At 36.2% G+C, this 72,089-nt stretch overlaps 3 protein-coding genes and 1 long non-coding RNA gene across 4 annotated transcripts; 3 read left to right on the top strand and 1 right to left on the bottom strand.

The window, feature by feature from the left end:
- Positions 1-17,697: 17,697 nt before the first annotated feature.
- On the top strand, positions 17,698-18,195 carry LOC133793738 (uncharacterized). Its single transcript, XR_009874931.1, has 3 exons — positions 17,698-17,724; positions 17,933-18,004; positions 18,122-18,195. It is a non-coding gene; the product is annotated as an uncharacterized LOC133793738 (long non-coding RNA).
- Positions 18,196-21,584: 3,389 nt separating this feature from the next.
- LOC133793739 (protein EXPORTIN 1B-like) lies at positions 21,585-22,262 on the top strand. Its single transcript, XM_062231031.1, has 4 exons — positions 21,585-21,618; positions 21,737-21,805; positions 21,885-21,962; positions 22,104-22,262. Exons 2-4 carry the CDS (start codon positions 21,764-21,766, stop codon positions 22,227-22,229), a joined length of 246 nt encoding a protein of 81 aa, XP_062087015.1. The 5' UTR covers positions 21,585-21,618; positions 21,737-21,763; the 3' UTR covers positions 22,230-22,262.
- A 23,149-nt stretch (positions 22,263-45,411) lies between these two features.
- LOC133795322 (gibberellin 3-beta-dioxygenase 3-like) lies at positions 45,412-48,998 on the bottom strand. The gene is made up of 2 exons (XM_062232776.1): positions 48,493-48,998; positions 45,412-46,208 (listed from the first exon to the last, which is right to left on the bottom strand). The coding sequence occupies exons 1-2, from the start codon at positions 48,996-48,998 to the stop codon at positions 45,626-45,628; spliced, it is 1,089 nt and encodes a 362-aa protein (XP_062088760.1). The 3' UTR covers positions 45,412-45,625.
- An 11,292-nt stretch (positions 48,999-60,290) lies between these two features.
- Positions 60,291-62,631, top strand: LOC133793740 (uncharacterized). Its single transcript, XM_062231032.1, has 5 exons — positions 60,291-60,851; positions 60,946-61,164; positions 61,242-61,334; positions 61,414-61,515; positions 62,138-62,631. Exons 1-5 carry the CDS (start codon positions 60,582-60,584, stop codon positions 62,612-62,614), a joined length of 1,161 nt encoding a protein of 386 aa, XP_062087016.1. The 5' UTR covers positions 60,291-60,581; the 3' UTR covers positions 62,615-62,631.
- The last annotated feature ends 9,458 nt before the right edge of the window (positions 62,632-72,089 follow it).

Genomic DNA, 72,089 nt, shown 5'->3' on the forward strand with positions numbered 1-72,089 from the left:
CTATGAATCTTGTAAAATCTTGTGTAGACGACCTCTAATTAGGTTTTGCATTGTTTTACTATCATCTTAGGATTTGTATTCACCTAATAGTTTAAGATTCTATATAGAGTGATAAATTGCAACTAGGGTATTGTGACAGGTATTTTAATTGTGATGAAGAATATAACCTAGGTTACATGAATTGCATGCTTAATGAATTTGTTGCATATATTAACTTGTTTCCACTGAATGTAATGATTTTCCTAGGTTAAATAGATGGCATGCTTAATGAGTTTATTGCTTGAAGTGGACCTACCACGGTGAAGTTGATATGCCTCCAGTAGTGGATGACTGGGCTCCAGTGACTGATGAGATGAATGACATCATCAATGATGTTATTGGTGAACAAGACACTAACAAAGATGGCGGAAATGAAGGAATTTCAGGTGGTGGTGGCAATAGTGCAAATAATCAATTTGATGACCTGTTTCAAGAGGTCGAAGCTGAGTTATACCCTGGTTGTACTTGGTTGTCTTCCTTGAACTTCTTGGCGAAGATGATGCACATGAAGGTTATGAATAAATGGACAAATAGTTCCTTTGATGAACTTTTGAAGTTTATGAAATTTGCATTCTCGAAGGAGAATAAGATTCTGGCTTCATTCTACGAGTCTAAGAAAAAAAATGAGAAAGTTAGGGTTATGTTATCAATCAATTAATGCTTGCAAGTACGGCTGTTGTTTGTTCTGGAAGGAGAATTCCCAAAAACAGAGTTGTCCAGTATGTGGTGAGAGTCGATGGGTTGACTTGACAAAGACACAAAGGGAAAAAAAGTCACCCACAAAGTGTTGCGGTACTTCCCTTTGACTCCTAGGCTGAAGCGTCTTTTTGGAGCAAGGCATACAACAAATGATATGACATGGCATAGTATGGGACAGTCGAAAGAAGATGGTGTGATGAACCATCCTATTGATGGTTGTGCTTGGAAACAATTTGATTCTAGATATCCAGATTTTTCCAAAGAACCCAAAAATGTTCGATTAGGTTTGGCTGCTGATGATTTTAATCCATTTGGTAACATGATTCTTTCTTACAGCATGTAGCTGGTAATATTTTGTATGTACAATATGACTCCTTGGTTATTCATGAAAGAGTCATCATTCATGCTGGCCTTATTGATTCGCGGTCAGAAATCACCTGGGAAGGACATGGATGTCTTTTTGAGGCATGTGGTAGAAGAATTGAAGGAGTTGTGGGATTAAGGAGTTCAAGCCAGAGACGCTGCAACGAACAGTGTATTCAGAATGCGTGCAACACTATTATGGAGTATCAATAATTTTTCGGCCCGCAGTAGTTTGTCTAGTTGGAGTGGCCAAGGATATATGGCATGTCCTACATGCAACGAAGACACTCCTTCATGTCGAGTAATTTGAAAGACGGTTTATGTTGGTCATAGAAGATTCTTATCTTCTACGCATAATTGGAGGAAGAGTCGCTTGTTTGATGGTGTTGACGCGGTTCTTCGCCAACAGGTAATTAAGAGAAAGAGAGGAAGGGATTAGTGCCGAATGTAGAACCGTAATAGATATAAGATCTTAGTGAATGAAATAGGTGACTCAAGACACGTTTTTGAGTGGTTCAAAGGTTAAAATCCTTCTACTCCACTAGTCAATATTATTGATATATTCTGGGTATTTGGTTACAAAGTATATCTCTCTAGAGACTATTGTTATTCCCACCCTTATCAACTCCCAGGGTCTCCATATTTATAGGAGAAGGCACCTGGAAGTTGGTAAGGAGGTCATCCCATGACCTTCTTATTTGTCATATCAACTCTGTGACATTCATGATTAATTCCTAAACCTGACACATAAGTATGGTCAAATCGATAGGTAAGGAGATAATGGGCCGCACGGCCCAACCCAGTCGTGGGTGTCTGAACACGCACGTTCCTGCAGCGTGTCCGAGAAGTCAGGGAGATATCGGACACGTGATGTCAGATATATGCACGTTTATCTTGCGTGTGTTGAATTTACAAGGGGTCATAGCCTCCATATCTAGTTCGTACCACGAGCTGTGCATCTGACCCGACCTTCGGCCTTCCGATTCCTTGCTTCAGTCTTGGGAGTCTTGGCGAGTCCTTGAGGATTCCTCGAGCTACGGGGGGTACGACCTCAAGACAGGAGCTCTGACCTAGGGGATGCTTATGGACTAACCATGATTAGTCCGAAGCTCGACCTGCTAATCAGCTCGTGGGAAAATCAGGGCGTACAGATGGGAATTATGAAAAAGGACGTCCTCCAAGAAAATTCAGTAGTCAAGACATACTCGAACAATTAGCACATGTTCCAGATCGTTTGTTGGGTAAACATGTCTGTTTCAGGGGTGTGAAAAGAAAGCGAGATCTATAAGAGCCTAATTGGAGTAAAAATAGTATTTTCTTTGAACTTGATTACTGGTCCGAACTTGAACTGAAGCACAATTTAGATGTGACGCATGTAAAGAAAAATGTTTGCAACAATTTACTCGGTACTTTTCTTATGAATGAGAAATCTAAAGACACCACCAACGCACGAGTAGACTTGAAGAATTGGGGTATCCGAGAAGAGTTGCACCTCAAGGAAGATGACACGAAGTTGATCAAACCACATCCTATGGATTATTTCACACCTTACATCTGTAGATGGAACCCCTCCTATTGATCCGATACCTTATCGTCGACTAGTAGGTCATCTTTTGTATCTTACCATCACACGATCAGATATTCAATATGTTGTCAATAACCTTAGTCAGTTTATGCAATCTCCTCTTTCTGCTCATCTTGATGCTGCCCATAGAGTTTTTCGTTACCTTAAAGGTACTGTTGGTAATGAATTACTTCTTTCTACATCTAGCTCACTTATTCTTGTTAGATACATCGATTCTAACTGGGCTAATTGTCCTACAACACGTCGCTTTACCACAAGTTATTTTACCATGATGGGTTCTAGTCCTATTTTTTTGGAAAACCAAGAAACAACCAACTATTTCTCATTCTTCCGCAGAAGCAGAATATTTCTTACCACACTTTCATGCAATGATTAAAATATCTTCTTTTAGATCTTGGCATCACACTACAAGAAAAAGACTCTACAGTGACGACATCTATTGCGACGACTCCAAAGTCGTAGTTGTATGTAGGCAAAACTAAGAAAAATTATTTTTTCTTAAATTATTAAAAAAATAAGCTATAGCGACGACATGTCGTCACTGTAGAGTCATCAATAACACACGAACAGACCCTCCAAATTTCTGATACCCCAAGCGACAATGTGTCGTCGCTGTAGGGTACCAGGGATTTGGAGGGAACATGAGGCAGGAAGTGACTCTACGACGACAACATGTAAAGTCATCGTGGAAAAAAAAAAGAGGGAAATATGTTATTCTAGAGCAATGACATGTCGTCGCAGTAGGATAGGGAGGGAACTTAACCGCTAAAGGTCAGTTGCCTATTTTTCACTCTCTATAGCGACGACATGTCGTCGCTATAGAGTCCAATTTAATCCACTGGTCAGCTGTTTTGTACTCTACAGCGACGACATTTCGTCGCAATAGGACCCAAAATAAAACGTGGGAACGTGAACCGCCAAAAAATTTAAGTCAAATTTTATTGCATATAGCGACGACATGTCGTCGCTGTAGAGTAGACGCGTAGCACATGAGGAGATTCGTGTACTATTCACTATCCTACAACGACGATATGTCGTCGCTGTAGGGTCTCATCATTCGAGTAAAACGGTGCGTTTAATATCAGCGATGACTTTCCATTACCTATAGCGACGACATGTCGTCGCTATAGGTCATTGCGATATAACCCCCAGGTAGAGGCTTTCTTCCTCATTTTGCTCTGTTTTCTTAAAAAAAAAATAGAGACTTCTCTGGTTTTCTCTGCCTCCCAGCGCCGCCCAATGCCACCCAACCTCATTTTGGGCAATTTCTCCCAAGTTTCGGTAGTCTAAACCCATTATCTTGCTATTATATCCTTTAATGTGTATTTTTTTTTCTTAATATATGTGTGTATATTATGTATTTGGTGGAAATGGATTTTGACATTTTTTTTTGTTTTCTTTTTCAGATTTGGGTGTTGGATCATCATCCCGAGCCTTTTCCTTTGGATAATCCCCTAGCCCGAGCCTTGGGTAATTTTTAAATTTTTTTTGTGATTGATTAATGGTTAAATTATATTTTTAATTATGCAATTGGTTATTTTAAATAGTGTTGAATTTTTTTTCATTTTAAGAATTTGTATTGTTAATTTAATTATATTTGTTATTTTTAATATTGTTTTATGTTAATTTAATTTAATTAAATATTTTGTAATAAAAACATGTATGATAGGTTAAATATATGTATAAGTATATGAATATGTTTTTAGGTTAAATTAATATGACTAGATGTTTATTATAATTTTTTTGTTTTTAATTATATATATGTTAGGTTAAATAAAATTTTTGTTTCGAATTATATATAAGTTAGGTTATATAAATAATATGTGAATATGTTTATAATATGTTTTTGTTGTTTGTTTGTGAATTTAAGTGATTGTATTAAATTTTATGTATGTTTTGAGACTGATTTATATGTTTTTATGCAGATTTTAAATTTTGGGATAAGCTAGATTACAGTCGTTATGCTGCTGAAATTTTTGTAGATTTAGAAAAACTAAGTATTACAAAGTAGTGTGATTAAAATTTTTAATTAATAAATTTTAAAGTAATTAATAAAAATTAATTAAAATTTTTAAAAAGTGTAAATTAAAATAATAATTTTACAAGTATAAAATTTTATCAATATTTTTTTTTATAAAATAACTAGAAATTAAAATAATAATCTTTAATGGTAAATTAATAATATGTAATTAAGTTAACTATACTCTTAAAATTAAGTTAAAATTATAATAATAAAACTTTATTATTATTTTTTTAAAAATAAAAAGTGAAAATTATATTAAGAATTTGATAATTATTAAATAACATAATAATAATTATAATTAAATATTTGATTATATAATGAAACTTTATCAGACATTCATAACTAACAATAATATATATTCATAAAATTTGATAATATATATTCATAAAATTTAATAATTTATTCATAAGATTTCATAAAATTATTAGCAAATAAATGTATTTTTTTTATGATTATCACATTGTGATAATTTATTTTCCACTTGAATCAGTTATGACGATTAACAAGAGTTTGATAACTAATAGACGACGTAACTCTGATGAGTTTTGGAATGGTCTTTTAAGCATTTACACAAATGGTCAAGAATCATGTGAATACTTCGAGAGAAGTCAGATGTCCATGCGTTTAGTGTGTCAATATGCTGAATCAGAAACTGGATGTGGTGGAGGCTCCCATACACAGATATGGGTTTCTGCAGCGATACGTAAAGTGGACCTCCCACAGTGAAGTTGATATGCCTCCAATAGTGGACGACTGGGCTCCCGTGACTGATGAAATGAATGACATCATCAATGATGTTATTGGTGAACAAGACACTAACGAAGAAGGTAGAAATGAAGGAATTTCAGATGGTGGTGGCAATAGTGCGGAGAATCTATTTGATGACCTATTTCAAGAGGTCTAAGCTGAGTTATACACTGGTTGTGCTTGGTTGTCTTCCTTGAACTTCTTGGCAAAGATGATGCACTTGAAGGTTATTGTAATGCCATACTTCCTTAAAGTTGTTACTAAGTGAGTTTAAAACATGCAATTAACTCGCTAATCGAGGTTTTAAGACAAAAGTATGGCTAAATCATAAACAAAGTCACATAATTTGAAAATATATCCATTCATTGAAAATTATAAAGCGTTAAACATTTGGGATCCGAAAATATTGTTTAGAAATATTTACAACTCAAAAATATAATTAAAGTTGACTAAACGACAAAATTTAGGTTTAAAACAAACATCTCCCAAAAATTCCCCTGGCCGTGGCAACCAGGCAGGCCAAACATGTACGCATCGCCTCACGCTCTCCGTACTCATGGTTGGTCGACTTTCCCTTTACCCTTACCTGCACCACCGAGCACCCGTGAGATGAAGCCCAACAAGAAAACTCACACAAGAAAATAACATATGCATATCAATCATTCAACATATAATCAAGCTACCAACAGGCTAAACACATACGACCATGACATCCCAGGAGCTTTATTAAGACCTGGGTTCGCGGTCTACACCGTGAGGATATCCCTTGTATCCTGTAGGGTCCCACCCTAGCAACTCGCACTCCACGTGCTTAACGCTGCTCCCGGCCCCTTACCGTACTCGGCCTTGCCGTTCTTAGCCTTCCCCGTTCCCGACCCTCGCCGTTCATTAACATATATGCACACATAGCATAATTAAACAAATACTTAAACATGTATAAGCGTATAGGGTCGTGCCCTGCAACACAAACTATAGGGCCTCGCCCTGCTCTACGGGTACAACAGTTTTCTTACCTGTGTCCCGAGCTTTCGAAGCACCGATGTCTCGAGCATAGTCCCCTAGTCCGAGCCTCACTGAAAACCTAGTCACAACGTATCAACAACATCCATCCATCAAGTTCTAATCTATTAAATAGCTTTGGGTCATAACTCTAGTCTCCGGGACCTTGAATTCAATCAATCCGGCTGATAAAATCCATCCTAAGCCTTAACTTTTGGATTCTCGAGCCTAAAACCTCCTTGAAGCCCAAAAACACACTAAGTGCCGCGGCCACATGAACCCATGTCGCGGCCCGCCTCAGCCATAAGCCCTATCCCCCAAAACAGGGCATGCACGCCACGACCCAAGCTAGGCTGTGCCGCGACCCGCCCTTCTTCCTGGCCTCCCAAGTGTTCTAGAGGGTCGCGGCTCAGCAAGAACAATGTCGCGGCCCGACCCTTCGAACCCAGAAAATCCTCCATTTTCTCCACCAAAACCAAGCCAATTTACCCCAAAATCAACCCAACAATTCAAGCTAATCATCACAGAAGTTCTACTACAGTCTTAGCAACAAAACCTAACAAGATTTAACCCCAAACCTCATCTAAAACTCAAGAATGATTCTTCCCCTAGCTCACATGCACAACCTTGAAATACCAGCGGGAAACTCATCATAACTCAGATAATTAAGTTCTAGAATCCTTACCTCAATCTGATAACTTGGCCCTGAGCTAATCCTTAATCACAACCAGCTTTAATTCCAAGCCAAAATCCTCCTATAGATCAAAGTCTCCAAGCTTCCATAGAGAAAGAACTCCAAGAGAGAGAGAGAGAGAGAGAGAGAGAGAGAAAAGGGTCGGTTCCTTCGTTTCTGAAGACTTCCTTAGTTTTGTTTCTTCTTAACCTAAGTCTCTAAGGTTACCTCAAAGGCTCGGGGTACCAAAAACGTCCCGGAGGGCAAAATGGTAAATTCCCCCATTATTCCCTCCTAAACATTCTAACTTCAAATATATCTCCAAATATTTATTTTCATAACCTGATAACCCCATAAAACGTCCAATGCCCGAAATACCCCTCGACTCACCTCAAGTCGGGTATTCGACCCCATTGTGACTTTCTGGTTAAACCGCTCACTAGGAATGTCTCGGATCGTGCAACACAGATATATCACAACATATATCACAATTATTACATTTATCACATTTATGCCCTCAGCGGGCTAAAATTACAAACATGCCCCTTGTTATCCCCAAAATTTGAAAACGATGACGTGGAAATAAAAGTGACAAGTGGCAAGAAATGACTGAGTCAAAGGTTTTAGATTAATCTGGTGATATTACTGACATGAAAATTGCTTATCTGGTTTGGAAGTGATTTGTCCGACCTGGTAGAATTTCTGTGCGACCGGTAAAGATTTTTTACTGACCAGTCATCTGTCTTGGCCGACCAGTTAGGTGTTTGGCCGACTAGTGAAGTATTTGGCCGATCGGTGGAGTGTTTTGGCCGACCAGTCTTTCTTCAAGGAGTGAAGTTGGCTAACTAGACAATCATCGTTATGCAAGCAAAATTCCAGTAACGACTTCGGCTAGAATTAGTCGTACCTACGCGAGAATCTCTCATATTATCCCAAAGAAGTCGCATATTGTTGTATTTTAAAAGTTATTATTAATTAAATATTATGAGAGTAACAGAAATATCCCGATTATGAGGGATTTCAGTTTGTACGATCCTGGGCCTATAAATACATAGCTCATGGCATCATTGAGGGATTCGAATTCTGATTTTCCTAAGAGTGTTTGTATTATGAGAGAAATATTGTATTCTTTTCATTTACACTGAAGAAACTCAGTTGACACAGGTTCATCTGATCTTGAGTGTAGATCCATAAATCATAACTCTAAGTGGATTAGGCTATTACCAACATATTGGGGCTGAACCACTATAAAAATCATCAGTGTCGTTTTTTCTCTTGAATGTTTATTGTAGTTTTGACGTCTGCTAGTCGTTGGCCAAAATCGTGGTCCACACCCCTAAAAGCCAAACGGGGCCCACATGCATATTTAATTCACCTAAACATGCACCTTTAATCACATACTCATCAAAATTCATATATAATAATAATAAATCACTTATTGCCCTCTAGGCATGCTAATAAAGGCCCTAAGCCTTATTAGCAAATTTGGGACGTTACAGTTATGAATAAATGGAGAAATAGTTCATTTGATGAACTTTTGAAGTTTATGAAATTTGCATTCCTGAAGGAGAATAAGATTTCGGCTTCATTCTATGAGTCTAAGAAAAAAAATGAGAAACTTAGGGTTAGGTTATCAATCAATTCATGCTTGCAAGTACGACTGTTGTTTGTTCTGGAAGGAGAATTCCCAAAAACAGAGTTGTCATGTATGTGGTGAGATTCGATGGGTTGACAAAGACACAAAAGGGAAAAAAGTCACCCAAAAAGTGTTGCGGTACTTCCCTTTGAATCCTAGGCTGAAGCATCTTTATGGTTCAAGGCATACAGGAAATGATATGACCTGGCATAGTATGGGACAATCGAAAGAAGATGGTGTGATGCACCATCCTGTTGATGACTGTGCTTGGAAACAATTTGATTCCAGATATCCTGATTTTTCCAAAGAACCCAGAAACGTTCGATTGGGTTTGGCTGCTGATGGTTTTAATCCATTTGGTAACATGATTCTTTCTTACAGCATGTGGCCGGTAATATTATGTATGTACAATATGCTTCCTTGGTTGTGCATGAAAGAGTCATCATTCATGTTGACCTTATTGATTCGCGATCTGAAATCACCTGGGAAGGACATGGATATCTTTTTTAGGCCTATGGTAGATGAATTGAAGGAGTTGTGGGATGAAGGATTTCAAACTAGAGACGCTGCAATGAAAAATGTATTCAGAATGTGTGCTGCACTATTATGGACTATCAATGATTTTTCGGAGTAGTTTGTCTGGTTGGAGTGGCCAAGGATATATGGCTGTCCTTCATGCAATGAAGACACTCCTTCATGTCGGGTAATTGGAAAGATGACTTATGTTGGTCATTGAAGATTCTTATCTTCTACGCATAAGTGGAGGAAGAGTCGCTTGTTTGATGGGAAATATGAAAAAGGACATCTTCCAAGAAAATTCAGTAGTCAAGACATTCTCGAACAATTAGCGCATGTTCCAGATTGTTTGCCAGGTAAACATGTCTGTTTCGGGGGTATGAAAAGAAAGCGAGATCCATTAGATCTTAATTGGAGTAAAAATAGTATTTTCTTTTAACTAAATTACTGGTTTGAACTTGAACTGTAGCACAATTTAGATGTGGTGCATGTAGAGAAAAATGTTTGCGACAGTTTACTTGATACTTTTCTTATGAATGAGAAATCTAAAGACACCACCAACGTATGAGTAGACTTGAAGAATTGGGGTATCCGATAAGAGTTTCACCTCAAGGAAGACGGTACGAAGTTGATAAAACCACATCCTATGCACTCTTTCACACCGGATGATAGACGGTTTTTTTGTCCGTTCGTAAAAGGAGTTAGACTTCCTGATGGCTTCGATTCAAATTTCTCTAAAATAGTAACTGACAATGATGGCAACATTGTTGGGTTGAAATCTCATGATTGTCACATTCTTATGCAACGTCTGTTGCCGGTAGGAGTTCGATGCTACTTGGATAAGTCTATTTCGAAGACAATCATTGGGCTTTTCAATTTCTTTAAGCAAATTTGTGCTCGTACATTGGTTGTTAAGGACATGGAGAATGCAAAAGATCAAGTGATACAAATTTTGTGCAAGTTGGAGTTAATTTTTCCTTCAGCCTTTTTTGACATAATGATTCATTTAATCTTCATTTACCGCAAGAGTCTATCCTCGGATGACCAGTTTACATGAGGTGGATGTATCTGTTTGAGCGATATATGAAGAAATTGAAAAATTATGTCAAGAATAAGGCGTGCCCTGAAGGTTCTATAGCAGAGGGTTATGTTGCTGATGAAGCTTTGACTTGTTGTTCATAATATTTTCAGGGCGTACAGACTAAATTTAATTGTCCGAAAATAAATGCGAATATTGTTATTCCTAAAAGACAGTTGTCAGTTTTTGAATCACAATGTCGTCCAAGTAGCAACAAGAAAACCATATCCCTTGACTATCTTCATCGAAAAGAAGTGAAGTGGTTTGTACTTAACAATTGCCCTGAAATCCAACCATATATGGAGTAAGTAGCTCAACACATATATGAATTCATTAAATTTAATTCATGGAAAACTGTTTTCTTACCTTAATCTTTGTGATATACAGTGAATGCCTTTGTGTAAATTCAAACGTAAATTTTAAAAAATATTTCCATATCTGGTTTAAATTGAAGGTAAATTATCGAAACTATAGAATTCTTACGAAACTTGTATCGATTAATACTCATCTCATTGTGTTTTCTTTTTTTGTGTCGTACTCTATAGATGGGTCGTTTGCGACAAGTACAGTCAACCGAGTGTACTGATGAATTATTTGCTGTAGCAAACGGGTCCAATCAGAATGCATACTTCTACACGGCTTGCATTGTTAACAGTGTGAATTTTTTGGTCCATAGTCGTGACGAAAGACGTACCACTCAAAATAGTGGAGTTCAGTGCTAGGAACTAATGGTTTCACCTTCTATGACCAACTTGAGGAGATTGTAGAGTTGTGCTATTCCCATGGTTACTTGGTAGTATTGTATCGATGCAAATGGTTCAACATCGATGCAAGCAAGGGTCAAAATGTAAGTGAGAATAACATAACTAGTATCATGATTAATTCAGAATGGTACAAGAATGATCAGCTTATTCTCGCCACTCAAGCAAAACAAGTTTTCTGCTTGGAAGATCCTTCGAGAAACAGAAATTGGAAGGTAGCAGAAGAAGTCAATCATCGAAAGATCTGGGATCATCCAAGTATTGATGATGATAACGAGGTTGATGTCGTGCATGATAGCACTTCATCAAATTTTGTACTCATTGTGGAATTATGAGAGTTAGAGATTATGCATTTGGATCGACCTGGTCACACCAGTATAATTGGGGAAACGTCTCGATCTGTTCCGAATGTGGATGATGATTTCATCAATGACGATGATGACGACGAAATTAATGAAGATGATTTAGAAAGTACAGATGGTGATGTAGGAATCGACATTGATGAGGAATAATATTTTCTTATGCATATTCATATTTGTATGTTTAATGTGTATGTTTTAATGTCAAACCTTTTCAATCAATGTATGAATTTTCTCAACAATGTTTGTTTTTTAAGTTATGTAATTAACCTCCAACTATAACTGAATTTAAGTTAATAATTATTTAAACTGCAAAGATATGTCTGCTACTGTTGCTCGTTTTCATGGTGGTGATTGTAACGCCCCAACTCCAGGGATCGTTACGGTGTGCCTTGTAAACAGTGCTAAACTCACTAATCGAGTCATTTGGCCAAAATCGTGTAACTAAGTATGATTAGTGGTTTAGGGATTAAAAATTTTGGTTAGGATATAACGTTTCATTAGAACGTTTATTATATACATTAGGATCCCAAAAATATAATTTTAGAGGTCTATTACAAGAAAATATTACAACCGGCCGATCTAAGCGGCAAAACAGGGTTAAACCCTAGTTCCCCTTCAAACCTCGACCGTGGTGGTCGAGCAGCTGCATATGTACACATCATCACCTAAGCTCTCCAACTCAAGGATGGTCCAGCTTTCTTTTGCCTTTACCTGCACCACATAGCACCCGTGAGCCGAAGCCCAGCAAGAAAACTTAATATGCTCATGAACAGTAATAACATGTCATCAAATCATAAGGCACACGCCTAGCAGATATAGCCCTATTCCTACAGGCACCATATTCACGTAATGTTGAGTATAACACATCAGCCAATGATCATAATAATCATCCAGGGCTTTTAGCCCAAGATAGAAACGTAATGTTGAGTATAACACATCAACTAATGATCATAATAATCATCCAGGAATTTCAGTCCAAACAAATAGGTGACAATCGCAAAAGTCACTAAGTTGGGTCTAGCTCCCTTAGCCTTGTGACGATAGGGTTACCGAGGCTTAATAGACAAGTGAACTTTTATTAGTTCGAACAGGGTAGGTGCATGGTGACTAGTCATCAACATAACCTTCCTCATGACCATAGACTCATAACCTTGGAACGTTGTTCCCTAGCCATGTGACAAACAGTCACCTGGGCCTTAGGCCCTGGCTCAAGTAACTAGTCTTAGACTAGGCAAGCGCTTATAAGTTCATCGACCTTAGGGTCGGTCCAACGTTAATGCCTTAGAGCCATTCAACACTGATGTCGATTAGATCTAATCTTCATTTGGCCCTGCGTTCATGACGCTATGCCATTTCTGACTCTTAGGTCAGTATCCCTGACTAGTCAATACATAAACAAGTAAGCAATGCCACCAAACATATATCATATGTCAAATATCCAAATAAAGGGCATTCAGCATGCTTACTCAATAATTACTAGCACAATTAGGATCATGCATAAACACAGAGGCTCAAGCTCTGAACAATATCATACTCAGTATACAAAGCATGTCCTAATCACATGTTTCTCATGCATCACATGCATCATATTTAACCACTTGACATGCCTCAACAATAATCATGCATGCCACATTTAATAATCCAACATGCATCAATAATAACCATGCATGTCACATAAACACAGGGTGCAGTTTTCTTACCTTTGGTCCAAACACAGGTTACCAATAAACGAGCCACAAGCACGACCATGATCCCAAACCCTTAGTGAAGACTTAGTCACAACCATGATATAAAACCTCATCAAAATGGGTAAATAAATACTTCTATACCCAACCCAAGCCTCCAGGACATCAAATCCCACTCAACCAGGTAGTAGGATCGATACCAGGCCCTTAGAGTTAAGGTCCCATTACAAAAACCCACATTTGGCATTTTTTTTCCCTTAAGGGCTGCGGCCCTACAAGGACCATGCCGCGGCCCGCCCTCGTGGCAGACCCTCCTCCACCTTCTTCAAGATAGGGCCGCGGCGCCCTAGATCAAGGGCGCAGCCCAACCTCGCACCAGCCACTTTTCCTCATTTTTCCACTTTTAAAACCTTCCAAAAACCTATCCAAACATCTCCAAATCCCAAAATCAAAGTTCCCAAACATCCCCATGATCCAAAACCCATAAAACCCAAGTCTCAAATCACCCAAAAACACTTCAAAACACAAAATCCAATTCAAGCTTAAAAACTTTTAAAAGCTTAGAACTTGAATTACCTCCAATTGAGTTGTTTCCAACTAAATCCTCCGGCTAATAAGCTTTTAATCTTTCCTAGGATCGCTATGCCTTGATCCTCGCTTGATTCCAAGTCCTAGAACTCAAGTTACCTTTGAAAATGTGATCGGGAGACGAAAAGGAAACTTAGAGGGAGAGAGAATGTACATAACGTTCTTTTTATTTCTTTTAAAAGGTTACTTCAAGCTTAAGTAGCCTCAACCATATCCTAACACTCGGGGTCCCAAAAACCCTCCCGGGGGAAAAATAGTCAAAACCTCCAGTATTTCCTCCTGATCTTACTAACTCCCAATTTATCACCAAATATTTATTCCCATTACCCAATAACCCGGTAATGCTCTAAATACCCCTTGGCTTACTCCAAGTCAAGAATATATCCCGTTGTGACTTTCCCACTAGCTTACCTCCTAGGATCGTCTTGTGCTGGGTAATCCTGGCATAACCAAATAATAATAAAGCACCACACACATATCACATATATGCCAAATATGCCTGAAATGGCCAAAAATATGAAAATCACCCAATTACTCATAAATGGGTTCACATGCATATTTAATACACCTAAACATGCATATTATCATTTAATAACATAATAAAGCAATTATGGCCCTCCCGGCCTCCTAATCAAGGTCGTAAACCTTATTAGGAAATTTGGGGTATTACAACTATCCCCTCCTTATAGAAATTTCATCCTTGAAATTTATCTAAACAACCTGGAATAAGAATTCCGCACAATTGATTCCAGTTTCCCAGGTCATTCCTTCGACCTCACTATTTCTGTAACATACCTTAACTCAAGGTGCACTTTGTTCCTCAGAACCTTATTCTTTCAGTCTCATATCTGAATTGGTTATTCCTTATAGGATAACTTAGCTTTAGTCCCCAGATTCTCATAACTCAACTCGTGAGTTATTTTAACCCATGTCCACTGCATGGAAGTACATAACACACTGTATACAACTGACAGTGCTAAAGAAAAGGCTGATCCAAAATCAACTTGACCAATCTTATGCAGAATTCAAATTGTCAAATAATCAGGATTCACACTGTTAAATTACTCTAGAGCTTAACTTGCTCTTAACTCCTTACCTCTTTCCATGATGATACTTGTAAGGAAGATACAATCTTCTAACTGGAACTCTATGTTCCTACTTTTCAATTCAACAAAACTTTTTCATTTATTCTGATAAGTGAGCATCAAAGCTTCAATCTCTGGTAATCTCAATAGTCCCCTGAACCATCTCAGGATCCAGATATATATATCAACTCATTCATCTTATAAGATGCTCCTCCAATAATAATTGGATAACCCTCTCTCTCTAATTTACCATCAGTCTGAGAGTAATAAACTGTACTGAATTCCATCTATATACTCATCGCCTTCTTAACCCTTCCAAAACCTGGAAGTCGCAATAGAGTCTTCACCTAATAAGATAGACCTTGAGTTTCATGAAGGCGCTCTCTCTCACAAAGAGATTTGAATACTGATCAGCTGTACTATTTACTTATCCTTACTGATAAAAATGAACTCACTTGGACTACTAGTCCACAATGATTCAATGCCAACTCACGTTGATCCACTAACCTGGAAACCCCATCGCGGAACCCATCGCGATGCCATCCTATTTCCATTATAAAATACTCAAAGGCTACCATGGCCCCACCGATTCTTGATACTTTGGTCTGACCTGCTATCAGGCTAAGAACTTTATCATACATCCATTACATCTCTCTCCGTCTCAGGCCACCACTATGAAACTTTCACATTTCCATGATTCTCGAATGAAAAGAATAGAAGAATAACACAAGATTCATCCAGAATCTCCCAATTAATCTCAATGTCCATCGGATTCCAAATCTGACCCTTATACCACAATAAATTCATATCTGACACTGCACAACTCTTAGCTAATCCAGCTAAAACTTTCCACTCAATCTTTCCTATCTGTGGTTCACTTAGTCATCTTTCCTTTTTATCCTTTCCAAAATAATAATCTCAAACATAACACTGGCCACCTGGCCCACCATAAACTCTACTCTTGTTCTGGTCAGATCCTTTAACCAACATATTGCTTAGGCAATTACTTTTCACTACAACAATTTTAAGTATAAATTATGTTAAAACATAGCACATATTCACAAGCGCTATTAATAGATAGTTAAAAAAAAACACTGGAGGGCGCCTAGTTATATTTCGTTTGGCGCCAAAAGAAAAAAGTCTGGGTCTATCATAAGAAGAAAAGAAAAAGGAAAACAATAAAGCACAAATTCTCTAATTTCTCTCAGCCTCCATTGAATCCCTAAACCTAAAATACCCAAACAAGTTTCCATTGCCGCCTCTCTTTCTTACGCCTAGTTGCAAAGCTTACTCTCCTCCACTCACTCTCTCTCAAGCACTTATCCTCTCGTCTCGTCTATCTCTGCCTCACGCGAGTCACTAGAGCACACGACGTCGGTGGAGCACTCTCTCTCTCATGACTCACGCGAGCTTCTGGAGCACATAATGGCGGTATCTCCCCTGTTTGAGTCGATGGAGCAAGCTGGTACATCACGCTGGTATCTCACTTTCCCTCACGTAAGTCACAACGGTTTTCCCCTGCTGGAAGCAAGAACATCTCTGTGAGGTGAATTTTTTTTTATATACAGATTACATATAATCAATATATAAATATATATTTATGTGTATATGTATTTATAAAGTATTTGATTGTTTTTTGTTGTCCCTCCCTGCATTTACTCTCTTCTACTCTCATTCACTCTTCGTTTTCTTTCTGTCTTTCTCATTCTGTCTTGCAAGTGATAGGCTTGGCGTCGACAGTAGTGTTCTGAGCTCAACAACGAATCTTTGCCTCATCAGAGTAAATCTTGCAATTATCTTGCATTGCTTCACATGGTAAGTTAAAAAATACACACTCACACTCACATTAGAGGGTTGTAAACTTTAGAATTGAACTTCTTGCAGTGGGATTGGAAGTTTAGTGCTATTTGATTTGAGTGCTTGTTGACATTGCCAGCATTGGAATCTAAAAGTATTTACTTTGAAATCCATATGTGTGTATATATATATATATGTGCTCCAATTCTGTCCAACAGCAGCAGAACTTTACACTCTAAAAGATGTGGTGCATTGCCAAGACTACACAAAACTTTTCATATGTATTGGATCAATAAAATGTTTCTTCTTCTCTTGTTTTTGACAAATATCAAAATGTTTCTTTTTGGTAGTTTATAGTTTGAGCAAAGTAGTTTTTGCATATATTTGCTTTGATTTTTTTTAATGTTATATGTACTTTCAAGTTATCATATAGTTAAATATAAGATTTGTAACTTTATGCTGTTTTTTTTCATTGAGGAAAAAGAATTCGAATTTGGGATTTTTTAAATTATTCTTTTGTGATCACTGGTCTTCTAATTAAGGAATTGGTGTGATCCTTAGCCACTTCTAAGTTATTAGTTTGAAAGAAAAACTCTTAGCATTGGTTTATGTTCTATTCACTTATCCCATACCTTAAGCTATAGTGTGTATAATACTGGTTATGGAGTTGGGGTTTTTTGTTTTTTCTTTCAAGTGAATCTATACTGATCATGAGAGTGACTAAATTCTTGGGGTAAGCACTGGTACAATATACAAATATATGATATTGTAAAAATATAATTTTTCTTACCTTTATTATACTACTTGAAGAACATGGAACAACTTAAATTCTACCTGTCACATTTGTTTAGGTGAGTATCAATGTGTTTCACATATTAAAAGTTAGAACATTATATACTCCTTACTTTTACTGGTTATAAATGCCAAACTTATCTAATGTATTGTTCGTGTTTCATCTTTTAACATTTTGTTTGATATATTGGACCAACAACTTCCTTCCACATTTTCAGGGATCTGGTATATTGTGGAACAAGTATGATTTTCCTGTATTCTTGCTCTCAGAGAGTAGTACGAAGACCATCCAAGAGGTAGTAAGTGTCATTTCATTTGGTTTTCATTTTGTACCGTCCACTGAAGAAGTGAAACCACTTTTAAAAGAAAAAGTCTAGTTATTTCAATTTTCATATTAATGGACTGTATTTAATTGTTGTTGATGTTTGCCCCCCCAACCACAAGACAATTTTTTGGCAGCTTTAGTTTATTGTTAATAAACTTTTTGATGTCACTCATATGCAGGTTTCTGAAGAAATTTTGAAGAGACAGAGATCTTATACCACTGTTGTGGCTGAGTTTGATCTTGTGATGCAGGTAGCTTGTTTGTTTTTAACTTTCTAGTGCATTTTATTGACTTTATCTCGCAGACATTTTTTGGTTGTTGGCTTAATGATGTTTTCAAGTAATCTGTGATACATTTGTTTTGATTAGACAGTGAAAGCTGGAACTCATGATTCAGAATCTTGTTTGAAAGAGGAGACCTGCCTTCCATTAGGGGGATACAGGTAACTCATTTTGCATTTTTTGGTATCCATAATGAAGTCTAACAGCTCTAAATGTGGTTCACGATTTGTATTTGTGTCTCATCTCTCTTTTGAGTTCGAAATCTGACTTGTATTTTAGAATGTAGTCCTTATTCTCATTGGCTTGGTTTTCATTTTCTTTCTTATTAGATTTTATATTATTATATGTAAATATATATGTGTGTTTGTGTGTGTATTTATTGTTTTGAGTGGGGAAGATTTCATGGGATTCTTTTTCTCAATTTTATTTGTACAGGGGAGGTCAAAAGAATATGTATGTTGGTCTATAGTTGAGCTTTGTAGGATTCAAATCTTTGATGCTGAAACTTACTTCCATCAACTTTCAGTGTTTGAAACACATATTTAGAATATCAACACATTTCTTCTTATCTTTATTCTTTTGACCTTCCTAAATTACTTTGAATTTAACTATTGCTCATAATTATGAAGGGCATTGTTTGGTCATCACTTCCTCCGCTTAATATCTCCTCCTCAGATCAGGGTAAGCCTATTATATTGACTGTGGCGTGAATGGATTCAGCTTCATTTTTCCGTGACAAAAGCCTTGGTGCAGACTCCCCAATATCAGTAAGTTTTAAGTCTTATCATGTTGCTTTCCATGTTGAAATGTGATATTACATCTCTGAAGTTTAGGAAACCCTTAATTAACATTTTTGTGGAATGATTTTAAGGCATGATTGCACTCTTGGCAGCGGTCGATGCACTATCATATTTGGAGGCTTTCCATGACCTTAATAAACAGGTGAGTGAGATGTATATAAGAGTTCCTTTTAAAAAAAGTGCTTATAAGAGTTCCTTGATATAGTGCCTTCTTAATGTTTTTTATTTCCATATATGGGAAGACATTGTTCTAGTGGCTTTGTCGTCTCTTAACTTGGCAAAAAAGTATTTTCTTTTTCAGTGATCACATTTTCATCAATCCAATTTATGAAGAATGTACTATAATAAAAGGCTAACATCCTCGCATCTATACTGCATGCTGAGGTTGTCTTTGATGTTATCTGCCCAATCCATTATTTAGTTATTCTTGTTGGTTTAAAGAGAGAAAACTGTTCACTTTATTAAAAAAAATGTACTAGAAAAAATATAAATAATAAGGCAACAAAGGATGTGCCTGCACTTCTGTTTTGTCATTTGTTTTATTAAAATGTAGGAATCTTCTTTTCAATCTCTGTTCTGCAATTTTTTTCCCTTGTATTGAAGCATTTATCTATCTCATTTCAACATTTCATATTTAAGGTGTAAAATTTGAGCCTCTCTCTGTCATTTTAGATTTTCTCTAGAAATCCAAGTCTCATCTTTTTTTTCTTCTGCAATTTTGGGTAAAATCTGAATCTGAATCTCATATTATAATTGTAGCTCTCTCTATAAAATTGTCTACTATATTCATATCTATGTTAATGAAGCAACTAGTAAATTGTTGAAACAATAAATTGCTGCTAGCGTAAATTGTTGAAACATTCTCTATGCCTCAATCTCTTTTTGCTATGTAATCTCCTTTGCTTATGAGTAATTTTATTGATTTGATTTATCAATTTTGAAAAACTAATTATTATAATAATATAACTTGTAGCTTTTCTGCTGTCATGATAAATTTGCCAAAGGATCATTAAGTGTTGACTGCTTAGGATACTTTTTGTACTCACCTTTGATGACACTTGATCATTATAATATTCCCTAGAAAGATTCAAAAGATCATTAAAATGTGGTACCTATTAGGCCAATTTTTACAGCTACTAACTGTTTTGGTTAGTTAGTTGTTCATTGTAACTAATTATTGTTATTTTGTAGATTAGTTACTTAATTAGTTTTGATCTTTTCTGTATATATACTCTTTTGTATCATTACTTCATTAATGAGAATTGATTCTATTCATTCAGTCACTAAGTTTCCTTACAGTACCTACCACCAATGAGGAAAAAAAACATTAAAAATTATGGGTTTCTGAGTCAAGCAAGAAAACTGTTTGATGAAAGTTCTAAGTTAGATGTTATATTTTAGAGTTCTATAATTATGGGTTTTCTAAACATGGAGAAGTTGATAAAGCTATTAGGTTGTTTGATTGGATGCCATCAAGAAATCCCATTTCTTAAATTACTTGATTGGTGGGTATTTTAGCTAGGATGCCATCAAGAAATCCACCACCTATTTGGTAAAGGATCTAAATTGTATTTTGGATTAGTTTTCTCTGTGATAATACAAACTTTTTAAATTTACTTGAAATTAGTAGTAGTAGTAGTAGTAGTAGTAGTAGTAGTAGTAGTAAACTACTATAATTTTTCTTGCTAGCTAGTTACATCATAGAAAAGCAAATCCCAAATCATGTAAATCATGTAAAACATATTAAAATTTGGGTCTAGTTTGATTTTCTGTTTCTTTATACATTTCAAGGCCACGAGATTATACATTTCTTTCTAGTTTTGTGTTCCCTTCCCCACCTGCAACTTTCTCATTTTGACAAATTGGTTTTTTCTACTTTGTTTGGTGAGTTGTATCTCTGTTTGAAGTTCTATAATCAACCCTAATTTGCTTCCTCTATGTTTAATGTACATATTTTGAAGCATGATTGGCCAGCAAAATGGCAAAGCTTTATTCCTAATCTTGTTTCAGCTGCTAAAACTAGTGAAACAATTTGTGAGAATTGCATGGCTATATTGAAGGTTTCTCTCTCTCTCTCTCTCTTAAACTATTGAGAATTAGTTGGCACTAATTACTTGAATATGTTTTCTTCAGCTTCTAAGTGAAGAGGTGTTTGATTTCTCAAGAGGAGAGATGACTCAAAGTAAGATAAAGGAGCTTAAACAATCATTGAACAGGTAGATAATTTATGTTTTTTTTATTTTTATTTCATTTTGGGATGCATTTCATGTTTTATATTGTAATGTTTCATGAGTGCTCTTTTTTTTTTTCCTTCTGTAGACTTATCATTTGCTTATAATTATATATATATATATATTAAGGACAATTCTTTTAGATATCCTTTGATGAGAAGTCATTATGCACTTTTTAAGTTATTTTCATTCACTATTATACACATATTTTGATACAATGTCTTCCGGGTGAACTGCCACCACAAAGTCAAGTGATCTGATCACTTATCTTGGACTACTGATAGTCACGTACTGCCAGTTCATAGTCATCATATATTTGGCTTTTATTTTCTAATTGGCATGTCACATGTTACCGTAATGATATGTTTATGCATTTTTCCAATCTCTCACACATAATGTGATTGGTTGTTGCAGTGAATTTCAACTCATTTATGAGCTATGCTTATATGTACTATCAGCCTCTTAAAGAACTGAGCTTATACGTGCAACACTCTCCACATTGCACGCATTTCTCTCATGGATTACCCTGGGATATATATTTGAGTCTCCATTGGTATGTGCTTTGCTTGATAGATGGTTGTTGTATTGCCTTTGAATTTAATACTTAATAACTTCCTTAAAAGAGTAAGTACATTTGAGCAAAATTCTGATTGTGTTTGTTTATGTAACAGCTTGAAACGCTGCTGAATTTTTTCCCCATGCCATCGTATCGGAATCTCACTCTTCAGTGTTTGACAGAGGTGTGTTTGTATGCTGATTTAGTTAAGAGTTGCTTCAAAACTGTGCCTGGTTCTCATAGTTCACTGCACTGGTGTTTAGGTTGCAGCACTTAATTTTGGAGATTTCTACAATGCCCAGTACGTTAAGATGTGCACCATATTCATGAAACTGTTACAGGTAGGTCTGAAATGAAATGCTTATTGTAGTACTATCTTTGGTTGGCTTACTCATCACATCATTGTCCAGTTTTTTCTTTTATTTAATTGTATGTCTTGTTCCTGTGTTGCTATTAATATTTTTTTTCTTCCTTTTGGTCAGACCATGATTCCTCTTAATACAAACATTCCTGAGGCTTATGCAATTGGTTCCTGCGAAGAGCAGGTAAAGTTGTTTTTGGCGCTTCAAAATTTAATGAAGACCATTTTTTATGTGTTCGCTCAATAATTGTTTATTTCTGGCAATGTCTTTTGTTTTTTAACTTACCTATTCTGCAGGCTTTTATTCAGAATTTGGTTTTTTTTTTCACTTCATTTTATAAGGCAAGTTTTTTTCTTTTTTCCCTTTATACTTTCTTGATCTTAGTATTTACCACGTTTTTTTATATTTATATCTCAATGGCCATCCTTTTATGGCTGTAAGTTATGGTTCATTTAGTTGTAGAACAGGCTTAATGTGTCAATAAGGCACTGCTTAAGGGATTTAATAAGATAATATGGAATCACATTGTTTCCTTGTAAAATATCAAACATTTGAAGTTGCTGTTTAAATACATTGCAACATTCACTGCTTAAGGGATTTAATAAGATAATATACAATCACATTGTTTCCTTGTCAAATCTCAAAGATTTGAAGTTGCTGTTTAAATACATAAACAGCAACTTCAAGTTTTCATAAAGTACAATTACTAAGTACCTGTGATAGTTTATTAATAATGTCTTATTGATACATGATTTGAATTTTTACTTGTGCACCGAAGATTCTTTTTGTTGCACTTGTAAGTTATTGTTTTGATGAGCCACATTGTGCTGAGTGTTAGCTGGGATATAGGAATTGGCCAGCATGTGAAGGATGTCTGGGATATAGGAATCTTACTTTTTGTTTGAATAAGTATATATGCTTAGATGAGATTATATATTAACAAAAAAATTTAATGTCTATTTGCAATCATAGAAAAAATGGGTTCTTGCAGTACTATAAGAAGAGCAAGAAATGCAAAGATTCATTTATTATGTTCTTGTGCAATTTGGTCTTTCCGTGTCAGAATTTAGCTCCTGTTCAGTATACAAGAAAGCAAGGTAATTAGCATGCTCTTTGGCTTTATCCTTTTTTGGTTGTAGGTGATTTGCCTGTTGTGTTTTCTGGTTTGTCTTCTCCTGTATCATTGGCTTAGTAATATAATCCATTTTGTATTCTTTGGTTTGAGACACTATAAGCATAAAAAATAAAGTATTCAGATTGAGTTTTTTTGTTCTTCAGAATGAGTAGTTTGCTTGATTGGAGAGTAATAGATGGCACGTGAGGTGGAAAGCCCCTCTGTTTTGACTCAATCCTCATTTCAGATACCCATTCATCTCTTCTCGACACCGTTCGGTATTGAAAATTACCAAGTTTTAATATTTATATTGGCTCTCTTTATAAACTCAGTATGTTTTGAATTTGTGCATGAGTTTTTATGAAGCTTGAATCTGTGTTTTCCTTTCTATTTGAATTGGAAAATAATTTTCAACATGGCAAGCAACTTTGTTTAAAACTGTACTACTACAAGTGTGTACATGATGTAATTGTTTCTTCATTTCCTTTGTGTCTTGTTCTTCAAATAGTTTTAAATATATGTGTTTACTTTCTTTACTTCAGTAGGTAGGATCATTTATAATTTTTTTTAATTTTCTTTTTGTTCCTTTTTTGAGGATATGCTCTTGCTGCTCTTCTCTTATTACTTTGTGTGTGTTTCAATCATAAAAATATTGTTTTGTCTTTGAAAAAACTAGTATAAATATTGCTGCTCTTCTCTTATGCCTACATTAGATTTTAAAATATCTGAAAGGGTATGTACCAACTATGTCCTGAACCTTTATATTGGTGTTTGCAGATAACAAGGGATACTAGTGGAGTTCCTAAGGTTCTTACAAGGTTAGATGCACCCTCATCACCCTTGGCTGACACCATGACATAATATGAGAGCTAGAGATCCTTTTGTCTGTGAAATGAGAATTTAAATTTTTCATGTTTCTTAAATTTGTTATTCTATTTTATTACTTCTCTTACTTTTATTTTTGTTATAATATTATGCTAACTTCAGACACAATTTAAGTGTTAGAATACTAAATTTATTGTATGTGAAACTCAAGCAGAAATTTCTTCTATACCTCTTCTACTGCCTTATCTTTACAGGGTTGTATGAACTCATTATTAACTTGTTAAAACAGTAAAATACAAATATACTGAAACATATTGATATACATTCACTGTATTCTCTTAATGGCAGCAAGTTGTTTGACAAGTTTGATTTTATTTGCATTGTATTCTCTTTTCTTATTTATAGCTTTGGTAAGTTATAGTTTATATGATAGTTATGGGATTGGTTTTGCATTCACTTATTATATTATTTATTTATTTTAGTTTTCATCTTGCAGTTGTTCCCAAGCTTTGTTTGAATCTTCATTTTGTTTTCTATTATGCTTATTTATATTTTGATTTCTGAATTCTGTTTTGTTCATGTTGATTATAGTCAGTAATGATTTAAATGGGGCTAATTGTATGTTAGGTTTGTGGCATCAGCTCTCCAAACCTGACTGCTTATCTTTCTCTATTTATTTTTCAGAGAGTTTGAACAAGTTCCCTCGAAGGACTAGTACGCCATCTGGGGTTCATAGTCAAGCACAACAATCTGAAGAATAGCTACAACAACAGCAACAATAGCATTAGCAGCAGCAACAACATCATCCAACCTATAGTTTGAAGTAAAAAATGTTCAAGATTATAAAACTTTATTATGTTATGCTTTCAAACTTAAGTTAGAACTAATATCTTATGAATGTTTGAATTAGTTATTTTTTAATGTAATACTTATGGTTTATCAATTTATTGAGAATTACATTTTATGATTAATTTTGTTTTTTTTTTATCAAAATACAATAATGAAGATCTTTTAATTAAAAAAAAACCATATAAGTATACTTATTAAAATAAAATTTAAAATATATTATCCACACTAAAGTAACAAAATTTTATTACTATATGTTACGATTTAAAAACATATTATAAGCGAAACAAATCGTTATGATTTATATAATATAACAAACTAAAAATGCTATTAAAATAATCAAATGTAACAGTTGAAAAGTGTTATGAAAAAAGTACAAGATTAAACTTCAAATTTATAATAAAAAACTCTATCTAAATGTTATTATTTGAATATCATAGCACCTAAAAATGTGTTATTGAATAGTTTAAGATAACACTGAACATAACATTCAAAAACTGTTATAAAAAAGACTGGACTTTTAATAACAGGGGCTATGTTAGCATTTTCAGAAGTGCTATCAATAGTCCCGGTTAGCAGTTTTTAAGTGTTATGAATACTGTTTTTTCTTGTAGTGTTTCTCTGTCACTGAGATGTCATAACAACCCACTAATTGGTTCTGATCTGCAAGAAGACTCAAAACTCTTTCCCAAGGCACCTGTAATATCCTTACCACCCAAGGACACTCCTGCCCCTAAGGCGTTCCTTAACCTTGGCAAATCTCTGCAGAGAAAATACCACAAATCATTGTCCAAGATGATCACAAATTCCCATTCAAATAAACCTTTGAATGCTCTGTTCATCTAACTTATAAACACTTGGCATTAAACCAATTCTCAAGACATATTCAACACTCTCAGTGCTCTTATCCGATACAACACAATCTTCCATATAACTTCCTCTCTAATCTCTAACTAGTCCTAACCAGATCCAAGATCCACCTTAGAGAATTCCATCTTACTCAATAACTGAACCTTTAATTCTTACAACTCCGCTGAGCCATTCAAAATAATGCTTACATCTAATTCCATCCCTGGCACTGATCCAATCACCATTCTAGTCTCCTTTCATATAAAAGAAACCCTGGCAAACTACCTGGAAACACATTCAGAACTTCAGACTAATCCAGTCTGTCCTGATCTCACTGGCATGATCTAAGTGGTTTCCACCACACCAGCTAGGAGTTTTATGCATCTCTCTGCCATACAACTCTCGCTCTCAATATAGATGTCATAAGCATACAGAACCAGGCACCATGCCATTTTAAAATTACAAGGCTTCCTACTCTCAAGCTCAAGAGTCACTATACTTTCCTTGCCATTTTAAAATTACTCCATAATTACTTAACCAATCCATACCCTGGATCATACCAAAGCCAGTCATAATCAGCTTAATCACTTATTAGTCCTTTTTCATTGCAATCCAACTCATCTCTTGGATTACCGATACAATACCATCTTCCCATCACAACATAACCATGTGATCTGCATAGCAACTCTATACATCTCTATATGCAACAAATCAAGGAACAACATGGCACCAAAACCAATCAGCATAACAAAGAAATCAGAACTAGAAAACTGACCTACCACCCCTGAGGAACTAGTCTCAGTCTCAGACGCTGACTGCCCCGGAATAAACACTCGAGTTGGAATCGAGCTGTCTATCCCCTTTTTCTCATGCTCTCTTAGACATGGGCAATCCTTTTTTAAATGCCCAACCATGCCACATGTGAAACATGCCCTTGCTCGACATTCTCCCAGATGACGTCTCTTGCACCGCGTGCATATTGGACGAGTCTTCCAGCTTTCACTCTTACTTGCTCCAATAAGTGGAGATACCACTATCTAAGCTCCGTGCTCCCTGACACTCTTCTTCTCATTTTTCATGCTCTCAACAGCAAGAGCCTTCTCTACCACCTGGGCATAGGTAGAGACTTCATGCACTGGGGCAACCCTAATGCCCTGAGCTATTCCAGGATTCAATCCCTGAACAAACTTTTCCTTCCGAGCTATATCTATGGGTACCATATCAAAAGCAAACTTGGCCAACCCATCAAATCTGTTAACATACTCGGCTACTGATGCCTTTCCTTGAACGAGATTCAGAAACTCATTCATCTTAGCAATCCTAGCTGCAGCACAGTAATACTTCTCATTAAACAGCTGCCTAAATTCTTTCCAATCCATCACAGCTGTGTCTCGGGTCTGGGATACTATTTCCCACGACGTCCGGGCATCATCCCGCAATACATATATCGCGCAAGCCACCCTATCGTGACCTACAAGCCCCATGCTGTCAAGAATGGAACTGATCATTCCTATCCATTGCTCAGCTCCAAATGGATCTAGGCCTCCCTCAAAGACTGGAGGGTAAAACTCCTGGAATATTCCACAGAGAAATTCCCATCTGTTCTCAACCCTAGGCTGAGCTAAAGCTGATGTCACTCCTAGCATAGCAAAGGAAAAGGTGCTTCCCAACATATTCCGTTGTTGCTTCAAACACCTAATATCTTCCTCATGCCTCTGCAATTTTGATTACAAATCTGTAAGCATCTGCTGAAAATTCATAGAAGCAGATGAAGAACTGATACGCTGACTGTAACTCCCAACCTCATTATAACCACCCCCAGGCCTCATTATCTGCCTTGGATATGAACCTGCTAATTGAATCTGCAGTCAATAACTTGACCCATTAAATATGATGAGCATATCGAGAGCTTTCCCCCACGGGATAAATCTTACCACACCACAATCACAAACCACTTGTAGTGCTAAAAACATGCCCATAACATTCATACATCAATCATAATCCCTGCTCTTCCAACACTCATACCATGCCTACAACTCCAGCATGCAAACATTATAGTTATATATTCATGGAGCATATACTCATATAGTCAAGAGTTTAGCCTGGCTCTATCAAAATCTAATGCTCCCTAATACAATGTGCAGGTAAAGAATTCACATTCTATTTAAGCAGTTAAACACATTACTACATAAATAGTTACCATTCCCTGAGTGAAGCTATCTTCAGTGACGAGTGTACATGCCCAGCTTGTCTTCAGGAACCATAAACCTTGGCTCGCTCTGATACCAAGTTATAACGCCCCAACTCCAGGGACCGTTACGGTGTGCCTTGTAAACAGTGCTAAACTCGATAATTGAGCATGTGGCCAAAATCGTGTAACTATGTATGATTAGTGGTTTAGGGATTAAAAATTTTGGTTAGGATATAACGTTCCATTAGAATGTTTATTATATACATTGGGATCCAAAAAATATAATTTTAGAGGTCTATTACAAGAAAATATTGCAACCGGCCGATCTAAGCGGCAAAACAGGGTTAAACCCTAGTTCCCCTTCAAACCTCGGCCGTGGTGGTCGAGCAACTGCATATGTACACATCATCACCTAAGCTCTCCAACTCAAGGATGGTCCAGCTTTCTTTTGCCTTTACCTGCACCACATAGCACCCGTGAGCCGAAACCCAGCAAGAAAACTTAATATGCTCATGAACAGTAATAATATGTCATCAAATCATAAGGCACACGCCTAGCAGATATAGCCCTATTCCAGCAGGCAATATATTCACGTAATGTTGAGTATAACACATCAACCAATGATCATAATAATCATTCAGGGCTTTTAGCCCAAGATGAAAATGTAATGTTGAGTATAACACATCAACCAATGATCATAATAATCATCCAAGACTTTCAGTCCAAACAAATAGGTGACATTCGCAAAAGTCACTAAGTTGGGTCTAGCTCCCTTAGCCTTGTGATGAAAGGGTCACCGGGGCTTAATAGACAAGTGAACTTGTAATGCCCCGAATTCTCCGGTATGGTTTAATGGAGGGAATAGTAGGCCGAGAGGGCCATACTTGCTTAATTATGCCATTAAATGATATTATGCATGTAAACGTGAATTATATTATAATATGATGTTAAATGTATGCATGTGGGTGATATATGTTGAGACCACATTATAATGTGGGTTTGTTCAAGCCATTCGGCATGAGACGATCTTGGATTGATGATTAGCAGTTTAGTCACAACAGGTTTAAGATTGGGGCTCGGGTTGAGTCTCGGGGTGATTTTAATTATTAGAGCATTACCGGGTATTAAAGGGTAACAGGATGTGAGTTATTGGTGTTTTAGATTATTGAGAATAGCGGGAATTGGAGAGCGTTAATTATGATTAACGAGATAGGTGGAAAATACAAGATATGCCCTTGGGAGCCTCTAGAAACTTTAAATTGACCTAGGGGTAAAATGGTCATTTCACCCCTAGGATATATATAAGCCATTTTTGGCCGAGGTTGAGGTAGAAAAACAGAGCACGTTTGAGATCTTTCCCGTATCATCTTTTCCTCAGTTTTGTTTGTGATTTTTGAATCAATCTTGAGGATTCAAGCTTGGGAAGCAAGCCTTGGAAGTTTGGGAGTGTGTTCCTCCATTGAAGGGCTTCATAAGCTGAGTTTTGGGTAAGTTTCTAGCCATAGAATTCCTTGGTTTGCTCTGTTTCAGCCTTGTTTTGCAGCTGTGATTTCTAGGTTGAGACTTTGGTTTTGTTGGGAGTTTTGGCTAGGGTTCCTATGGTTGGGATGTTTGGGGTATGTTAGGATGGTTTTTGGGTTCATTTGGCATCAAAAATGGGTTTTGGAAGCTTTGGAATCAGGTGGGAATCGAAGGAGATGAAAAAGGGTGTTTCAGGTGGAGGTAGCGCTATAGCGCCCACCTTAGGGCGCTACAACGCTACTCAGGAGGCAGATGGGTGTGTTGGGGGTTCTGAGTATAGCGCTGGGGCGCTAGGGGTTGAGCGCTGTAGCGCTACTCTGTTCCTTCAAAGTCCCGTTTTGAGTGTTTTTAAGGGTTTTTAACTTGGGGTTTCAATCCTTAAGGCCCGGGATCGAATCTACTCACCATGTGGGCATGTTTCGAGGTCCCAAGAGTGGTGCTTAGGTTAAAACCATATCCATGTTGATTCTTATTAATTGAGGTTATAATTGGTTGTGATTAGGTGACTGCTAAGGAATTAAAAGTCGATCGTTCTCAGGAGTCGTTCTTGTTATTATTTCTCGCTCGAACCAGAGGTAAGAAAACTGCACCCCAAATGTGACATGCATGGTTATTCATGAGGCACGCTGGTTGTATAAATGTGGACATGAATTGATTGTAGAATACTTAGCAAATGTTGCTCACTTGTGCGTGGTACTGACTCATTAGTCAGATTTGGCAAAGGTGCTAGTATCAGCTGTAAAGCTGTGACTCATTAGTCAGGTTCGGCCGTGGTACTGGGCACTGGTCACATTGGGCTGACTCATTAGTCAGGACGGCCTTAGCGTGTTCAACGCAAGCCAATAAGGATTAGATCTAATCGACTTTCTGCATTGAATGACTCAAAGAGCATTAATGTCGGACCGACCTCAAGTTCGAGGAACATTATAAGCGCTTGAAGGCTAGTGGCTTACCCATCAGCCACTCTTCTATTTGAATAAGTGACCTGCATGTTAGTCACTCAGTATGGTTTACCAGAACCTGTTGAAGGCTAGTGGCTTACCTAGCAGCCACTCTTCCATTCGAATTAGTGACTTGCTTGTTAGTCACTCAGTATGGTTTTTCAGAACCTCAAGTAATATTCACTCATTGGTTTGAAAACTATGAGCTCTGTGGGATTATAATGATAATCATTTGATGATGTTTACATATAATACTGTGTTTTCTTGCTGGGCTTTGGCTCATGGGTTCTATGTGGTGCAGGTAAAGGAAAAGAAAAGCTCACCTAGCCTTGAGTGGAGAGCTTAGGTGGTGATGTGTACATATGCGGCCGCTTGACCACCATGGCCAAGGAGTTCTCAGAGGAACTAGGGGGTTTACCCTATTTTTGCCGCTTAGGTCGGCAGGGTTTGAAATTTTGGAACAATAATGACCTTTTTGAGTTGTAAATAACTTATAAATGTTCTTGTGGGCCCATGAACAGTTTTATGTATCAATAAAACATATCCTTTCCTTTTTACTGGTTTTCACCTTAACCTGTTAATAACACTTAGATCACGATTTTAACCAAAGGACTTAGGCAATGAGTCAAATTTCCGGTTCACCGTTCACTGTAAATATTCTGGGGTAACCAGGGCGTTACAGAAATTTTATTAGTTCGAACAGGATAGGTGCATGGTGGCTAGTCACCAACATAACCTTCCTCATGACCATAGAGTCATAACCTTGGAACATCGTTCCCTAGCCATGTGACAAATAGTCACCTGGGCCTTAGGCCTTGGCTCTAGTAACTAGTCTTAGACTAGGCAAGCGCTTATAAGTCCTTCGACCTTAGGGTCGGTCCAGCATTAATGCCTTAGATCCATTCAACACTGATGTCGATTAGATCTAATCTTCATTTGGCCCTGCGTTCATGACGCTATGCCATTTCCGACTCTTAGGTCAGTATCCCTGACTAGTCAGTACATATACAAGTAAGCAATGCCACCAAACATATATCATATGTCAAATACCCAAATAAAGGGCATTCAGCATGCTTACTCAATAATTACTAGCACAATTAGGATCATGCATAAACACAGAGGCTCAAGCTCTGAACAATATCATACTCAGTATACAAAGCATGTCCTAATCACATGTTTCTCATGCATCACATGCATCATATTTAACCACTTGACATGCCTCAACAATAATCATGCATGCCACATTTAATAATCCAACATGCATCAATAATAACCATGCATGTCACATAAACACAGGGTGCAGTTTTCTTACCTTTGGTCCAAGCACATGTTACCAATAAACGAGCCACAAGCAGGACCCTGATCCCAAGCCCCTAGTGAAGACCTAGTCACAACCATGATATAAAACCTCATCGAAATGGGTAAATAAATACTTCTAAACCCAACCTAAGCCTCTGGGACATCAAATCCCACTCAACCAGGTAGTAGGATCGATCCCAGGCCCTTAGAGTTAAGTTCCCATCACAAAAACCCACATTTGGCATTTTTTTTCCCTTGAGGGCCGCGGCCCTACAAGGACCATGCCGCGCCCCGCCCCCCTGGCAGAGCCTCCTCCACCTTCTTAAAGCTAGGGCCGCGGGGCCCTAGTACAAGGTCGCGGCCCAACCTCGCACCAGCCACTTTTCCTCATTTTTCCACTTTTAAAACATTCCAAAAGCCTATCCAAACATCTCCAAATCCCAAAATCAAAGTTCCCAAACATCCCCATGATCCAAAACCCATAAAACCTAAGTCTCAAATCACCCAAAAACACTTCAAAACACAAAATCCAATTCAAGCGTAAAAACTTTTAAAAACTTAAAACTTGAATTACCTCCAATTGAGTTGTTTCCAACTAAATCCTCCGACTAATAAGCTTCTAATATTTCCTAGGATCGCTATGCCTCGATCCTCGCTTGATTCCGAGTCCTAGAACTCAAGTTACCTTTGAAAATGCGATCAGGAGACGAAAAGGAAACTTAGAGGGAGAGAGAATGTACAGAACGTTCTTTTTATTTCTTCTAAAAGGTTACTTCAAGCTTAAGTAGCCTTAACCATATCCTAACACTCGGGGTCCCAAAAACACTCCTGGGGAAAAATAGTCAAAACCTCCAGTATTTCCCCCTGATCTTACTAACTCCCAATTTATCACCAAATATTTATTCCCATTACCCAATAACCTAGTAATGCTCTAAATACCCCTTGGCTTACTCCAAGTCAAGACTAAATCCCGTTGTGACTTTCCCACTAGCTTACCTCCTAGGATCGTCTAGTGCTGGGTAATCCTGGCATAACCAAATAATAATAAAGCACCACACACACATCACATATATGCCAAATATGCCCGAAATGGCCAAAAATATGAAAATCACCCAATTACTCAGAAATGGGTTCACATGCATATTTAATACACCTAACACATGCATATTATCATTTAATAACATAATAAAGAAATTATGGTCCTTCCGGCCTCCTAATCAAGGTCCTAAATCTTATTAGGAAATTTGGGGCATTACAGTGATGGAGCGGATCCTCCTCCTCCTCCAGATCTCACGCGAGTTCCTACTTCCTGTGAGTCAGGTAATGTACTATAATTAGTCTATCTTTTATCAATAAATGAAAAATTGTTATATTTTATTCAATTTAATTGTATTTTTTAATAAACATATGCAACGACTGCCGCAAAAAGAAGAAGTCGGTCTCGATCCAAAATTTTGCAGCAGCTCGTCAACTACAATAAAGGTCTGTTGGCTCTACAATTTCATCTGAAGGAGGGAACCTACAAAGCAGTTGGTGATTTTGGGACATTGTTCACGAGACTTATTGGCAACCTTATTGGTCACCATGTCCCGTTATATTATGACTCGTGGCAGAGTGTTCCGAATGAGCACAAGATTGGATTGAGGCAAAAACTTGAGGTAAATTTATCTACTTATTCACATATAATGTTTTTTTATAATTTAAAAAATCTCACCATTTTTTTAAGGAATTTTTCATTCTTCCCGGAGCTCTCCCTTAGTGGTGACTGATAGAGACTGGGATTAAGCAAGAGTTTCAGGATTGTTACAAGGATAGAAAAGGTCGCAAGAAAAGACACTTCGCTGAACATGGAGGGTATGATGATATTGAGACAGCCAGAAAGAATCCACCGGAGGACATTGACAATGAGAGTTCGTAGAAGGTTGTTGAACTTTTCACCACTGGCCAGTTCATGGCACACTCAAAGGCAAATGCTGCCAATAGAGCAAAACAGAAGTATCAAAGTCTCCATGTGTAAAATCCTTTTTTTGCTAAACTTTAATTTAGACAAAATATTTTAAATGTTTAAAGAAAAATTAGTAGCATATCTTCATATTGATTTTAGGATTAATTAGCAATATTTTCAGCTGATTTTGTAATGTGAAAATTTCTTTAAAGTGTGAATATATTTGTTGCCTTATTTATCTCAAATAATCAATTTTTGATACAAATATATTGTGCAAATATCTTGAGATTATTTTCAGGGATTATGTGGGATTATGTCTATTCTGGAATTAAGTTGGTGTCAAAAATGAACATGGTCAAAAGAAATGACCATGTTCGTTCTGCCAGATGAGACTGACTACATTGCTGACTCATCAGTTTCCTTTTCTGTCGACACAGAATGCGTCTGGCTGGCTGATTTCCTAAATCAAAGGAATTCGCAAATTGATTTCAAAGATACCAGAAAATGATGACCTTGGACGATTTCGCTGCCTATAAATATCTTGCCAAAGCCTTTGGAATTTTCACCTCTTCCATTTTGAGTATTTGTAAACATTACGTTATTTTGAAGAGTGTGTTTATTTGTAGAGATTAAGTTTGTTCACCTTAATCTTTGTGAGAGTGCTGAGTGTACTTGTGGAAATCTATCTAGTCCATCGTAAACAGATAGTGTCTATTGTGAACGTGTTCATAAGGATCTTCGGGAGAGGATTCTATCTAAGTCTCACTTTGGGAGGAAGTGTGCACTCGTTATTCTTTGAAGGGAGTTCAAGAGAACTAGCGTTTCATCAAATCAGATTCATGGAGAAGAGTACAACAAGATTGCGAAAATAGTTTAAGAGGGAGTCTTACATTGTTTAAGTCAATGCTTTTGTACACATTGTTTCTTTACTAATTGGTTTATTCTCTGGGCGTGGCCGCAAGGAGTAGGTTATCCGAAAGTGTTTCTGAACCTTGTAAAAATTCGGTGTGTTCTTTATTTTTTGCACTGTCTATTTATTGTGTTTAGTTTATGTCGTGACAAGTTCGGATTCTGTCCCGACAGAATTACTATATGTGTAAACAGTTAATTACCATTCTGCACTTTAATTAATTCACATGGTTTAATTAATTTGGAAATTACTAAAAACGGAATTTCACCATGGATCGACTTCTTATGCTTCTGCTCGATTTAAGAAGGTAAATAAAAATATATAGATAATTTGAAATATTTTAAGTTATCTTAATAATAGTTTCAATATTTAACTGAGGTTTTGTTAAATTTTATTTTCTAAAGATGAATCTTCAGACTAAGGAACTGCCCAGCATTATTGATACGTTTTATGACATGCACAATCATCTGACACTAGGATGGATGAACACGAATGCTAAGGATGCATATGTAACTAAGTTTATAAGTTTTGTATCTATGTATATTATTCAATTATATTATGCATTATTGACTTGTTTCTAAACTGCAAGAAGTCTTGCAGCAAGAAGTCCAGACACAATCCCAATCTCAATCTCAATCTGAAGTAGGAAGTGTCACTATCAATGAGACACAAGTTGTCTCAAAGATTTTTGGTCAACGTCGTGGCCACAACCGAGGTATTGGACGAAAGTTGAAGGGCACTAGAACCTTTGCCTCAAGCACCACCAGATCCTCTTCACAATCAGAGGCATCACCATTTCCTTCCACCATAGTTGGGCCTCCAACGATACCACCTGAGGCTTTCCAAACCATAATTCAACACTTTAATCAAGCCTTTATGACCCAAAACAACAACTTCTAGCAAATGCAACAATATTTGCAAACAACAAATCTGAACATCCAACCTCCACAATTTCAGCCTGCCAACTTGGACATGAACATGATACAGTCCATGATGGCAAGCTTTCAACCACAACAACCACTGTAGCCACAACCACCACAACAACAACCACCATAGCCACCACCACAACCACAACAACAGCTCGACGATAATGACTTTGGAATTGATTTTGATGATATTTAGTTTTATTATGTTACTGTTTTTAAATTATTAATATTTTGTGATTTTTTTTTTAATTTGGAGACAATACTACTTATATTTTGTTATCTTACATTTTGGAGACTATGGATATTGTTAAATTTGTTTTATTATTTAATTAATAAATTGGTTTTATTATTTTATCAAATAAGTTGGTTTTATTTATTTAATATTTAATATTTTATTAAATAAATTTTAATTGATATAATTAATTAAATATATATTTTAAAAAAGTTTATACTTACAGCAACGAAATGTCTCCGTCGTAGGGTGAATGCTGAACATGAAAATCTAAGTTTTCGTGACACTACAGCGACGTCATGTCGTCGCTGAAGGCTTATAAACCTACACACTCTTCAGCGACCACATGTCGTCACTGTAGAAGTTTTTTAAATTTAAATTTTCAAATTTTGCAACCACCAACAGTGACGACATATCGCCGCAATATCCCCGTCCAACTGAAAATAAGGATTCCCTACTGCGACCGACATGTCGTCATTATAGTAAAATACTACTGCGAAGATTTCGTTTTGTCGTCGTCGTAGATTGCTACACATACGGACCTACAACGCTGCTGTTTTGGCGACGACATGCGTCGCTGTATAACTACAGCGACGATTTCTCGATTTACAACGACGACAAACGTCTTCGTTGTAGACTCTTTTTCTTGTAGTGTCAATCATTCACAATCCATTGTAGTTCATTGTGATAGCCAAGTTGCAATACACATTGCTGAAAAATCTATTTTTCACGAACGCACCAAACATATAGAGATTGATTGCCATTTTGTTTGAGAAAAACTTCAGCAAGGCCTCCTCACTCCATCCTACATCCGTTCTAGCAACCAATTGGCAGACATTTTCACTAAACCCCTTGGAGGCGACACTCATCTCCAACTACTTCACAAATTGGGTGTTCTTGATATTTCAATTCTCGCTAGCTCCAACATGATGAGGGTGTTGAATGAGTCAAAGTTGTTTTCTATAGTCTAGGACGTTTTGTTTTATTCAACAAATTTTAGTTATATTATTTCCTAGGATACGCATTGTATATTGTTACTAAGTTAATAGTTAGTTCCTATTTTTTGTATATTTAAACTTCAAATATATCTTTTGTGAACATTGTATATAACTTTTACTGATGAATAAAATGTTGGAAAAATTATATTTTATATATAATAAATAGCCAATTTAGGCTAATGTGTGAATGGAAAATTGATGCCTTAAATGTGGTCCATTGATAGCTGCTAATAAATGCAGATTTGGTCAAGGATGTAATCACCGTAAAAATGGTGAATATTCTGATCGATATCAGAAATTATGGTAAAGATTTTGATTGATCAATATCACTAATTTTGTGGGATTTTTGGCATTAATTCCCTTGTGTTCACACTTGGTATTCCACCCCATATGAAGCCTATAAAAGGAGGCTTCACCTTTCATTCTAGACACACCAACAAAATAGAGTCACTCACAAAAAGCTCTTTTGTCTTCTTCTTCTTTGTTTTTCGTAAGTCTTAAGGTGATAGAGTGAAGGTATTAATCCGAGTTCGCTGGAGTAGTGAAAGTGGTGTATTCCTCTACTCGTTAGTCGTTGTATCCTGGGAAGTGGTTGCTCACGTATCCTCTAACACCAATCAGGTAGAGGGGGCAAATCTGCTTTAAGGAAAGCGTGTTTTACGTGCCTCGGCTTGCTTTTCACTTATCAGTTTTATAATTTATTATTTTGTATTTATTTTTTCTGTTCTTCAATTAAATATATTACTATATATTTTGTTCTTCTCCACTATATTAGTTCTAACAATCTTAAAGCAGATTTTGGACTCCTTCGGAGAAGACGAAAATATTGAAGGGTGGAAATCATTTCTGAATTTTTTGTGTTTGATTGCTGCTTATAATAATTTTATTATCTTTCTATGCTCTCAATTTTCTTTAAGATATATATATATATTTATGTATTAATATGAAAGTTTTACATATATTTTATATGCTTAATTTTCTTGTCTCAATTATTAACATATATGTGTTAGTCATATTTTACATATACACGTGATTCCTTTTAATGCATGTTTTATCAAGTTATCACATAAAATAGTCTACATGTGACTAGTTGGATTATTTCCAGGGAAAATCACGTGTTGCTATTCCAATTTTTTTTTATTGAGCTATTGTATTCAAGCACATATGGGCATATATCTATTTTCTTCGTGTATCATTTCGGTGGTAGCAATATATATATGCATAGTTATATGAACTGATTTTTTTTTTCCAGTACTTTCATATTCTGGTATGTTTCCATATGAAATATATTCTTTGTATTTATATGCATGAAACACACATATATAATGTCATATATGTTTAATGTATATTCTAGAATTTTAAATATATCATATATTTATAGTTTGAGCATATTGTCTAATTTAACTATGTATATGCATATTGATGAAATGTTCCACACATTCTTATAATAAATAGAGAAATGTATATGCATATTCACTTACCTTAATTGGTATTGTCATTACAACTATTTATTTATTTATATATATAATTTACTGCCACATATCAGTAGGTAATTATATAATTTTTTGGTTCACATATATTATCTTTCTAATGTTGTATTATTGCCTAATTATTTACAAATTATGTAACCAATCAGATATGGCTGAAAATATGGATGTCATTGCTACTGGAAGCATTGAAGGATCTCCCCGAACTCCAGCTTCAACCACCAAGGACCAATCTAAGGGTCAGGCTGTGCAAGTTTCGGTACCATTGGTACCAACGGTTGCTGTGAACCATAATGAGAAACCGGATAAGTTCACTGGGGTGAACTTCAAAACGTGGCAGCAGAAAATGCTTTTCTATCTGACAACATTGAATCTTGCGAGATTCCTAAAAGAGGATCCTCCCTTTATTGGAGAGGATGAGATAGATGTGCAAACTCAGCAAGAAATTGACGCTTGGAAGCACGCTGAATTCCTGTGTAGGAATTATCTTCTGAATGGCTTATCTGACACTCTGTATGGTGTGTACAGTGTGAAGAAAACAGCCAAGGAATTGTGGAACTCTTTGGACCACAAATATAAGGCTGAAGATGCTGGCGCCAAGAAATTCTTGGTTGGTCAATTCTTGAACTTCAAGATGGTAGACTCCAAGAATGTGATAAGCCAAGTGCAAGAGCTTCAATTGATCATCCACAGGATCCATGCTGAAGGAATGGTTTTGAGTGAATCATGCCAAGTAGCTACAATTATTGAGAAGCTACCCCCTGCATGGAAAGACTTCAAGAACTATTTGAAGCACAAGCGAAAGGAAATGAGTGTTGAAGATCTCATTCTCAGACTTCGCGTTGAAGAGGATAACCAAGGTAATGAGAAGCGAACCTTGAATCCTAATGCTGCCAAGGCAAACTTGATGGAGCATGATAGAGGCTCAAAGGGGAAGAATCCTAAGCACAAGCAAGGGCCCAAGTTGGGACCAAAAGGTGGAATTGCAAAGAAGCCAAAGTTCCAAGGGAAGTGCTTTAACTGTGGCAAGATGGGACATAAATCATCTGAGTGCAAATTGCGCAAGAAGAAAGGCAATGAGACCTATATGGTGGACGCGATATCCCAAGAGGTCGCTGAATTAGACTTATGTGCCGTGGTCTCTGAAGTCAACCTGGTGGATGCGAATCCAAAGGAATGGTGGCTCGACACTGGAGCTACTCGTCATATATGTGCAAACAAGTCAGCATTCTCTGATCTGACTACACTGGAAAATGGAGAGAAGCTCTACATGGGCAACTCAGCAACCTCTGAGATAAAAGGGGAAGGAACTGTGTTCTTGAAGATGACGTCTTGAAAGAATGTCAAGCTGCAAAATGTACTGTATGTGCCTGACATTCGTAGGATTCTGATATCTGGAACTCTGCTGAGTGTACATGGGTTCAAGATGGTGTTTGAATCTCAGAAAATTGTACTCACTAAAGCGGGTGTTCCTATTGGGAAGGGTTATGTAAAAGAGGGCATGTGGAAGATGAATGTAATGGCTGTTAAGCCAAATGCTGTTATTGATAATAATAAAGCTAGTACTTCTTCTGTTTACCTTCTTGAGTCTTCAAATTTATGGCATGGTAGACTAGGTCATGTTAATTATAATTCTCTGCGTAGATTAATTAACTTGAATCACATACCCACGTTTAATATTGATTCAAAACATAAGTGCGAAACTTGTGTAGAAGCGAAATTAACCAGGTCATCGTTCAAAACAGTTGAAAGAGACACTGAACCCCTTGATTTAATTCACAGTGATATTTGTGATTTAAAATTTGTTCAAACAAGAGGTGGTAACAAATACTTTATTACTTTTATTGATGATAGTACAAAGTATTGTTATGTGTACTTGCTAAAAAGCAAAGATGAGGCTATAGAGAAATTTACTCTCTATAAACAAGAGGTTGAAAATCAACTTAATAAGAAAATTAAGATGATAAGAAGTGATCGTGGTGGTGAGTATGTAGAACCATTTAGTGAACTTTGTGCACAAAATGGAATCATTCACGAGGTAACACCACCTTATTCTCCTGAATCCAATGGAGTGGCAGAACGGAAAAATCGCACTTTAAAAGAGATGATGAATGCCATGTTATTAAGTTCTGGATTACCGCAGAACATGTGGGGTGAAGCTATTTTGTCAGCTAATTATCTTTTAAATAAGATTCCTTGAAAGAAAGATCAAAAGACACCATATGAATTATGGAAAGGTAGAAAACCTTCATACAAATACTTAAAAGTGTGGGGGTGTCTGGCTAAGGTGATTGCACCATTGCCAAAAAGAATGAAAATAGGTCCAAAAGCAGTAGATTGTATTTTCATTGGTTATGCACAAAATAGCAATGCATATCGATTTCTTGTACATGAGTCTAAAAACCCGAACATTCACAAGAATACGATAATGGAATCAAAGAATGCATCCTTCTTTGAACATGTATTTCCTTGCAAAGATAATGGGGTTGGACCAAGCTCTTCTAAGCGAACATCTGAAACGATGGATGATCGAGAACAAGAAGAGGAAACTGATGAAGTCCAAGTAGAGCCAAGGCGAAGCAAAAGGGCAAGGATAGAAAATTCTTTTGGACCAGATTTTCTAATTTATATGATAGAGGCAGAACCTCGAACATATAAAGAAGCTGTGAGCTCTATTGAAGGTCTTTTTTGGAAGGAAGCCATAAGGAGTGAAATTGATTCCATCTTGCAAAATCATACTTGGGAACTAGTTGACCTTCCTCCTGGATGTAAACCTTTAGGTTCCAAGTGGATTTTCAAAAGGAAAATGAAAACAGATGGAACAATTGATAAGTACAAGGCCCGATTAGTAATAAAAGGTTACAAACAACAAGAAGGCTATGACTACTTTGATACTTATTCTCCGGTGACGAGAATAAATTCTATCAGGATGATTTTGGCAATTGCTGCATTGCGAAATCTAGAAGTCCATCAAATGGATGTAAAAACTGCCTTTCTAAATGGAGATCTTGATGAAGAAATATACATGGAACAACCCGAGGGTTTTGTAGTTCCAGGGAAAGAAAGGAAAGTTTGCAAACTTGTTAAGTCACTGTATGGACTTAAGCAAGCACCAAAGCAATGGCACGAAAAATTTGATAGTGTCATGATGAAAAATGGATTTAAAATCAATGAGTGTGACAAATGTGTGTATATCAAAACCACAAACGAGGGATACATCATTCTATGTTTGTATGTAGATGACATACTCATTGTTGGAAGCAACCAACGAATGGTTAAATCCACCAAAACAATGTTAAACTCAAGGTTTGACATGAAGGATATGGGACTGGCTGATGTAATTTTAGGGATAAAAATTATAAGGACGCCAGATGGACTCAGTTTGAGTCAGTCACACTATGTGGACAAGATACTTGACAAATTCGGTAAAAATGATTCTGGAATTTCCAGAACACCAATTGATACAAGTCAGCATCTATCCAAGAATAATGGTGAAAGTGTGTCCCAAGTAGAATATGCTAGAGTAATAGGAAGTCTAATGTACTTGATGAGCTGTACTAGACCAGACATTGCCTATACTATAAGTACTTTGAGTCGATTCACGAGTAATCCAGGTGTTGAACACTGGAAAGCAATTGTAAGGGTACTTAGGTACTTAAGGTATACTCGTGACTATGGGCTAAACTACACCAGAGATCCAGCTGTGCTTGAAGGATACACTGATGCAAGTTGGATATCTGATATTCATAACTCAAAAGGTACTAGTGGATATGTCTTCACTCTAGGTGGTGCAGCGGTTTCATGGAAATCTTCGAAACAAACTGTAATCACTAGATCTACAATGGAATCTGAGTTTGTTGCTCTGGATAAATGTAGCGAAGAGGCAGAATGGCTACGTAATTTCCTAGAGGATATTCCAGACTGGCCTAAACCTGTGCCTGCAATATGTATATATTGTGATAATCAAGCAACAATTGGCAGAGCAAAGAATGTTCTATATAACGGTAAGTCAAGACATATACGTCGACGACATAATACCATTAGACAATTGATCTCAACTGGAGTTATCTCAATTGACTATGTGAAGTCAAAAGATAATATTGCGGATCCGCTAACCAAAGGGTTAAATAGAGATCAAGTTGAAAAGACATCAGAAGGAATGGGACTTAAGCCCATAAGAAATAAGGTAGATATAAAGGAAAACCCAACCTAGTTGACTGGAGATCCCAAGATCTAGGTTCAATGGGACAACCTAATTATATAAACCTTATAAGATCACTGTGGGGACTAACCCTACCCATTCTGTTGATGAAACAGTGATTCTCGTTGGAAAAAGGATAAGCATTAAGCTTTTAATGACCCTTATGCGTCGGAAGTTCGAACGGGGCAATGCGAGATTGTTCTTAATTAAGAGGTCACCTATGTGAGAGAGAAGTGGGGCCGCTTCAAAGGAGAATTGTGGGGGCTAAATTCTCTAAAACCTCTCGCAGAACCAGGCGGATGTTCATGGCCAAAATGAACATAATCATGAGAACCGATATGATGCCAGGAAGATATCTGTGTGAGATATATCGTCATTTACATCAACAGCAGACAGTTCAAAGACATCGCGTCCACTGATCAGCTAGTAAGGTAAATATATTTTCACAAGGGAAGGTTCAAAGGTTAACACCCACCTATCCTATGCAGGTATCTACCGTAGAATTCTATCACCGTGTTGAGTCGAGTCGAGTCTTGTCAATTCATTGTGAGTCTTTTCTCTGTGTATTCCTTATTGTTGATCAATTTCATTCATGTGGGGGATTGTTGGAAAAATTATATTTTATATATAATAAATAGCCAATTTAGGCTAATGTGTGAATGAAAAATTGATGCCTTAAATGTGGTCCATTGATAGCTGCTAATAAATGCAGATTTGGTCAAGGATGTAATCACCGTAAAAATGGTAAATATTCTGATCGATATCAGAAATTATGGTAAAGATTTTGATTGATCAATATCACTAATTTTGTGGGATTTTTGGCATTAATTCCCTTGTGTTTACACTTGGTATTCCACCCCATATGAAGCCTATAAAATGAGGCTTCACCTTTCATTCTAGACACACCAACAAAATAGAGTCACTCACAAAAAGCTCTTTTGTCTTCTTCTTCTTTGTTTTTCGTAAGTCTTAAGGTGATAGAGTGAAGGTATTAATCCGAGTTCGCTGGAGTAGTGAAAGTGGTGTATTCCTCTACTCGTTAGTCGTTGTATCCTGGGAAGTGGTTGCTCACGTATCCTCTAACACCAATCAGGTAGAGGGGGCAAATCTGCTTTAAGGAAATCGTGTTTTACGTGCCTCGGCTTGCTTTTCACTTATCAGTTTTATAATTTATTATTTTGTATTTATTTTTTCTGTTCTTCAATTAAATATATTACTATATATTTTGTTCTTCTCCACTATATTAGTTCTAACATAAAATTTAATCAACTTCACGTTATCTCATATTTACACTGTAAACTCTTTTGTATTGTCCATAGTCATTAGGGGCTGTGTTAGATGCCTGGTTGGAATTCACATACCAAGTAGCATGCCTAAGCTCAAGTATCTAACCAGGTGGCGATTTGGAACATGGATGAAAGCAAGACAATGACTCTCCATGCTCATGACAAGCTGGTTTCTTCTTTGCCCGTATCAAAGGTCACTGGTTTTGTAGGTCTCGATAACTGTGTCAAGCTCTGGAAGTGACAGGTTGCTGCCTTTGTTATATATGCTGACAACATTGGAAATAATTTTAAATCATACTCTGTAACAAATAATGAGCAATATTTAAGATCTTTTCTGAGTTTTTTATATTTGTTACACAATATTGTAGTAGGGACAAGGGTCTTTAATTAGGCAATGACACCACCCAGTCTCAGTTAGTCCAACGAAGAAAGTTCTCGTACCAAAGCTAACGAATGTAGTCAGAACAAACTTTGGAAGAAAGTCTATTTTGTTAAAATCACGGGGTTATAATGTAAAGGGTTCTTAATTTTGTTAAATTCCCAATAAGAGATGATACTTATTGCTTTGTTTATATTATATGCCCTATCTAATTTAGTTATCGTAATAGAAGTAATTAGGCTTAAGGTAAAGCTTCCCTTAGTTTAATTTGATCACACTCACTTTTATCCACATCGGTGGTCAACATTTCTGAAGCTCATCAGATTTACAGGGCTTTTTTTTTTCCTTCTGTGATAGAGGCTTCTATTATTTTCCAATATTATTTTTTTATTTAAATATTTTTTTGACTTTGCTTTGAAAAAAATTAAAAAATGATTTTTTATGATGACTTATTCAATTGATTATTTTTGTTTTTGTTGAATAAAAGTGGCTAAAATGAAACACCAAAGGCTGAACATTCGGTTGATTGGGTCAAATTATTTTTATTAAGAGTAATGATACAGAGAGAATAAAAGACTAGTTCATGTGGAAGTAACCCGTCCCACTCCATTTAGCAAAATATAAAAATAATATAATTATAAAAAGCAAATAATATTTTAAAAAGTTATCATTTTTTTATTAGATTATAATTTATAAACAATTTTACTCGTGAAATATTTTTTTAATAAAATTAAAAATAATAATAATTATATATTAAAATTAAGTATAATTTTTAATAATATTTAATTTGTTATTTTAAACTAAAGTAATGATATAAATGTTTTACATATTAATTTCTTTAAATAAACAAATATTATTTATCATTTTATAATTTGATATATTTATATTTGTTTTTATATTATAAGTTTCAAAAATAAAATAAATCATTAACCAAAAAATTATTAGTTTAAGATTAATTTTTTAAAAATAATAATAATTTGTTTTGAAGTGTTTCATATTCCTGTGTATCTAAAAACCATATGTTAGATGAGTTTCACTTAAACCCAGAATCAAGATAAGTTAAAACTCCTGGACTATAGTTTCACCGGTAACAAAAACTTAAACTCAGTACCAAATATGAGAAAGTGTTCAGATTCTCATTTCCGTTTCTAGATTTCTGCATACCAAACGGCTCCCTAAATGATTGAAAAGAAAGACACTTTATAAGATAAGAAAATTAGTATGAGAATTTTTGTGCCAGTATTAAAATGATGGATTCTGTTTTGAAGACAAACAATAACAAAAGTTGGAGACGAGTAAAACGAAATTAAGTATTTTTTTTAGTTGAAAGATATTCCAAATTGTCCAAACCACTATAGTAAATGCTAACTTCCAAAGTGCATAATTATAACAATTTTAACTTAATTACATTGAATAAATTAAGATCCTTTTAAGCTAATCAAATTTAATCATTATATAACACGAGAAATTTAGCTTATTAATAGAATAATATCACTCTAAATATACATTTAAGAAATAACAGTGGATATATTTCAAAAAATATAAATATTAAACTCGAATGCAATGCAATACAAACAATTAATCATTTAAAAAAACCTGAAATACCTCAAAAGAAAAAACTGAAAATTGATTTGGATTTATTACACTCAAAAGGGAATGTGACTGAAAGTAGTTCATGGGGCAAAGTTTAGGTTATTGAGCCCTCCTGATAAACTCAAGTGCCTTGTGAAAATGATTGGCCTTAATATGAAGATATTCTTTCCATGTGATTGGACGGTACAAAGGAGGATGATTAATATCAGTGAGTTGAATCAATGGCTCAATCTTCACATCTTTCGGTGGGCCATAGAAATATGCTACCGACAACCGATGATGTGTCTTGTTCACAACCGCGCGATGTAACACACTCTTGAAACGTCCATTAGACAAAATTTGCATCAAGTCTCCTACATTGACAACGAGTGCACCGTAAACTGCATGCACCGGTACCCACCCGATCCCCTCCTTGTGGACTTGGAGACCCTTAGCACTACTGGTTTGGCATAGTAGAGTAAGCAATGAGGAGTCCGTGTGAGCAGCCAAGCCCATAGCTTTGGTTGGGTCCGGACAGACTGGGTATGAATTTAACTGAAGTGGGCCATGAGAGGTTTTGTAGCCATATTTGGGCTTAGCATATTTTGAATCTTGTTGACTTAGGCCCAAAGACCGAAACATCAGGCCCATCATATGCTCAGCGAGTCTGCTCATCTCCTTTTGGCACGATTCCATCACGTTGCTGCAGGAATAACCAGACGGCAGACAGATACACATTAAAATTTAATATATTAATGCGTGTTTTAAAGATAAACCCGTGTCATAAAAAAACAAATGTGAAGAAATGTTTTTGTTTTTATTTTATAAATATAATATATAATGCACATTACTGTGTTTTGGTGCTTCTGAAAATCATATCGCACTTTTAAATAGGCCAATGAATAACCATAATTAATCATCAAGAGAGTGGAAAATATTTGTATAATTTGAATGTGATGAGCTGTATGTATTTAATTTATGCGCAATCAATAAACAAGATTATAATTAAGATAATAAGCGGATTTTAAATTTATGATATGCATGGCTTGAGATTTAATAGTTGAATAATCGTATAGGCAAGTTAATTCGTTTGAAAAAGTACAAATATAGGACTTGGGGGAACTTTATGCATTCTTTATTTTTATTAAAAAACCAGTTAATTAGTGGGTAGGTTAAAGAGAAACGAAGATCTAACAAAGATAAATTATATAAATAAAAGTTTATTTAAGTTGACACTTGGGTTGTCTTCTTATTATCTCAAAAAAATAAAAATAAAAAAAGAAGAAGAAGATAAAATGTGCGTGTGTGCTTTTTTTAATATATATATATATTTACAGAGAGAGAGAGAGGAGAGAGGAGAGACGAGAAGTGGCTGTATATAGTCTCCTTTGGGGTTATGGTATAGCTAAGGGTGCAGCCTGTCGCTACATAAACCTACAGCTAACCGATCAAAATATTAAACCATTTCCCATGCAGCAACCTCTACTGGGGTTGATCGGTGGCGGTTGCAAAGGAGTACTGTAGTAGAATTAATTATAGCACCCTAGTTAAAATGGTACTGGATTTTTACAAATTTGGTCTCCATTCTATGTTTTTGATATATTTTAGTATTTTTAGAAAGAAAAAATATATAATAATTGTGATAACCGTCCGATCAATCGACGGTTCTAGAACAAACAGAATTGGGACGAAATCTGAATCTATTTATATGCGTGGGTATTTATAAATATATATACTAGCCGGCAAGTATAATATATATAAATATTTATATTAATAATTTTTAGATATATGATAACTAAATACAATATTGAAGCTACATGATATATATATATATATATATATATAAAATACAATAATATTTAAAATGAAACTAATAATATAAATAAAATAAAAATAGACTACGTCTTATAGTAAATAATAATATGTATCCTTTAATTATTTTTAGTTTTTTTTATGTATCTCGCAAAGTCTTTTGTTGAATTTGATGAAAAAAAAGTCTCAATCATTTAATAAAAAATAAACTATCACACAAATTTATAAGATAAGAAAAATAATATGTATGTCTTAATTATTTTTAAATAAATATGATTTAATTATTTAAATTATCATAAAATATCATAAAAATATCTTATTTTAATTAATTAATTTATTTTTGTTTAAGTTTATGTTTGTCTAGTTTTTGGATTTGGTAGTGACAACAAAATATTTTAAATTATATGTTTAATATAATATTAAGTTTAATTAAATTTTATTTAAGTTAAAAAATATATAGTTTTATTATTTTTAAATAATTATTATTATAAAATATCTTATTTTAATTTATTTATTTAATTTTATTTAAGTGTAAATTATGTTTACCGTTTACTAAATATAAAAATATTTGAAGTTAATGGAAAAAAATACTATTAAAACAAAAAAAACTCTCTTATTTATACACACTTCTTTTATATAGAAGAGATATGCATATTAAATATTGATTCCAATCGGTTGAAACTATTGGATATACATATATAATTAGTAAATGATGTCACCTAAAGAAACTCCTTTTATTGAAGTTTGTGTACGTACTCGATCTATACATATATATATATATATAAATGACTATATATCATCGACTTTCAAACAACTATGATTTACTTTAAGAGACAAAATATATCCATATATATCATGTATATATATATATATGATTCTCAAGTTTGCATAAACGGTTTAAATTTACTACGTGAAACGCAATGCATGGAGCTGCATGCTCGGACACATTACCGTCCTCTCAAATTTCATTTTTAGCAATTTAAAAAATAAATAAGATATCACTGTTCAGTGTCCACTCAAAATTTATTTATTTTTCTGCCGAAAAAAATAATTTTTATAAAGGAAAAGAATAAAGTTGTTCTTTTTTAGTCAAAAAAATAATTTTTTTTCATATGAAACCCTTGGCTGAAAAGAAAGAAAAAAAAAAGACGCATTGTTTTCGAATTTTCACGTACCAGAAGTAATCGCGTTGCTGACGATCGTGCGGCCAGAGTTGATGGGCATGTTCCAGCGGCGACTCAACGACGGTGAACCCCTCGGACCACATTCGCTTAGGAAAGAAGGTCGACATTCGAGACAACCCGTAGCCTGAAAGGCTATTGAGTGATCGAATGGCCCGGAGTTTCTGATCTGCCGGCAGAGAAAACAATCGACGGCACTGGAGCTCAACGTCATAAAGTAGTTGAGAGGGAAAGCCGTGATGGGTGACATGAAAAATACCCCATTTTTCACAGGCATCTCGCATGAGAGAGATGGCATTCGGGTCGGAAAGATCGATTACAGGTATGGACTCGGAGTTTGAGAGTGGGTTGGGATGGGTGAGCACCCAAGTGTGGGAGTCGGGTAACTTGGAGACGGATTTGAAGTCAAGTGGGATGATGGGACGATGGTGATCATCATCATCACCATCGTTAGTGTTATTGGGATAATTTGTTTTCAAAGAATATTCTGAGGTTGGCATATTATAATTTGTTGGTGTAAGGGAAATTGTTATATTTATACTTTGAACAAATGGAGAGAAGAAACTCTCTATATATAACCAAAAAATGAAGTGGACAAGATTATGTTTCCAATGAGGGACAAAAACTATTCTCTATATACTTCTTTCATTTTATGTTTAAACAGTTGTACACTCTCTGAGCATTTGGACATTTTCGTCTTTTACATAAAAGCCACCAAAGGCGATAATAATGGAGTTTAAAGGGTTCCCATGCACTCTTAAATTATTTATATATATGAATAAAAGACCAATGAAAATGAGAGTGCGTGTGTAAAAATGACAAAATAAACAAAATGGGACTGTATGTGATGCATAACACCTTGGGAAGAGATTACTCAGTGATTTGAAAATGACTTACCATATCTTTTCTTCATAGCTAATTGAGGAAATCCCAATTGAGAATTAATACTCCATGCTATACGAAAGAAGTCGTATATATATATATATATATATCTTAGTACTAATTTATGCAAGTCGTGAAAACCAATTTTGATGGAAATACATTAACGCATATATATGTGTTGTGCTCAAAATATTTGACCCAACTGTTTTGCTATTAAGCTTCAAATGAAATCCAATGAAATTTCATTAGTCTTCTTAATTAAGCTTCAAATAAAATTATTAGTGGATTATGTTTAATACAAAATGATGAAAAATATGTCTAAAATAATATAATATTTGAATAAAAGCCCTAAACAAACTATATATCTATTAAACTAAATACACACAATATATTTACAACTATAAATAATTTTTTTTATAATTATAGGGAAATTCTATAATAAGAGTACGAGTTTAGCCCCTACTGGTAAGAATGTTTTTGTTTCCGGTCAGCATGTTGATAAATTATAACTTAATTTTTTTATATGGCGTAATACATTGTAGTTATATCAAGCATTTTTTTGAAAGAAGTATCGTTAATTTCTTCATGCTCGTTCCAAGTTCTAAGTACCACAGTTTACGATGCCCAAAAATAGGTTAAAACAATCAATTGTACTCGTGTTTTTTTTAAATTTATACGCGTGCAACTAACCATTTTAAACTCTAATTTTTGGCATTGTAAAGTATTTATAATTTATTGAAAACTAATGGAGTGCTTACTATAATTACAATATAAATCATCATATAAAAAATAAATTATAATTTCTATACATACCAAAAATTGAAATACCCCTACCGATAGGGCAAAACTTGCACCCTATTATAGAATTTCCCCATAATTATTATATAATTAACAACTTTATAGAGTAGAGAAATTGACCTTTTGCATCATATTGGCTTTAGGCACATCTTGAATAGAACTCCTGTTGTTAGAATTCTAGTAGTCTTCTTCGATACAAATTTTAACAATCATTTTTTAACGTTCACTTCCTTTCACGTGTGCTTAAGGTACGTAGCTCTTGAACACCATGCAGGGATAGCTTTTCAATCGTTGGAGCTACTTGGAATGTCTTACTCAGTATCGTACTCTCACAGTGAATCTCATACGAGATTACTTGGAATTCCTGAACTTGCATGATCACATTATTTCTTTACGCTAGCAGTCTCTATTTTATATTTCTGGTATAGAGAGACTCAAAATTCTTTAGTGGTCGATCTTCTTAGTAATATACACATTATGCAAAGTATTGTCTAAGACATTCATGATATAGTTACGACACGGAAAATCAGAATTGTTACAAGCTTCAATAATATCGATGACTTAGATATCATCCTCATATTCCTTGAAACTTTGGTACTTCATCAATCATAAATCTTGCAGGATTCAAGGTAATGCTGCCACCTCTTGAAATTGAGTCAGTGGAATTTGTCAGGTCTTTTCCCATGACTCATAGCAACCGAAAACAATACCATTTAGGTATGACCTTGAGCCACCAGATTTGGGGTGTCATCATCGTTCCCACCTTGTTTTGTTTCTGTTGTTATTTTTCCTGAAATCACACAAGCAGCAGACTAATGAAGACTAGATGCCTCTATCCTACCTCAGCAGACTAATTTTTACTAGATGGGTCTATCCTACTTCAGCAGACTAATTCTTTAAAAATATTCAATTCTAATAAAAATTTGGACATGTGACAAACAGTCTCCAAGACAAAACTTCTAATAAGTATTCACAATCACGATCAAAATATATCCAAACAATTTAAGATAAGACTAACATCAAATATTATATTAAAAGATAAGATTAACATCAAATGATAATACCTTTTACGCCGGAAATATTATATAAAAATTAATTTTAGCATATATGAGATTCTAAGTATTTGGAATAAAAATTTAAACACTCTTAATAAGTCTTATTTATAGATTTACGAAAGGCATAAATCTATTCAAAAAGAATGTGGGAGTTTGGTCAATGGGAACGATTTGTGAGAAGTGTCCACGTACGTAAAGATTCGAATCGATCCATGAGTGTTTATTTTGATATAAAAATAATTGTTTAATATATTTAATTTTGTTTTTAGATGTGTATTTTGTCTGTATTTTGAAACGATTAATTTTGGCCATATATGAGGTGCCCTTATTCTTTTTGTTGTTGTGTATAGTGTAATTACAAAAGAGAGAGAAGAAATCTGCAAACTTATTAGTTAGTGGGTTTTGAAAAGGGTAGCCGACCAACACGTATGGATGCCAAGAAGCCATTTGTTAGGTCAGCATCTACCTTATCAGCGTTTTAAAGGTCATCGACCAGACTTAATATATTTCTGTCTAACTTAGAACAAATCAACAAGAAGCAGAAGCTGATGCTTCTTGTCATATTTTTTTGTATATATATATACATACGAATAAAACAATTAATTAAATAATGGCAAAGAACAAGGGTCTTTTATGTAATATATCAAAACCAGCGTTTAGCTCCACCGCCGTAAGTCATCATTTTAGGCCATTTTGAAGTTTTCTTCAGGTATTTTTAATCCCCGGTGACGTAATAACTTACCACAATTCATACTAATATTTCGTCCTCATGTATGTGACTGGTGAAATATGCAAAAATGGGAATATATATATATATATAACGACGGATTCTATAATTATTTGTTTTTCAAAACATAACGCAGCTTTCATTTATGGTTTTAAGTTGATCATGGGTCTTCTGTCTTCTGTCTTCTGTCTTCTGTCTTCTGTTTTCTGTCTTCTGTTGTTACTGGTCTAATTATTAACTGTCATGGATAAAAGTACAAAAGTCCTTATTATGTAATAAGAACTTCAAAGGATATGATACGTCTAAGCTTAACAGAGCTAATAATATATTTTTTTTATTTCAAAGAACAAATTTGAATTTTGTGTAGTTTTCTTTTAATCATAAATCATTTTTCAAATTTTACACGTGAAAACAATCAGAAGAATACCCGCAAAAAGGGGCTAGAAATAAGTATATTATTTTTTTTTTCCGAAAGTAAAAGTTGAGGCGCCAATAGTTTTAGATGGTAGATAGATAAAACATATAATATAGATTTAATCATCTTACTATGAATAATTGAATGATATTGAAAGCTTATCTGATTGATTTATAGATATAATATTGTTTAGTTGTATAATTTCATTTGTAAAACTATTAAATATTTTTTAAAATGTCATGAAAATATATATTTTTTTCAATGTCATGTTTGGTATTGTTATAAATTTAGTAGTCTAACTTTTTTAAGATTGATTCACCATTTTTATATGTTATTTATGTATTTTGAAAGAAAAAAGAAATAAAAATAACATTTAGGGACTTAAATGATATGATTTGAAAATGTTGGGACATAACTGATACAAAATCAACTTTCGGGACTTAAATGTGAATAATGGGGACAGTAGCTGAAAAAATGATTTATTGCAGCATATTAGTTACTTTATATATTCACAAAATTATAATTTAGAATATTTTAAAATTGAAATAAATTAATTAATGAATATTTCAATTTAGTATGGCCGAAACAAGCAATGAAAAGCAGTGGTAGTTCCAAGAAGGGTCAGGGACCTTATTATGGTGCCAATATTGAGAATGAGCTCTCCAAGAAAAAGTTGAGCTACTTGATTGTAGAGTTTGATAAACAAACTGGTAGAGCCGTTAAAGATTATGGCAAGTGGTTCAATAACTCCTTGACCCATTTTTTTGCGTGAGACTGTACCCCCGACTACACTAACTTGGGAACAAGTATCGGCAGCTGATCAGGAAGTCATTCGTTCGAGGTTATCTTTAACTGTCTTACTAAATTTTAATAAACTCCAAAATTTTGATTGTAGGACAAATTCATTTATCTGAAAGACAATCTTGTCATTAACAATGCCATGGGAATGATGATGCAAAAGCATCTAAGTGACTAGTGGTATACCATGAAAAAGCATTGGGTTAAGGTTGAGGAAAGGTGGAAAACGAGAGAGTGAAGGTCCAACCTTATGTTGGTGTTACTCCTCCTGACTGGGAAACTCTCTGCAATCACTACAAGAAACCAGTTCTTTGCCGGCGCAATTCGGAATTGCGCCGGCAAAAATCAAACCCTTTGCCGGCGCAAATTAACGCCGGTAAAGATGACTTTAGCCGGCGCAATTCAGGGTTGCGCCGGCAAAAGTAATGCCAGATTTTTCAAAATAAAACATACAAACTTTTGCCGGCGCATTTCACCTAACGCGCCGGCAAAAGTCAACGTGTTTTTAAATTTTCACACGTTTGAAATAAGGTAGGTGGGCTTACTTTTGCCGGCGCGTTTCGTTGCGCCGGCAAAAGTCGAGATAATTAAAACGACGTCGTTTTATTTTAGGGTTTACTTAAACACTTTTGCCGGCGCAACGAAACGCGCCGGCAAAAGTTTTAACGATATACCCAGCCGCCCGAGCCTCCTTCTTCCCCATTTCAGTTTTACAGTTTCGAAACCAAGCTTCTCTCTCTCTCTCTCCTCTGTGATAATATCTCCGACCACCGTGAGCCATAATCCCACCGTGGCTTCTCTCTCAAGGTTAGTGAAGCTTATCTCTCATGGCTAGTATTCGGTATTTTTAACATTTTTGGATTTTTTTCTCTATATTTTGTTTTGTAATTGTATTTTTTTTGTTATTCTCTCCCTAATATAAACAGGTGTGTAGCTCCTCTCGGTAAAATAAGACTAAAAATGTTAGTTTATATATATATGTTTATATATATGTTTCGGTTTATATATATATATATTTATTTCATTATATATATATATTTATATATATATGATTATATATATATATATATTTATATTTATCAATTTATATATATATGTATATATTTATATATATATCAGTATATGTATATGTTTTTATATCCGAGTATCTGTATATATTTATATATCTGAATATATATATATTTATATATATGCATATGATATATGTTTATGTATATGTGTAAATGTGTGTGTATATATGTTTATTTAATGTTAAATTTTTTTAGAAAATTGATTAATATAAATATATGTGTGTGATATTTGGTATTATAGTTATATTTTTCTTTTAAAAAAATAAATAAATATGTGTAGTTTTATAAAAATGAGATTAATAATTAAAAATAAAATACGATTTTAGTATTTATTAAAAAAATTTGATTGGAGTATGTATATTTTTTAATTTTAATGCTTAATATGTATATTAAAAAATAGATTAGATTATGTATATTAAAAAATATATATTATATTTTTTATATTAAATATTATTTGTTTATAAATATTTATTAAATACATTGTTTTGATGTTACTGATATAAAATGATATAAAAATATTTGATATATGTTATTAATCTTGGTTTATGTTGTGCATGTTATGAGAATGTTCTGTATATTGCTCTGGGAATATTCTGGTTATATATGTGTTTAATTTGTAGGTTTTTCAATTTTTGGGATAGTTTGAAATATAGTCGTTATGCTGCCCAAATTTTGTTGGAGTTAGTAAAATTAATAAAAGTTTAATAATTAATTAAATAAAAATTTAAGTATAATTAAAAATTCATCAGAAAAATAATTTTTAACTATAATTTAAATAAAATAAAATTACCAATCATAATAATTAATAATTAATTTTAACATTAATATTAGATGTTTTGTAATTGAAAAAGTTAAAAATATAAATGATTTAATAAAATATAAATATAATAAAATTATTATTGATTAAGTAAATAATCCAATACAAATTGAAGAATTTAATAAAAAATTACAAAATGGAGATTAATGTATAAGTAAATTAATTTTAAATTAAAAGTAATAAATAAGTAAATGTTAAAGTAGACTAGTCAACGGACACGTGACAGTACATGATTGATCTACATTGTTATTATTCTTAAAATAATTTTTAATTTATTTTTTAATTTAACAAAAAAGTAAAATTTACATTTTTTTTAAAAAAAATTCAAAATTTTTGTTTTTTTAATTTAAATTCAAAAATTCAACTTAAGATTAAGTATGAAAAATACATGTTTTTTTAAATTTAATTTTATATTGTTAATATCATCAAATTTTTTAATTTATTATTATTATTATTATTAAAATCTTCCTATTTATCATTTTGTCTACTTGTTTGCAATTAAAGATTAAGTAATTTTGTTTAAAATCTAAGCAATAATTTAAGATTAAATATTTTTTTTACTTAATCCTAAATAATTGATTAAAAGCAGCAAATTTGATTTTTTTTTTGTTTTTTTTTTGTAAAAAATGAAAAAAAAAATTATTTTTTGTTACCTTTAAATTGGAAAACAATAAATTGGATTTTTAAAAAAAATTAAAAATATAAAATGATTTTTTTTATGAAAAATTATTTAAAATAATAATAATAATGTGTACCAATCATGTGGTGTCATGTGTCATGTGTCATGTAAGTGTTAGTAAGTTGTAAGTTTGAGTAATTTAGCCGCAAATATCTCTATAAATAATTATTTTTGCCAGGGATAGGATATTATTATCAGTTAGTGATAATTAGGGAGACAAACAGTCATGAAATACTTTGACTATCATTTCCCTCATTTTAAGACAATTATTAATATTTTCTTAATTATTTCGCTTAAAGATGGCGAGCGACAGGAGCTGGATGAGTGCGAGGAATCGTTGGTCTCTGGAGTATAGAAATGGTGTTAAGGAGTTCTTCGATATCGCCAAAAATCAGTTGAACGATCGGGGTTTGGTTCGCTGTCCGTGCAAGAAATGTGGGAATGTTAAGTTCCAGCCTATAAATGCAATTTCGATGCATTTATTCAACAATGGCATCGTACAGTCCTACAAAGTGTGGCATTACCATGGAGAGGCGCTGCCGTCGCCACCAGCTGTGGTACGAGATCATGATAGAGATGAGACAGCGGATATCCTGGAGGATGTTTACGCTGAAGATGACGTTCCCGCTGGAAACTATAATGATCCTCCCCAAGATGATCCTCAACATCGCGACAAGTATGACAATTTATTTAAGGAGATGTCAAGTGAACTGTACCCGGGTTGCCGAAAGTATTCCGTGTTGAACTTCTTGGTGAAGCTGATGCATCTCAAAGTAATTAACAAGTGCAGCAATCATTACTTTGATGGTTTGCTGGAATTGTTAGTCGACGCTATGCCTGACGGAACAATTTTACCTAAGTCTAACTATGAGGCGAAGGCGAAGGCAAAGTTGCGGAGTATTGGATTGGGATATGAGTCCATCGATGCTTGCAAGCATGATTGTGCACTGTTTTGGAAGGAGAATGCAAATTTGGAATTCTGTCCGGTTTGTGGTGAGTGTCGTCGCTGGCAAGATAATCGTGGGAACGGGAAGAAAGTGGCCCATAAGGTCATGCGGTACTTTCCGTTGACGCCGAGATTGAAAAGGCTGTACAGTTCCAGATATACTGCAGAGGATATGAGATGGCACTATTCTAAAAGGCCAAGGGAAGATGGTGTGATGAGGCACCCCGCTGACAGTAAGGCGTGGAAGCACCTTGATGAGTTGTACCCATCTTTCGCAGCCGAACCTCGAAATGTTAGGCTTGGGTTGGCTACAGATGGTTTCAATCCTTTTGGGAACATGAGCAACTCTTACAGCATGTGGCCTGTGATACTTGTCCCATACAACTTGCCGCCGTGGAAGTGCATGAAACCACAGTCATTAATGTTGTCTATTCTTATTCCAGGTCCTTCTTCACCTGGAAAAGATATCGATGTCTATATGAGACCTTTGGTTGACGAGTTGAAGGAGTTATGGATGAATGGTGTCGAGACAAGAGATGCATACAATAGTACCTTGTTTAATATGCGTGCAGCAATCTTGTGGACCATTAACGACTACCCAGCTTATGCTATGATGTCTGGGTGGAGCACAAAAGGGTACAAGGCGTGTCCCACATGCAATGAAGAAACTCCCTCTGTAGGGATTAGAAGTAAAATTGCATTCATTGGCCATAGGAGATTTCTTGATATGGATCATGAATGGAGGAGCAAACGAGCACTATTCGACGGTAACAAGGAACTCAGGCCACCACCGAAACATTACTCCGGTGATGATGTGTTGAAGCAATTAGAGAATTTGCTGATTAGACATCCTGGGAAACACAAAGAATTTGGTGGTGTGAAACGCAAAAGGGCTCCGATTGAACTTAATTGGTCGAAGAAGAGCATATTTTTCGAGCTTGATTATTGGAAGGAGTTATTGTTGAGGCATAATTTGGACGTAATGCACATTGAGAAGAATGTTTGCGACAGTGTCTTGGGAACTTTGTTGAACTTAGAGGGAAAATCTAAAGACACTGACAAGGCAAGACTTGATCTAGCAGACATGAAAATTAAGGAAAAACTCCACCTCCGCAAAGAGCGAAACAAGTGGAAGAAACCGCACGCCAGTTACACCCTCAGTGTCCCGGAGCGTCGAGTTTTCTGTGAATTTGTGAAGTCAGTTGAATTCCCGGACGGTTTTGCTGCAAACCTTTCGAAGAATGTCAATGTCAATGATGGCAAGATAACTGGGTTGAAATCACACGATTGCCACGTGTTGTTTCAGCAGTTGTTGCCCGCCGCAATTAGGTCGTTTTTGGTTCCGGAAGTTCGGAAGCCAATTATTGAGTTGTGCGGTTTTTTCAAAAAACTTTGTGCACGGACTTTGAATGTGAAAGACCTTGAGAAGATGGAGACAGACATTATCACCATTTTATGCAAGTTGGAAATGATATTTCCTCCAGCATTTTTTGACATTATGGTGCATTTGGTTTTGCACCTTCCGAAAGAGGCAATTCTTGGCGGTCCCGTGCACTTTAGGTGGATGTATCCCATTGAACGTTCGATGGGAGTTTATAAACAGTATGTAAGAAATCGTGCACGTCCAGAAGGTTCAATCGCAGAAGCTTACGTGGTGAACGAGGCTTTAACCTTTTGCTCAATGTACCTGCGGGGGGTTGAGACTCGATTCAATCGACCTGAGAGGAATGACGATCGCGTTGAATCCCAACCAAATCGGGAATATTCTATTTATAAGGCTGTTGGTCGTCCATTTGGTAAGAAATCAAGTATGCTCCTCAATCCGCAGTTAAAGCAAAAGGCTGAGTGGTATATCTTGAACAATTGTGCCGAAATTAAGGAGTACCTTAGGTGTGTTTTCTAGTATTTTTTCAATAATGATGTTTGGTTTATATACCGAGTAAATGCCAAAATCATAGTTTTTTTTGTTCATTTGTAGTGAGCATATGGATGAATTAAGAAGACGGGGGGGATCGAATCTTGAAGTTCAACAAGAAACTGATTTTCCTCAGTGGTTCAAAGAAAGAGTATGTATATTAGTCAATTCTTTTCTGAAACCCCACTTAGTCAATCCAAAACTAACTTTCAATGTTAATGTTGATAGGTGAACGGTTTGCATGAGTCAACACCTACTGCTGTGAATAATGAATTGTATGCTCTCGCAAACAAATCAAGCGGCACCGTGTATTCATATCCAGGGATGATAGTGAATGGTGTGAAATTTGTGACTCGTGGTCGTGATATGAAGCTTAAAACACAAAATTGCGGTGTAATGGTGCCAAGTGAGGAAGGAGTGAACTACTATGGAGTTTTGGAAGAAGTAATTGAATTGTCCTACTTGATGGGTTACAGTGTTGTCCTATTCAAGTGTAGATGGTTCAATACAAGTAGAATTAAAGTGGAATCCAATTTTACGAGCGTATATGTGAAAGAAGAATGTTATAAAGATGATCCTTTCGTTCTCGCATCTCAAGCGAAGTTGGTGTATTATCTTCGGGATGTGAAAAATGGGGATAATTGGAGGCTCGTTAATGAATACATTCCGAGGAATGTATGGGATTTCTCAAATTCCGATGTTGATGATACTGAGACCACAAATGATATACCAATATTGCAAGAAGTTAATTCTTCTTCATTTCAGTTGTGGGTAGAACTTCCAATTTTTGATAATCTTCAGTATGATCGGGTTGATGTCAATGCCACTGAAGTGCACAACGTTGATGATTTGGTTGGCGAAGGTTCAGATGAATTTGTTGTCGATGATGAAGTTGAATTTGAAGACGACACGTTGGCCGAGTATGAAGACGATGAGGATGACGATAATGTTCTAGTTGATAGTGACAGTGATAGTGATGTTCGTAATGATGTTGTAGTTAGTGATGATGAGGACAGTGATATGTAATTTAAACAAGTGTATGTAACTTTTTATTTAATTCAATGAAAACTTTATTTATTATCATTAATTAATGATAGTATCAGATATAGGTACACACGCACCTATTGGATGATTTGGGGATAGTCAATGTATTCATGTACTGGTACTCATTTTTTCAATATATTTGATGAAATATGTTAAAAAAATGGGTAGTCGTACATGTCTGCTTACTATCTCCAAGGGATCTATTAGGTCGGAATAGGGTAGGTTGGGAAAGACAATGAGTAATAAAATGTTAATTTAATAACAAAAAACAATAGTGATGCACCTAGTGGATGCCTTGGGGATAGTCAATGTATTCATGTACTGGTACTCATTTTTTCAATATATTTGATGAAATATGTTGAAAAAATGGGTAGTCGCACATGTCTGCTTACTATCTCCAAGGGATCTACTAGGTCGGAATAGGGTAGGTTGGGAAAGACAATAAGTAATAAAATGTTAATTCAATAACAAAAAATAATAGTGATGCACCTAGTGGATGTCTTGGGGATAGACAATGTATTCATGTACTGCTACTCATTTTTTCAAAATGTTTGATGAAATATTTTGAAAAAGTGTGTAGTCGCACATGTCTGCTTACTATCTCCAAGGGATCTACTAGGTCGGAATAGGGTAGGTTGGGAAAGACAATAAGTAATAAAATGTTAATTCAATAACAAAAAATAATAGTGATGCACCTAGTGGATGCCTTGGGGATAGACAATGTATTCATGTACTGCTCCTCATTTTTTTAAAATGTTTGAGAAACATTTTAAAAAACTGAGGAGAAGTACATGACTCCTGACTATCTCCAAGGGATCCACTAGGTCGGAATAGGCTAGGTTTGGAAATACCATAATGAATAAATGTTAATTTTATAACAAAAAACAACAGACATACATAATTTGAATTAGTTAATTAATGAATATTTTAATGTAGAATGGCCGAAACAAGTAATGACACAGGTGGTGGCTCCAAGAGAGGCAGGGGAGCTTATTACGGTGCCAATATCGAGAAGGAGCTGGCCATCAAAAAAGTTACTCATTTGAAAGTAGAGTTTGATAAAGAAACTGGAAAAGCTATTCAAAAGTACGGCAAGTGGTTCAACAATTCCATGGCTCGTTATTTGCGTAGCACCGTACCCCCAACTACACTAGCTTGGGAACAAGTAAAACCAGCTGATATCGAAGTTATTCGAAAGAGACTATCTGTAAGCATTCTTTAAACCTTTAATAACTCATTATTAAATATTTTGTCTATCTTCATAATATTTTAACAAATTCCAATTTTAATTGTGATTTTAGGAAAAATTCATTTATCCAGAAGACAATCCAGTAATCAACGATGCCATGGTAAGACAAATGCAAAAACATCTGACTGATTGGTGCCACACTATGAAGAAACACTGGGTAGATGTTGGAGGAGAGGTGGACAATGAGAGAGCGAAGTCAAAACCTTTTGTGTCGATCACTTCTTCTGATTGGGCAGTTCTGTGTGATTTTTGGGCTTCTGATTCTCACCAGGTATGCCGTACATTTTACATTAATTTTTAATTATAAAATTACAATTTAGATTAATGAGTACTGTTTTCTTTTTGAAGCGTATATCGAAGAAAAATAAAGAAGCTCGAGCTAAAATGACCATACCAGGAGGACACGGTTCCAAATCCATCGTTGCCCATGTTTATGATCACGTAAATTATAATAACTTATATCCTTATATTTACGAAAATATTATAAATGTCACAATGTTTAAATAATTTGCTTTTTTAGATGGACCCATCTACTGGCCAGCTCCGGAGCATGATTGACACATTCGAGCACCTGCACAAGAAGAAGGATAAGTGGATTAGTGATGCAGCGGCGACAAAACATGTAAGTTGCATAACCTTAACTAATTTATGATCATTTAACTTTAAAAAAGTTTAGTAAATAATTAATAAATATTAATTATTAATTGGTTGTTGTCAATTAGTAATTATTTATTAATTATTAATTAAATTTTTAACAATGAAATCTTTATAATCTATGTGCCAATATTTTTATGATTAATGATTGTGGACTAAGATAAAAAAAAAAAAAGAATGTAACTAATGTTGTCCCCGTATCAGGGAGCTTGCGGGCTAAAGTAAATTTGGTCATGAAAATCCATATCTGAATGAAAAACATGCAAATGTAGTTGATGTCTATGTTTGGAGACGTAAATTCCCCATTAATGGAATTAACTGCACCTACCGTATATATCAATAATATCTTCATGATTTTCATTCAGATATGGATTTTCATGACCAAATTTACTTTAGCCCACTTGCTCCCTGATACGGGAACAAAATTAATTACATTCTTTTTCAATCACTGGTCTGCAGTCATTAATGATAGGATGTTGGCAGATAGATAATAAAGTTATATTTTATATGTTGTTATATTAAAAATTTATAAGTTAGGTTTTCAAATAATGTTATAATGGAATTTGAAATACGTGCTTTTTATTGTGCAGAATGAGATGACCGAACGTCGAGCATCGCAGAGTACGGCCCCTGCATCATCTGCTGCTTCTTGTGTCGGCGATAATGTCGACGGTCATTTCCCGCCTGATATGGATATTGTCACGGATGTCCTTGGACCCCGCTCGCGTTATAAGAAAGGGTTTGGGGGGTTGCCTAGGTTGAAGGCAATTGGCGCAAAGAGGGCAGCATCTTCGTCAACTTCTCAAATGTCCGGGCAATTGCCACCTGAAGTGGACACCATTTTGCAGCAAAATCAGGACATTATGCTAGAAAATCAGAACCTAAAGAAGCATGCGACTAAACTTGAGAGTCGTCAACGGCGTCAAGATCTCCTGCTCAGTGCTTTGTTGAAGCAGGTTGGTCAATTGGCTCCTGGTTTTACTGTTGACTTACCAGACCAGGATTCGGACGAGGACGATGATGCTGACGGGGGCGGGAATGATGAGGCGGCCAGTACTCATTTGTAGAACTTTTTTTCAATTTATTTAAAATTTAATTTATGAGACATTTATTTTACTAAATTACTTTTATATTTTCATGTTTGGTGGAGACAATAAATATTAATAGTTGTAATTATTTATTTATTTATTTATAAAATTTTAATTTTAATTTTATTTCTAATTAAATAATATTACTAAAAAATTAAATAATTATTAATATATTAAAATTGAAAATTATTAATTAATATTAATATATTGAAAATAATATTAATAATTTAATAAAAATTATTATTTTAAAAATACTTTTACCGGCGCAAAATTACGTCGGCAAAAAGTTTCAATCTTACCTTCACATATACACTTTTACCGGCGCAAAAATGCGCCACTAAAAAATTAAACTATTGCCGGCGCATTATTGCGCCGCTAAAAGTGTTTTCCACAATATCGTGACAGATTTTTTTACCGGCGCATCCATATTTTCACCGGCGTATTTTTTCGTTGCCAAAAAAGGCCATTGCCGGCGCATTATATTTGCGTCGGAAAAAGTGACATTAGCGACGGAGATACGACGCGATTCTTTGTCGGCGCAAAATTGCGTCGGCAAAAACTCCATGGTTTTTGCTGGCGCAAAACCATACTTTTGCCGGCGCAAATTTGCGCCGGCAAAAGTCTCCTTTTTTGTAGTGAATTATTGGAATTTTGATCAACAACAAGTATAATTTAGTTTTTAAATTAAAGCTTCATAATAATTTTACAATCTATAGTATTGTTATTGTTGACCCTCGATTTGGCCAATGACACGGAGTCAGAATAGCGACAAAGAAATAAGAAAGCAATCAAGAATGGAATCAAATGGTAAAGAAATGACACAAATGATTTATAGTGGTTCGGCCCCAATAGTGTGGTTATAACCTACGTCCACTTAGTGATATTATTGATGTTGAACCCCAATGCCGTGATCAGAGAACTAGGGTTCTTGAGTTTCACAAGCCTTAGGAGAATTACAACTTTTCGGTGGATAATCGCACTATGCTCCTTTCTATGAGTATTCAGAAAGAAGGTTCAAAAGTCCCTTCCTTGAGCCCTCTCATGCATATTGATAGGCTCAAGGGGGTTACATGGGCCAATGGGCCTTAATTCTCCATAATATCAGCGTATTAAGGAAATAAAAAGAATATAATAAATGTAGTTATTACAAGATTACATATCTTTAAAGGAAATAAACTGATGCATGTGACCAGGCTGGTCGCATCTAATCGCAAGATCTGATGAAGCAATAAGGAGCTGGTTGATAGTTGAACAACACCTCTTCACTTTGACGTTTCCATGTGCCAACCACGTGTAATAAGTTCTTGCCACATCATCAGGAGCCATTTTTGGGTAAACATTTGCCCCCCCAAGTTTATTTTACTGGGACCAACATAAAATAAACTTAGGAAACTGACCATTCGCGTACCCCACCAAATCTGTCAGAGCCGCCCATGCCCTTTCGAAAAATGCAACCAATCACGTCTTTTCATTTTCCAAGAAATTGTCTGACGGCTATTGCGTTTCCCCATGCTTTGAAAAAAGTAATTCAATGATAACCTTTTTGACAGTGCTACGATCAATATAAATAATCCCTCAGGATCATTTTTCACTTTTTACTTTCCACTTTCTCTTCAAGATCACAGAAGAACAAGACGTGGAAAACCCAGAAACCTCAGACGAACTTGACGATCCACGGAGTCTCTGCCCAGCCAACCGACTTAGTGTCTCAGAAACTCGCTTCAATCTTTTATCCAAGTAAGTTTATCGACCTCTTTAGTCGTTGAAATGTCATGCAATATTTTTTTTTATCTGTTTCGTATCCTGAGTTCTTGAATGTTCTTGAAAGAAACTGTTTGGGGGTAAATGGGCATATTGATTTTCACTAAATTTGGTAGGAGAATAACATTTTTCTGGGATGACCAAGTATTTGGGTAGTTAGGATTATAACTTTAGGGCGTGAAATCGAAGTAAAAATTCGATTTCTAAGCTTGTAGAAAAAACTAGGTTTTTCTCGCCCTTTCAGAGTCGAAAAGTTTTTCCTAAAACTTTTCACTTCTGCTTTTTAATCCATTTTCCAAATTGTTCGCTTGAAATATAGTTTTTTTTGTTAAAATGCTACTGGTCGTATAAAAGCATAACTTTTATACGCGAGCAACGTTATTCCAACTTTTAAACATCTTGATCCTTCTGGCCATTAGATTCTCATCTCCCATTTTCTGTTCGCAGATTTTCATGCAAGATCCGTAGGGAGGTGAGAGGCCAATCGATGACGATCTGCTTGCCCAACTACTAAAGGACGAAGAACAACCGTCACGGCTAATTCCAGAGATCCCTTTTTCTCGAAACACCCCAAGTAATCCTTCGACCCCACCTCAAAACATGGGTCAAGTAAAGTCTACAGCCCAGAAAAAGAAATCATCGAACTCTTCTTCAAATTAGCCTACTCCTCGGGCTGAAATTCCTCCGACCAGTGGTCGAGAAGAAAATACCCCTGATCTAGAAATCCAAAATTAAGCCCAACTTCGAAACGTCATTCGACCAGATGTTGAATGGTACGTTGCTCCTCCTAGCCGAATCACGGTTAGGATGACAGCTAATTATATCAAGAAGTACGGATTTCTTGGGGTAACCTTAGTTCAACCTTCCAGAGACCAATGAGCAAACCTGCCTGGAGGCGCCTTCAGCGCCTGGTCGTGGTTTCATATTAAGGCAGGAGCGATCCTGCCTCTCCATCCTTTTTTCCAAGGAGTGGCCAACTATTTTGCAGTTGCTCCTTTTCAAATAACCCCAAATGGGTATAGATGCTTTTCGCACTCTATATCCTTTACAGTCATAAAAAATGGCTTGTTCCTACGCCACACGAGGTCAACTACCTATTCGACCTCAAATCCAACCCCAACCAAGAAAATACAGGGTTCTTTCATTTTTGCCACCAGGAAACAACCCGAATCTTTCTGAACGAGGCCACCTTCATCTTAAACGTGGGGAAGTACCTCCTAGAGTACTTTTTGACTATCGACATGGTTGCCAATAATCTTGCCTTCACCCAAGGAGGTAATATCTTTGCTTTCCTGGTTGTTTATTTTCTTTGTATTTTATCCGCATTCCCCTTAGAGATTTAGTATATTTCAGGTCCATGGCTGCGACCGGCTCCTACTCCAAAAATGGAAGTCCGAGCAGCACTCTTGGCCAGCATGACTGACATAGAGAAGAGCGTCAAACAGCTGGCCACTGAAGCCAACCTGAGACTGGCTGGGCTTCTGGAACCTCACCAGGATGTGAGGGAGTCAACGGTGAGGAAATTCTCGAGCAGCACCCAGATGTGTCGCAACCTCAAAGGAGGAGACTAACTGGCGTGACAATCAAGGAACCTTCTAGCACCCCGTGAGCGACTGCGCCCCCTGCCCCTTCAGGAAAGGGAAAAAAGAAAGCTTCTGAACCCCTTGCACCTATCGACGAGTCTTCGGATGAGAATGGTACTGATCTCTCCCTCTTAGATAGTTTGCCAATTCCCTGTCACTTATTTGAGGGGGACGGCAACTTTAAGTACACTCCCACTTTAGATTCAAACTTCTTCATGCCAGAGAGTGAGTGTAACATTAGTAAAGTATATAATGTAGCGACCGGAAATTATAGCTCGGGTATTTTACTTACAATTGCCTTTGTTTCTTTCTTTGACATAGCACACTCATCTGTTTACTCTGTCTAACTGTTTCGGCACTTGTTTTCTTGCAGATATGCCATCCGAAGAGTTTTTCGACATGTACAGTGCACCTGCTGCTCCACCTGATCCTCCGGCGAGCAAGAAGAAGTCGAGCAGGCGGCATCGTGGGGATTGCAGCAAAGAGCCTTCGACCAAGAAAACCTGCACTGAGGACCTTCCGGAAGCTGGGCCTTCAAAAAATACAACACCACCTCCTTCTCCCCTCGAGCAGCAGACTCTGCCTGAACCGGTCGAGTTGACCCCTTCCCCACCAGCTCCTGCCGATCAGGCACAGCCAGTAGCCCCTGTCCAAACAGGGGATGACATATCGAGCCGTGCTCTAAGATCGGCCAAGGATAGGATGACCAGGATCCTGAGGCACGAGCGCAGCCAAAAATCCATGGCTGGGACAGAGTCGATGGAGGTCGACTAGATCTTGAACCGCGCACTAAACGAGCTTGCCAGTGTAAGTTGTTTCTTCCTGTTGAGATCTAATCTTTTTTATCTATTACAGTCATTCTAACCTTTGTTCTGATCATAGGCCATGTTGACCATGACTGTCGGTCGGCTCCGCTCGGGGGTCATCACTGAGCAATCTAAGTCGTCCGAGCAACATCATGCTGAGGAGCTTAAGGTCGTCGAAGCGAAATATGCCGAGCAGCTTGAGGCGGCCCAGAAAGTAAATGCGACATTGCTCGAGGAGAAAAATCAACTGGCTGAGGAGATGAAGGGAAAACAGACTACCTTGGACAAAGCCATCGAAGCAAAGGAAAGGTATTAAGAGTCTAACCTCATCACTTTTTGCGAGGCCAAAAAGCTCGAGGCGGACCTGATCGTGAGTAGCCAAGAGGCTGAAAATTTGGAGGCTCAAATTGACGATCTCGAAAAAGTCAACACCAACAATCTAGAGAGGTACAAGGGCGCCACGTCCAAGTGTTTCTATAATTTCTGGAAACACAACCAAGGGGCTAATTTCAGTTATCTTCCCGAGTGCATGAGGCAGACTGAAATAGCCCGGTGCGTTGATCTCTTGGCGGAAGAAGAGAGAGCGAAGATCCCAGCCTCGCCCGAAATCTCCTTGGCCACTGGCGTTGAAGGCGTGGATAATGAAGCCGAAGCTGGAGTCGACCAGGAAAATCCACAAGATCCTTGTGCCTCATGATTATAATGTTTTATATTTTTTGTTTGTACTTCAAAACAGTTGTTTTTATTGCTGCATGGGCAACTTTTACTTTTAATCAAACAATTACATCCGAGTAGTAACTGCTCGTGGTGTAAAAGGTTTTCTTTTTGATATTATAATACTTGCATTTGATTATAACATCTGTTCGCATGACCGAACTTAGCATAGTACTTTGGTTTGATTTAACAAAATACAAAATTTTGAAAAATACTCTAAGTACTATAGCATGCTTTCATTTATTTTGCTCGTGTGTTTACATACCTGTTGATATGCGTTGCTTACTAGATGCCTTATATGCCCCCCAAGTGATTGAGGAGCTTTAGGTCCTCAGTCACTTGCCTTGACCAAAACCTGTTCGAACATTTCTGCTCGCAGTCGAGAATTTCAAACGATAATATAGCAAAACAACACACGCAATGAGCAAATACTTGTAATACATACAATAATTGGCAAGAATGACTGGCTACGCACAGTCCCTTTTATTTCTCGTAATAAATGGACAAAACATGTCTGTACGAATGATCAACCAAATGATCTACACTTATAAGCGACCAGTCACATAAAATAACCAGCCCTTTTTCATAACTTGTAAAAAGTTAAATTAATACAAGTCAATTCTTTAAGAAGAATTGTTTATTGGTAGTACTTGCATAGGTGTTCTCCATTCCAATAACGAGGAATGAGATCTCCATTTAAGCGAGTAAGTTTATAGGTGCCTGGTTGAAGGACTTCTTCAATTTGGTACGGTCCTTCCTAATTAGGTCCGAGTACTCCAGCAGCCTGGTTGCGGTTGTTGAGGAAAACCCTCCGAAGTACTAGATCTCTGACGTTGAATTTCCTTTCACGTAATTTAGAATTGAAATATCGGGCGACCTTTTCCTGGTAAGCTGCTACTCGAAGTTGGGCTTGCTCTCTCTTTTCATCGACCAAATCAAGAGATTCCATCAATAGCTGGCTATCAGAGCCTTGATCGTACATTATTCTTCGATGTGACGGCAGATCTAACTCAACAGGCAGCATAGCCTCATATCCATAGGTCAAGGAAAATGAAGTATGGCCTGTTGCTGTTCGATGGGAAATTCTGTACGACCAAAGGACTTCAGGCAATTGCTCTGGCCATGCCTTTTTCGCTTCCTCAAGTCTTTTCTTCAGAGTATCCTTTAGCATTTTATTGACTGCCTCGACTTGTCTGTTTGCTTGGGGTGAGCAACCAAAGAAAATCTCTTAATAATTCCATGCCGCTCGCAAAAATTTGTGAACAAATCACTATCAAACTAGGTGTCGTTGTCTAAAACAATCTTTCTTGGCAATCCATAACGACACACGATGTTCTTGACTACGAAATCCAGCATTTTCTTGGTTGTTATGGTTGCGAGTGGCTCAGCTTCGGCCCATTTAGTGAAGTAATCAACAGCCACTATGGTGTACTTGACGCCGCCCTTTCCTGGAGGCAGAGATCCGATTAGATCTATACCCCAGTTTGCGAATGGCCACAGACTTTGCATCTGTTTTAGCTCATTAGGGGCTGCTCATGGAATTTTGGAGAACCTTTGGCATTTGTCACACCTCCACACAAACTCCATCAAGTCTTCATTCATTGATGGCCAGAAGTATCCTTGCCTTAGGATCTTTTTTGATAAACTCTGCCCCCCCAGCATGGTCCCCACAAAAGCCTTCATGGACCTCTTTCATCAATTCTTTGGCCTTCTCTTTCGAAATACATCTGAGGAGTGGCATTGAGTATCCCCTTTGGTACAAGATTCCATCGACCAGGATATACCTAGCAGACTGCCGCTGAAGGGTCCTAGCTTTGTTTATGTCCGTCGGAAACACGCCTTGTGTTAGGTACTCTATGTAAGGTGCCATCCATGTATTCACCGCCTGGATCACCAAAGAAGTCTCCTCTGCTTGGATGCTTAGTGCAGATAGTCGTTCAACTGGCACTATGTTCAGAGTGTCAGCATCCTTGGCACTTGCCAGTTTGGCCAAAGCATCCGCGTTTGAATTTTGGTCGCAAGGTACTTGCTGGAGAGTGTACTTATCAAACTGTGCCAATAGATCCTTCGCTTTATTCAAATAAGCGACCATTTTTAAACCTCGGGCCTGGTACTCTCCAATGATCTGACTGACTACTAACTGAGAGTCACTATAGATTTTAAGTGACTTTATGTGCATGCTTCTGGCTAACTGTAATCCTGCGAGTAGTGCCTCATACTCAGCTTTGTTGTTAGAAGCGATGAAGTCAAATCTAATTGCACAATGAAATCGATGCCCCTCAGGCATTATCAAAATCATTCCTGCTCTTGCGTGATGCTCATTAGAAGAACCATCTGTGAACAACTTCCATGAGGGAGTTTGGATTTGAGGGTCAAGCTCTTCAGGCGCTATCTGGACGACCAGTGAGTTCTGCAACGAAATCAGCCAGAGCCTGTCCTTTTATTGTTGCTCGTGGCAAGTAAGAAATATCAAACTGCCCAAGTTCGACCGCCCATTTCAATAATCGGCCTGCGGCTTCTGGTTTCTGCAGAACTTGCCGTAGAGGTTGGTTGGTTGGTCAAAACTATGATTAGGTGAGCTTAGAAGTAGAGCCGCAGCTTCCTGGGGGCTAAGATCAAGCAATAGGCTAATTTTTCAATAGGTGGATACCGTAGCTCCGCTCCTATTAGCCTCTTGCTTACATAATAAATAGTCTTTTGCACGCCTCCTTCCTCTCTTACTAGGACAGCACTAGTAGCGTATTTTGTGATCGCCAAGTAGATGAACAAAGTTTCTTTATCAACCGGCTTTGATAGAATCGGTGGTTGCGACATGTGCATCTTCAAAGCTTGAAAAGCATGTTTTCATTCCTCCGTCCATTCGAATTTCTTGCTGCCTCTGAGTAGATTAAAAAATGGGGGGCATTTGTCTGTAGACTTGGAAATAAATCTACTGAGAGCAGCAATTTTTCCGGTTAAGCTTTGAACATCCTTGATCTTTGTTGGCAATTTCATATCGACCAGGGCTTTGATCTTCTCGGGATTGGCCTCAATTCCTCGCGAGTTTACTATGAATCCCAAGAACTTCCCTGATCCTACTCCGAAGGAGCACTTGAGGGGATTCAGCTTCATCTGATATTTGTTCAAGACGTTGAAGCATTCTTGCAAGTCCCCTATATGCTCTTCTGCCTTCTTTGACTTAACCAGCATGTAATCGACATATACTTCCATGTTTGTGCCGATCAGCTCCTTAAACATGTGGTTGACCAGTCGCTGGTAAGTCGCACCAGCGTTTTTCAAACTGAAGGGCATTACCTTGTAACAGTAAAGCCATGTATCAGTCCGAAAGCTAGTGTGATCCTCATCAAGAGGATGCATACTGATCTGATTATATCCGGAGTATGCATCCATAAATGAGAGAATCCAGTGCCCTGCAGTGGCATCGACCAGTTGGTCGATTCTAGGGAGTGGGAAACAATCTTTAGGGCAAGCTTTATTAAGGTCTGTGAAATCCAAGAATGTTCGCCACTTGCCATTCGTCTTGGGAACAAGCACGGGATTAGAGACCCATGATGGATAAAATGCTACCCTGATGAATCCATTCTCCTTCAACTTCTCGACTTCTTCCTTTAGAGCCTTTGATCTATCTTTGTCGAGCAGCCTCTTTTTTGTTGTATTGGTGGAAAACTCTTGTCTATGTTTAGGACATGGCTAATGACTACAGGGCTTATTCCAACCATGTCTTTGTGTGACCAGGCAAATACTTTCTGGTTTTTCCTCAAAAATTCCACTAGTGCTTGGTTCATTGTTGTCTCTAAGTTTTTACCGACTTTCACCTCCTTGATCAGATTTTCTTCATCAAATTGGACCTCCTCAAGGTCCTCGATGGGTCCTATCTCTTCATCAAAATCCCTAAGGCGAGGATCTAAATCTTTGTCCTCACTTTGGGCAACGCCCTATTTGGTGGCATCATCACCTGATTGGGCTTGTACATCAATTGCCATTTGCAACTCTTTTCTGGCAACTTCCCTCGATACACCTTTCTTCGCCTTAGATATCGAGGCGTTGTAGCACTCCCTCGCTTCCCGCTGATTTCCCAACACGCATCCTATCCATGTGTCGGTTAGGAATTTCATGGCAAGGTTCCATATCGAGGTAACAGCTCACAGGTTGACCAAAATTGGCCTCCCAATTATAGCATTATATGTTGAAGGTGTGGGCCAACGCAGATGGTGAGTAACATGCCTGCCATAGGAGCTGGCTGTAAAGGTGGCGAGCGTTGGTGTGCAGGTGCCTGCTCGTTGCCACCTTGAGCCTCTCGCTGAGACCCTCCTGCGGCTCGAACATATCTCCTTAGATGTCCCTGCCTGATCAGAAACTCAATTTCGTCTTTCAACTGGTTGCACTCATTGGTGTCATGTCCGTAGTCGTTGTGAAAACAACAGAATTTTGTTGTATCTCTCTTGGAGATATCCTTCCTTATAGGTGCGGGTCGCTTATAATGAACATTAGAGCTGGTCGCCTGGTCGACCTCTGCTCGACTTTTGACAAGGGTCGTATAGTTGGTGAATCTCGGCTCATATCTATTGCCTTTGGGGCATTTATTGTCAG

This window comes from Humulus lupulus, chromosome 8 (genome assembly GCF_963169125.1).
Source record: "Humulus lupulus chromosome 8, drHumLupu1.1, whole genome shotgun sequence".
Lineage (NCBI taxonomy): Eukaryota > Viridiplantae > Streptophyta > Magnoliopsida > Rosales > Cannabaceae > Humulus > Humulus lupulus.

Bases quoted from the DNA above. Each gene is read 5' to 3' on its own strand.
- LOC133793739 (XM_062231031.1), top strand. From the start codon at position 21,764: ATGCCATCGTATCGGAATCTCACTCTTCAGTGTTTGACAGAG. The intron at 21,806-21,884 runs GTGTGTTTGTAT...ACTGGTGTTTAG, and splicing joins CTCTTCAGTGTTTGACAGAG to GTTGCAGCACTTAATTTTGG. The intron at 21,963-22,103 runs GTAGGTCTGAAA...CCTTTTGGTCAG, and splicing joins TATTCATGAAACTGTTACAG to ACCATGATTCCTCTTAATAC.
- LOC133795322 (XM_062232776.1), bottom strand. From the start codon at position 48,998: ATGCCAACCTCAGAATATTCTTTGAAAACAAATTATCCCAATAACACT. The intron at 46,209-48,492 runs GTACGTGAAAAT...TTATTCCTGCAG, and splicing joins CAGCAACGCGATTACTTCTG to CAACGTGATGGAATCGTGCC.
- LOC133793740 (XM_062231032.1), top strand. From the start codon at position 60,582: ATGGCCGAAACAAGTAATGACACAGGTGGTGGCTCCAAGAGAGGCAGG. The intron at 60,852-60,945 runs GTAAGCATTCTT...TTGTGATTTTAG, and splicing joins TTATTCGAAAGAGACTATCT to GAAAAATTCATTTATCCAGA. The intron at 61,335-61,413 runs GTAAATTATAAT...TTGCTTTTTTAG, and splicing joins TTGCCCATGTTTATGATCAC to ATGGACCCATCTACTGGCCA.